Genomic DNA, 60,948 nt, shown 5'->3' with positions numbered 1-60,948 from the left:
TGTAGTGAACATGTGCGTGTGTATATGTACGTGTGTGAGTATATGTAATTTTGCTTTTACAATGTTGGCAGTAAGAAGAAGCCTACTAATTTCATTCAGCATGATGACAGGCCCTAGCATTTTAATTATTTTTCATGTTGTGAGTAATTTATTATTCATTGGGTATCTTCCCTGTAAATCTTGTCCGCACTCTGTAGGGTTTTTCTTTGGTGCCCAACAAAGGGTTTCATTGCAATAAGAATCAAGGTGTGTCTATGCTGTTACCCAGAACCCAGGCAATGCCCGTCCTTCAGGCCAGCCCAGGAGTTCGGGGTGGGGAAACAGAGTCATTATAGAACATCTTCATCCCTTGGCCCAGAGAGCAGCAGAGTCATCACCCAGGCCCTCCTCGAAGGGCATTTCAAAGCACATTTCCCAGAGCCAAATTCAGGACGAGGACCAGGCTCAAATCAAATCTCACTGCCCGTGCAAGAGAGACCCAGAGGAATGGACTGGCTCCTTTTCAGGAACATTTGCCTTCTGATCATTTTAACGGTAAGTAGAATCTAAAGGCCTGGGAAAGAAGTACAGACCCGAGGCCTTGCCTCCTGGGTCAGCCCTTGGACTTTCTACCTGGGATTTGCTCCATTTTTAAACCTTTTCCTGCCAAGGGAGTTCTATGAGTCTAGCCTCTGGGACTTCAAAGGACTCTCCATGCTGGATAAATGCCATAGAGAAGCAGGGTGAGAATCTGGTTGAATTAGACCTAAATGACATCAGAGACAGACTCTAATTCAGATAAACTTCTGGAATGTTTTTATAATTTATAATCAGAAATGCAATTATTTTTCTATTTTCTTTTACTTAGACTTAAATCAGACTGATTGCTGTCAAAATTCTCAATGCAAATGGGTTCTAGGGAAGTAAAGTCGATCAACCCCATTTCTTTTAAACAGTTATTTCCCTGGGAGTTTGTTTCAATGTGGAAGAATGTTAACTATGCCTGCAATTACTTATAAAATATTTAAGTCATAGGAATTTTTTCCTCAGAAATGACTAAAGAAAAATGAATGCCATGAAGAGAAACCCTTTCTGGAATTATTAAGGCATTCCTACAGTCCAAGAAGGGAACAATTACATGATCTATTTTTTCAGTGTAAACATGGCATTTTGGATATTATATTACTTTCCTCCAACCCTCATAATGCATAGTGAGTATTCCAGCCTTCAAAGAGATTGTTGCTGTTGTTGTGTAGTCGCTAAGTCGTGTCTGACTCTTCTGCAACCCTATGGATCGTAGCCCGCCAGGCTCCTCTGTCCATGGGATTTCCTAGGCAAGCATATTGGAGTGTGTTGCCATTTCCTTCTCCAGGGGATCTTCCCAACTCAGGGATGGAACCCGCATCTCCTGCATTGGCAGGTGTATTCCTTATCACTGAACCACTAAGGAGGCCCATTAGAAAGAGATTAGGCAGCTCCTAATACCAGATCCTTAGAGGAACAAAGATCAGGTTAGTTAATTCACCAAACAACTGTCAATTCAACTAGAAAAGTCTATTTGAGAATAAAATAAGTTAGATTAGACTAGACTTAAATCTATTATTGGTCAAGTGACAGAACAATTCGGTCAAAACAGTTAAAAAATAAGTGGAAAGATAGAAAAGAATTGTTGGAAATTGTAGGGGTTTTTTTTTCCCAAGCAAATAAAGCCAAATACCTATAGTTGGCTGCACCTCAGTCCCCCAGGAATGTCAGCAGTGGTGATGCAACGTAAGCTTGGTAAATGATTTCCACCCTATTCTCAGGCAGTGGTGTTATATGAGACTCATGTGAATGTCAGCTCAAAAGGGCAGAAAGCAGCCAAGCGGGGAAGATAAGGAATCACTGTACAGTTGGTCTGGCAGGCACTGTCCTTCCGCAGTTCACGTTTCTATGAACTTCAAAAGTGGTGCAGGAGCCCGACGCTGCCAAAGGGCACACAGTCCAAGCTTGGAAGGGAACACCGGTAGAACATTCCATTCTCTGAGCTTGGAAGACAGAGTACAAAATGACAATTTTTGAAAAATATGTGTAAACTGAAAAACTCCAAATAGAACTGCAATGCCCTGCTGTAATGATCACTGTTCATTTATTCCACTAAAGGAAGAGGGAACATTCTGACTTTATCTTTAACGGAAATCAAGAATCATCAGTATGACCTCTTGTTACACTTCTGTGGGTTATCTGCATATTTTGACTCAGAAAAACTTTTTGTTTCTGTAAGACAAACTGATTGCATGTATCAAGAGTTTAAAGGTGACTTTTGAGCACTAAATTTTGCCTCCTATTCCTCTATGCACAGCATGTTTTATGACAATATTGTTAACTGAAGAGTTCATCTTTCTTCTCTTGATCTTGAAAGAGTATTATATTCCAGATTCTCAGGATCTCTTTTTGGTAGTATTGATTTATTATCCTTAGTAATTTTGGAGTTTTTGATACTAAATTTCTCCCAGCATGCCTGCATGCTAAGTCACTTCACTTATGTCCGACTCTTTACGACCCTATGGACAGTAGCCCACCATGCTCCTCTGTCCATGGGATTCTGCAGGCAAGAATACTGAAGTGGGTTTCCATGCCCTCCTCCAGGGGATCTTTCTGACCCAGGGATCAAACTCGCATCTTCTGTGGCTCCTGCACTACAGGTGGATTCTTCACTGTTGAGCCACGAGGGACACCCAAATTTCTCCCTACTCCCCACTAAAGTATTGTGTTTTACATTTCTTAATAATGGTGATAGACTTAAAGACTTGCATTTCTAATAGATCCCTTAACGTATCAATTAATAACTTTTGGAACTGGGAAGTAGAAACTTCTAGCATGTTTCAACATTGGAATAAATTCAAAAAATGTTTAAGGACAATCAATACAATATTATAGATGCTGTGGAAAACAGGCATGCCTACTTGTCTTTCGGGCTTCCCAGTGGCCACTGAGCAAGCAAAATGAAAGTGTTAGTCACTCATTCATTTCCGACTCTTTGCAACCCCATGAAATGTATTCAGACTCTTTGCCATCTGAACCACCAGGGAAGCCCCAATGGTAAAGAATACACTTGCGATGCAAGAGACTTGGGTTTGATCGCTGGGTCAGGAAGATTCCTTGGAGGAGGAAATGGTACCTCATTCCAGTATTCTTGCCTGGGATATCCCATGGACAGAGGAGCCTGGAGGGTTACAGTCTATGGGGTCACAAAGAGTCGGACACGACTTAGTGACTAAACAACAAGTTATCTTTCATTTCCTGAACCTGAACTCTGACCTTTTTTCATGAACTAAATCAAAGGCTCTCTGGAGCATCACTGCAGCTTACACTAACGAGGGTGTGGCAGCCTCTCAGAGACGGTCCTCTGTGTCATCTACCACAAAAAGTACTTTAAGCAAGATTTTGACTGACTTAACCTATAAAAGGTACCCCCAAACTCTACAATACAAGAGGGTGTTTCATTATACCACAGGAGTCTTTGGCATCTTCTTTCTAAGGATGCTGCTCATCATGTACTTCTATAAAACAAACCAGGGTGGGAAGGTGCAGTCAATATTGAACTGAGACTCAGAAGCCCCAAGGTTGAGTCACAGCTTCCCCTCAAAGGGGCTGCGTGCCTTTGGCCAAGGCACCCAGCCTCACAAGGCCTCACTGTGCCCCACATCTGGACACACAGTTAGACATGATGTCACCAAGTTTCTTCCAGTGCAGAAACTCTGCAAATCATAACTGGCTCCTGAATATTATTTTCATAACTTCGGTTGTAGAATCTAAAGCTAAAAGTCATGCTATGAATTACATAAGTTTTTTTTTTTTTATTTTGAATTATATGTTTTATTGGACTTCTCTATAGCTCAGATGGTAAAGAATCTGCCTGCAATGCAGGAGGCCTGGGTTCAATCCCTGGATCAGGAAGATCCTCTGGAGAAGGAAATGGCAACCCACTCCAGTATTCTTGCCTGGAGAATCCCAAGGACAGAGGAGCCTGGTGAGTTACAGTCCCTGGGGTCACAGAGTCAGACACGACTGAGCAAGTAACACTGCTACTATAGGTTTTATTAGGAAGGAATCACCTTAAGGCAGGGCAGTTATTAGCTGTGAGAGGATATATTTTACCAAGTTGATAAAATCATTAAAAACAGCCACATAGCTTTTATCAGATAAGAATTTTCATACACCTATGGTGATCATTTGTGCTATATATAAACTGTAAACATTACAATAAAATATTCTGGTTCTTGGAGAGTACCAGAAGGGTTGGTGGCAAAGCATATAGATACTATCTCACTGTAAGCTGAAAACAAGCATCAAGATTTTGAAACATATTTAGAACTAACTTATCAATCTCTCACTTAAAACAATGCTATTCTGATATGTGGTACAGAATTCTGTTTTTATTTATATAATTGACAGGAAAATTTCTAGAAGTATAAGCTAGAAGGGAAGAAAAAAAACCCATTATCTGATTTGGTTTTTTTACTTGTATTAAACAGAATACCCTCAGTTCAGTTCAGTTCAGTCACTCAGTCGTGTCCAACTCTTTGCAACCCCATGAATCGCAGCACGCCAGGCCTCCCTGTCCATCACCAACTCCCAGAGTTCACTCAGACTCATGTCCATCGAGTCTGTGATGCCATCCAGCCATCTCATCCTCGGTCGTCCCCTTCTTCTCCTGCCCCCAATCCCTCCCAGCATCAGAGACTTTTCCCTAGACAGCCTTAAATGACTGGTATAAGTACTGCTTGTTATAGAGCATTAAAAAATGTCCTCATCACACCAAAGGTTACATAGAAGCAAACCTCATCTTTATTATTTTTTGTTAATATAAATGGCTAAGAAATTATACATTTTAACCCCCTCAGTGGGAAAAAATGTATTTTTGCCTTCAAATACCTGCAGACTTCATGATGAACTAAAAAAATAAATGTTCCATTCTATGATATATCAGAGCTTCCCTAGTGGTTCAGTGGTAAAGAATCCGCCTGCAAGGCAGGAGACATGGGTTCTACCCCTGGGTTGGGAAGATTCCCTATAGAAGGGAATGGTAACCCACTCCAGCATTCTTGCCTGAGAAATCCCACGAACAGAGGAGCCTAGCAGACTACAGTCCACAGGGTCGCAAAGAGTTGGACACGACTAACTGACTAAACAACAACAAGATATCTCTCTATTACCCTAGCATGACCTACAATTTTAATAGCCTTCTAAATAATATCTCCCTGTCCAGTTGTAGCATAAAAGTCCTGCTCTCAAAATATTTCATGGCTCTTGAGACTCTATGATGTTCTCCCTCTTTCAAAGACATTTCTCTTTTTTAGAGAACTTCTGGATGACTCTTGTCTATACTTAAGCATCCAGAGAAGAATCCTTGTAAAGGAATGAACCTGTTGTTTGAGCTGCAGTGATGTTTCCTTTTCTTTCCCACTTGGGATCGAGGTTGGAATTCTCCACTCACAGAGAGCAACTCTGATGACAAAGTTGTCAGAGGAGGGACTGGAGTGAAACCTTCAGATATTACCTGCCTGAGAAATGTTTGGCCTGCCTTTCTACACAGAAAATTATATGGCTTCCAAACGAAAATGCCACTACTTAATATACCTTCAATTACAAACAAAAGTGGTATAATTAGGCTTGAACTTGGCATCTCCCTCAGAACAGCAATTGCTTTCCTCAATTATTTTTACAAGTCTTATTCAGGGGAGAACTGCTTATTAATAAATTGGTCCTAGGTGTGCAAATGACTTCGAAAACTGACTTCAAAAAGATAAGTTATATAGGTGAAAAATAGCCTTATTCTGTGGCTACTGCTTGAAATACACTCAGTATGAAACAGTAATATGTATTTCAACACTGCAATCAGCACATGTAATGACTTAGATTCTCCATATCATATATAAAATCATCATTTTCCCTCTACTAGAAAGTATTTTAAAAGAAAACTAGACCCAGAAAAAACTCCAGCAATTTGCCAAAAATTAGTTGGCTAGAAAATATTACATATCCTATTATTCTCCCTGAAATATACACATCATAAAAGGTTGGAACTTGTACACAAAAGATAATGCATGTCACATAATATTTTGTCTATAAAACTTTGTGAATGAATGCATGGGTTTAGTTTCTAATTTGTCTTTCTTACCAAGTCACTTTACCGTATTTCCCACTTATATGCAACAGGCAACTTCAATGGGGCTGTGAGTTTCAAAGTGAGTTTGAGGGTTAAAAATTGAGACAACCAAGGGGTTGGTCTCTGGTATTTGCTCTGTCACTGCCATCCCATTTCACCACCTTCCACTAGCAAAACATCTTACAGGTAACAGAGTTAATTCACACACATAACAAAAACCCTGAAAGATAAATAGAGATATCCTCATTTTATAAATAAAACTGGGGGCATAAATGATTCATAAATGTACCATAAGGGGTACAGTGGAATTGAACCCAATATCACATGTCCCAAACTCAATCTACAGTTCCAAAACGGACCCCTTTCCCGAAATGAGCCAATGTTGTAACCTTCTTTTACAACGTGTATGATATTCCGGTATCTTTTCTCGTTTGTTTTCCTCCCTCTTTTAACCTGTGAGCTCTTTACCCCATCTGAGTCTTCATCATACTCTTGGAGATTAGCATAGGCACATACATTTTAATTTCCTTGGCACTTTTACATTGCTAGAAAAGGTCCTATTCAGGTTACTAAAGTTAACACCATTTATTGTAAGGACCTCCAGAGAAAAAAAAGGAAGACAGGAAACTCATCAACTAGGGCACAGAGACTGGGAGTGGCATTTCTGGGTCATATGATAGTTTTATTTTTGGTTTTCTGAAAAACTTCCACATTTTGTTCCACTGTGGCTGAACCAATTTACACTTCTATCAACAGTGTACTAAGGTCCCCTTTCCTCCATATCGTCGCCAACATTTGTTATTTGTGGTCTTTTTGATGATAGTCCTTCTGACAGGTGTTACTTGATATTTCATTACGGTTTTTAATTTGCATTTCTCATTTCATTGTGATTAATGATACTGCACATCTTTTCAAGTACCTGTTGGCCATATGAATGTCCTTTGGATAAGTGACTATTCAGGTCTTCTGCATTTTTCAATTGGGTTTTGGTTTTGATGTTGCCTTGTATGAGCTATTTACATATTTTGGATATTGACTCATTGGTCATATCATTTACAAATGTTTTCTCCCATTGAGTACTTGTCTTTTCATTTTGCTGATGGGTTCTTTGGCATCAAATGACTGCAACTTTTGGATTCTACTGGCTATATTTAAAAAGTAGTGTAACAGTTTTATTTCAAAATATCAACTTTTACAATATTCTTAAATTCCATCCTTTACAGCTATTTAAACTCATGATGAAATTTTTTAGATGTCTTAGGTTGTTTTCCACTGTATCCACCCTAGTTTCTGCCTACTTAAAAGTCTGCAAAGTTAATATTGGATGTGTGTGGTATGAAAATACCTGCTGGAGGATGGACCCAAAGCACTGATTCTTTTTGTTAAATTAATTAAGTTAATTAATTAATTGTCTAATTAAATTAAATTATTTATTTAATAAATTAAAACAAAAAATTAAGTTAAATTTTTTAGAAAATTTTGAAGAAGCACATGATTTTTAAAAAAACATTAGGGCCACATAAGAAAAAATTTCTGAAGATTTCTTTAAGACAGTATTAGGAATAGTTCAACACAAACATCAATATTCTCCCAGTCAGAAGAATAATTATGTGACAGTAAGGTTTAAGCAAAACCAGGGCAATTCGGCAAAATAATATCAGGTGATTCAAGAGAAGTTTTAGGCATTGAGTAAATGAATTGTTAAAAGATAAACTAAAACATATTAAAATTTTAGAATTTATTTGAACAAAAACTGATTCGAATCAGGTATCACCAAACTGTAAGCAGTTAGAAACACTCTGCCCACAGAGGCTGGGGGAAAGCATTTACAGAGAAAAAGCAAAAGCAAAGTTAGGAAATTATTGGTGCTGCCGTCTAAAGCCTGAGATTTCCCAGGTGGCTCAGTGAGTAAAGACCTGCACTGCAGGAGATGCAAGGGGCACAGGTTCGATCCCTGGGAAGATACCCTGGTGGAGGGCATGGCAACCCACTCCAGTAGTCTTGCCTGGAGAATCCCACGGACAAAGGAGCCTGGGGGGCTACACTCCATGGAGTTGCAAAGAGTTGGGCTCAACTAAAGCAACTGAGCACACACACAAGCACAGCCTAAAGCCTACTGGACTCTCTGTGCACAGCTATCCTTGAGGCATTAACAGGCTTAGATTTTAGTTTGCTTGCCTCAACACCAGAGCATCAGAGCCACCCGTTTAATAGCCTCCTGCTTAATTAATTAACAAAAAGAGTCAGTAATTTGGGTCCATCCTCCAGAGGGTGTTTTCATACCACACACATCCAATATTAACCTGGCAGACTTTTAAGTACGCAGAAACTAGGGTGGATACAGTGGAAAATTACTGCCACATCACTGACTGAGTTATGAGCAGAACCCCACTAGGACTCACTCTCACTATCTTCCAGTTAAAATTAGGTTACTGGGTTGATTATAGCTCAGAGAGGAAGCAGGATACTGAGGCTAGCCTGATTCTCAGTCAAACCTAAGACAACATCAGGTAGGATGAGAGGAATAGGTGGAAGAGAATATCAAAGGAGAGAGAAAAAAGGAGGAGAAGCAGAGGAGAGAGAGAAGAGAGACAAGGGGGAATCTAAATCACAGAACCTGTCAGTTCTCTGTTATCCTAGTATCCTGATGCCCTGAATGGAAGACATCTATTAAAGTGATACATAAGGCAACCTTCAAAATATACGATGTCTTTATGTATTCACTGACATGGAATTTTACCCCAATAATCAGTGCAAAAAACAAATTATCAAATGGCATGTTATAATATGATTTCTTTTTGGTTAAAAAAATTACAACTTGTATATGTGTTAAAAAAAAAAAAGTCCTGGAAGAATTTCTCCAAATATCAACCATGGTGATTTCCAAGTAGTAGTATACTGTGTGATTTTTTTACTTTCTTAGACCTTCCAGAATCATTTATCTTTCTAACAAAAAGAATACCTAACTCCCAAAAAGCAATATTTTAAAAAAAAACTATTTATTTATTTATTTGGCTATGTTGGGTCTGAGTTGTGATACTTTGGATCTTTGTTGTGGCTCAGTGGCTTAGTTGCCCCTCAGCATGTGGGATCTTAGTTCCCCGACCAGGGATCGAACCTGCATCCTTTGCAATGGAAGGTGGATTCTTAATCACTGGACCATCAGGGAAGTCCCCAAAAGGCAATATTAACTATGGAATAAGAGATCTTATGCAACCAATTAAAACCATCTTCTGTTCAATAATAAACTTTCTTCCCAGGTCTAGATATTTTACTATGTCTAATAAAAGTACACATGAGTGAGAAAGTAAGTTAAAAGGAAATACTGGGCCCTACTACCAAATTTCTCATCCGTGTTTTACCCTCTCTGGACTCAGCTGTCATTCCAAATCCCCACCCTACACTCCCTCTTACAGCCCCATTTCACACCTGCAAAATCTACTCTGCCCCCCTCCACCAGTCCCAGGCTCTCTGGTCTCAGTTCACTGACTCTCTGGAGTTCACAGTCGTGTCTGATCCCCTCCCTGCATCTCTGCTCTGTTCTTGACAACAATCCCCAAAGCCAGGACAGCCCTTGTATTCTTTGTCCACTCTCCCCCAGACTGTCAAGCACTGCTAGAAAAGGCACAGAACAAATGCACAATGAAGGAATGATCATTTCAAGAATGCTAGGTGGGCCTACCGCTCCTCTCTGACTTGGGCTGTTGGGCTGGCTTCCTGTCACCTCCCCTCTGGCAGATTCCAGAGGTCTTTGACAGTCTCATGTAGCCCTCCCCACGCCTGCTCACTCCAATTGTTCAGAACTATGGAGTAGGTATGTGTGTAATTTTCACCCAATTACACCTCCAAATGATTTTCTCTCTTCATTGTATCCTTTTGCTCTTCTGTTTCAAAAGGAGAAACAGTCTTCCTCGTATCTGGGTCTCTCTCACCCACAGTCCTCATTCAGCCATGCCCATTCTCTCAACCAGGGCTTCCCTGGTGGCTCAGTGGCAAACAGTCCAACTGCCAAAGCAGGAGACGTGATTTCTATCCCTGGGCTGGAAAGATCCCATGGAGAAGGGAATGGCAACTCACGCCAGTATTCTTGCCTCGGAAATCCCATGAACAGAGGAGCCTGGAGGGCTACAGTCTGTGGTGTCTCAAACAGCTGGACACAACTGAGTGAATAAGAACAGCACAATTTTCTCAGTCACAGTAGTAACTACTCTCTGATTTCTTCACCCTTCTCCCCCTCCATTTCCTTTCTCTTCCTATGACTCTTTTTCCACAATCCCATTTCCTCTCCCTGTAGACTGTGTCCCAGCATATGCCTGGATCTAGTTAAATCCTCACTGCACCTCACACTTTAAAAATCTCTGAACTTGAAAATGTAATCTATCATTGCTATTTCCATTTTTCTCAATAACTTATTTCTTGACTCCTGTAATTTGATTTATGCCCCTGGGAAAAGTTAGCAAAGACTGACTACTTTAGATCCCCTGACGTCCTCATCTCCATTCTCCTTGTCCTTGTTATGGCACGTAAACTACTGAAGAGCCCCTCTTTGTCTAGCTTGTCACTCCAGTCCACTCACTCCACTTTGGCTACTTCTCCTTAACCTACTTACCCAACTTCTTTTCCTTTCTGAATTACACATCCTCTCCAACCCTCCACCGCAAGGACCACAACCCCTATCCCTTCTTAGCATTCCCACACTAACAGAATCTGCTGTACACTCACAGCCCTGATCCCTTGACCTCTCTTTGCTGTTAGTCTCTGGGTGCCCTCTGTTTTCAGACTTCTTCCTCCTGACCTCTGCACAAGCAGTTCCCATTAGATTCCAATCCCTGCCTACTTCTTTTATCTTAAACTGTTTCAAGTCATAGCCTCATTTCCTTCAACTTTAAACAGCACTCCTGTTGGATAAATTCTACTTGTACAGGTGGCATACTTGGTAAAGAATCTGCCTGCCAATTCAGGAATTCAAGAGATGTGGGTTTGATCCCTGGGTTGGGAAGATTTCCTGGAGAAGAGAACAGCTACCCATTCCAGCACTCTTGCCTGGAGAATCCCATGGACAGAGGAATTTGGTGGGCTACAGTCCATGGGGTTGCAAAGAGTCAGACGCGACTGGGTACACACACACATATAGCTTTTATATCTACTCCAAATTTCAGAAACCCACTGCAAACAAATAAAACAAACTTAGGTAAGGTAAGTGAAGTTGCTCAGTCGTGTCCGACTCTTTGCGACCCCACGGACTGTAGCCTACCAAGCTCTTCCATCCATGGGGTTTTCCAGGCAAGAGTACTGGAGTGGGTTGCCATTTCCTTCTCCAGAGGATCTTCCCAACCCAGGGATCGAACCCAGGTCTCCCGCATTGTAGGCAGATGGTTTACCATCTGAGCCACCAGGGACCTAAAACAAACTTAGGTCACCATTTTCCTGCAATGATAATCTCCTGCTGAATTTTCTGTTTCTATAATAGAACCTCAATTCTCCAAGAAAGCCTCACTCACGTCACCAGAATCACGTGACTCTTCCTCTCTCTCTTGCCCCACAGCCCACAAGCATCCATCCTCTCTCCTTCCCAGTGCCACCTTAGCACTGATGTTCATGTTCTATGTCTTACCTAAGCAACTGCTATCTAAGGGTGTCAAGTTCAAGTGCTTTCTCCTTGTAATCTCCTCTTTGTATCAATGACATGTTTTAAAAATCATGTTCTCATCACTCCCGATCTCTTACCCAATAAAGTCTAGACTCTTTTTTTTTTTTTTACTTTATTTTACTTTATAATACTGTATTGTTTTTGCCATACACTGACATGAATCCACCATGGGTGTACATGCGATCCCAAACATGAACCCCTCTCCCATCTCCCTCCCCACAACATCCCTCTGGGTCATCCCCGTGCACCAGCCCCAAGCATGCTGTAGCCTGCATCGGACATAGACTGGTGATTCTTGAGTCTGGCATATAAAACTTCATGATCCAGCGCCAAGCTCACATCTAAGCCTTGTTGCCCATCCCTCCTCATCATTTCCTCTAATTCCTCGAGTCCCTTGGACTGCAAGGAGATCCAACCGGTCCATCCTAAGGGAGATCAGTCCTGGGTATTCACTGGAAGGACGGATGTTGAAGCTGAAACTCCAGTGCTTTGGCCACCTGATGCAAAGAGCTGACTCACTGGCAAAGACTCTGATGGTGGGAAAGATTGAGGGCAGGAGGAGAAGGGGATGATAGAGGATGAGATGGTTGGATGACATCACCAACTCAGTGGACATGCGTTTGGGTAGATTCCGGCAGTTGGTGATGGACAGGGAGGCCTGGCATGCTGCGCTTCATGGGGTCACAAAGAGTCGGACGTGACTGAGCTACTGAACTGAACTGACTGAAAATTATTTACCATTTCCAGAACATCCTCTAAAACAGTGCCTTTACAACTGTACTTGTGTTTTCCTCTTGCGAAAATTTTCTTCCCCATCAATTCCTCTAATCAAAGCAGGTTCATCCTACAGACCCTTTCAATGGCCTCCTCTCCTATGAGTCTTTCCCAGGATTCACCTTGATAACTTGAGTGGTCCACTCTGTCCTTTCACTGAGCCCATCAGTATCTATGTTGAAGCATGTATCCTAACCTGCCTTGCTTTAAGTTAAAATTATGTCTTCCCTAAAAGTTAAGCCTTTAGAGGGCAAAAAGCCTGTATTTTGCATCACCCATGTTTATTCCATATTATTAACAAAATAGTATTTAACAAATGAATTAATAAAAACACTGTCAATGCTTTTCTGGTACTGCTTCCTTTAAATTATGAAAATTCATGCTTATATTTTACCTTCCGTAACAGGTGGTGCTGGAAATAAACAGTGAATTTGTTGTTGAGGTAATGTATAAGAAAACTATTTTTCAATTTAAAAACAAAAGAAAACTGAATTTTCTAATGCATCATATATCAAAAATCAGAAACCATAATAGTTGAGATAAAAGATAAGAGAAAGAACTTCTTCCAAATTGAAATAGCAATGGTAAAACCTATATTCCTCAATAGCCATGCATTTAGCCATGGTTTGTGACAGCTTAGTGTAGTAACTCCTACTTATCAAACTATACCATCAGCTTATCTATACATTTTCCAACCTCAATCAAAGAAAAAGAAGCAAAACTACAAATTAGAGTGGGAAGAGGATTTTTTCGACAGTTACATCAGCAAGAAGACAACTGACAGTAAATCGATGAGTAAAAGATACAAAAGGAAAAAATACGTAATCGCAACTAAATAAAACAACAGAGAATCTGGTGCAGATTGTTAGAGCAGGACTCAGCATATAAAGCTACTGTCCTCTATCTCCAGCAGGACCTTATTTCAGTAGTTAAATTTCTATTATGATGATCTCAAACCTTTGAAAAAATAAAATTAGTTTCCAAATCTCTGTTGCAAACAGGGGAACACTTGTATCAAACGGAAGTTGCATCAAAATGGGGGAAAAATGAAAAATTCTTTGATTCTTGAAAGGATAAATTCCATTCACTGATTTCTTTCCCCAAAGTGGTAATTAGATAAAGTCTTGATTAAAGCAAACACACTTATCCACATCTTTATAAATATATTAGGCATTACTGTTAAAAATCTCTACACATAAGTACACATGTATACAAACATGCAGGTAGTAATATTTCTAAATTATTTTCTTCTTTATTTATTTTTAATTGAAGGATAATTGTTATGATATTGTGTTGGTTTCTGCCATACGTCACATGAATCAGCCACAGGTTCTATATATATGTCCCCTCCCTTTTGAGCCTGCCTCTCACCTCCCATATAAATTCTTTAACTATAAAATTCTTAAATATCCTCCAACAATAGCAACATAAGACTACAAAGAGAAAAACATATAGCAAGCAGAGATACAGACAGACAACTCTGAGAAGCCATCTAGACGTCAATGGGATTACTGCAGGTACCATCAACTCAGCTAAAATATCCCTTCTAATCCTGCGCTAATCTATTTGGATGCTTACTCAGGCCAGGGTCCTTATCAAGAGAGGAGAAAAAAATCCCTTCCCACTCTTAGCTGAGCACACTCACCAGCACAAAGCTCTTTTCACAGGGGATATACTCACATGGAACACTGCAGTTTTTACACTCTGGAGACCAGGAAACCTGGTCACAGCAGAGTGAAGGGCGAGGCGGGCAGGACTCCTCATGGCGAGGACAGATTGAGGAAAGAAAAGCCACACCTGTTACCCATTAGAACATACTATGAGCTCCATACACAGCTAAGAAAATTTGTTTTACTAGAATCCTATAGTTAGAAAGAGACAATTCCAAGGGAAGTTGCTAAGTCAAGGTGACCAGGCTATGCCCATCCAGAGTTGTGACACAGTAAACAGGTTCTTTGTTTCTCAAATTCGATACTGTTGCTTCCTCTGGGTGCTCCTTACAGTGTTGAATAAATGTCCTTACTGAGTAAAACTGCTCTAACACTGCAAAATGGGAACATTTTTTGCTTAAGGTGAAGGAATTGGATGCGGAAAATGGCACCGCAAAATGGCAAACAGTCAGAAGACAGAAGCGGGAGTGGGTCAAGTTTGCTGCGGCCTGTCGGGAAGGAGAGGATAACTCCAAGAGGAATCCGATTGCCAGAGTAAGTGATGAAACAAACAGGAGGCTGTGCTGATAACAAAGGCCTCTGCAGGGCAGGAAAGGCCCCTGCAGGGCAGGAAAGGCCCCAGACACGTTGAGGACTTGCAGCCTCCAGGACACCATAGTGACTTACGAAGATGGGTGATGTGGAGTAATTTGTTTGCATTGTTGAGATACTGTTTTGAATATCACATTCTGGGAGCTGATAATACAGAGCAGAGGGTCCTTGAGTGATCCAGGGAGATCTGGATCTCCTGCGCAACTGAGCTTTATCTGTTGGTTTGCATTCTGTGTACTCACATGTCTACACTATAGGAAGGGTATGCATGATGTATGCAATAGTCTTATATTACAAAATCAAAGGTTTACAGTATTGATTAATTCCCTCGAAGAGAGTCAGGATAGTGTCAAAAGTTTCCATTAGATTCCTGTGTGAAGTCACTTCCGTCGTGTCTGACTCTGCGACTCTATGTGCTGTAGCCTGCCAGGCTCCTCTGTCCATGGGATTTCCCAGGCAAGAATACTGGAGTGGGTTGCTATTTCCTTCTCCAGAGGATCTTCCTAACCCATGGACTGAGCCCACATCTCTTGAGTCTCCTGCACTGGCAGGCGGGTTCTTTACTGCTAGCACCACCTGGGAAGTTTACAGTTATTGACTAATCCCTTCCAAGAGAGTCAGGACAGGGTCAAACATTTCCACTAGATTCCTACATCCAGAATTTAGAAGAGTCTTAACAAGTACTCTAAATACTGGCAATTAGTAAGGGAGGAGAGTGAAGAAAAGAATACATAATAAATTGATTCATGAAGGAAGGGACCCACATTAACAGCCTCACTAGCTCTTTCTGGACATCTTGGCCCTTCCCTCATGATGAAATCAACATTACAGTGATCTACCAGAAATCTCTCCTTAAAGTACTACATATATGCATAGCTTAAATGTATATATAAAGCTGTACATATATAATAAGCATCCCACTGATATTAAAGCTGTAACCTCACCTCAAGAAAAGAGATTATTTTCTCTCAGAAGTTTTCAAACTCTTGGAAATTTTTGGAAAGCTTTAAATTGTTACCATTTCCATTCAACTCACAGTTATAGCTTTTTGTTATCCCATTGGTATGTGATCTTGTGTGCCAGTCGCTCAGTCATGTCCGACTCTTTGTAACCCCATGGACTGTAGTCACCCAGGCTCCTCTGTCCATGAGATTTCCCAGGCAAGAATACTGGAATGGGTTGCCATTTCCTTTTCTTCTCTTCTTATTCACATTTGGGGGATTTCCTGGATTTTCATTTATATAAATAAGATCTTTAGATTAAGGGGAACTAATCCAAGTTGTATTTCCAGCTGTCATTGTTTAAGTGTGGATATTTGGGCAACAAATCTTAGTATCTTACTGGGTGTTCTCATCTTCAGCATACAGGTGGGATTTCAAAATTGAAATAGCTTCGTTTAAATTTATGAACAGCATATACAAAACTACTCAAAACCTATATGGCAAAAATCTTTGTCACAAAATCTGTTTGGCAAATGAGTGATACAGTAGGTTTCAATTGATAAAATTATTGCCAATATCTCTAAACACTGTATTTCTCTTCTGGCTTTCCTAATTTATTGGTAATTTTGATTAAATCTCTAACTAAAGTCTAGACAGTGAAACACCTTTTGAAAAAAATAGTAAAGATGGTGTTTTCTTCTCAAATTCTTTCTCTAGGAACAAAGAAAACCAGAGAATTGAAGAATATTTTGATAATAACAAGTGTAGCATCAAGCATGTACGTGCCATATGCCAGGAATTGGGGTGAAGTGAGGTGGGGTGTATATGCCGCCTCATACAATCACCACAGCAAACCTAGGGTCTAGGTGGTATTAGAGAACCTAGGGTATAGGCGGTATTGTTAATATCTCATTATCGGCTGGTGCGTGGCAAAGCTAAGTGAATTTTCCAGAGTTACACAGCCATAAGTCATGGTTCCAGGTTTTGGTTCAAAGCCCACCTGACTACAAAGCCCATTCCCTTCTCAGTTCACTACACTCGGCAGATTATGACCTGCTCTAAATTAAACCACACTTCTGGCCATTTTCTTCATAGATTCGATCAGACTGTGAAGTGAATCAGAAGATTACATACCGCATCTCTGGGGCAGGAATCGATCGACCGCCCTATGGAGTGTTCACCATTAACCCTCGGACGGGGGAAATTAACATCACTTCAGTGGTGGACAGAGAGATAACACCACTTTTCTTGGTAAGTCACAGCAGTGTGCTCTGAGTTATGCATATTTTTTTTTTCTTTAAAAAATATCATCTCAGGACTAATGCTTACTTTTGATAAAACACAGTAGACCAAAATCAAATAAATGACTTGAATAGATGAAAAGAGTATGAAAATGGACTTCCCTGGTGGCTCAGAAGGTAAAGCGTCTGCCTACAATGCAAGAGACTGGGTTCGATCCCTGGGTTGGGAAGATTCCCTGAAGAAGGAAATGGCAACCCACTCCAGTACTCTTGCCTTGAAAATCCCGTGGACGGAGGAGCTTGGTGCAGGCTACTGTCCATGGGGTTTGCTTACTTTTGATAAAACACAGTAGACCAAAATCAAATAAAGGACTTAAATACATGAAAAGAGCATAAAAATATAAAGTTATAGTTCAGGATTCTCTCATGTGTTACATTATGTATGTAATCAACTATCTTGATAATATTTAAAGTACTAGATAGTAATACAGTCTGAATTTACTGGGAAAATTGTTGCTTTGCACACTACCTATTATATTTTCAGATTCTTGCTTAACTTCTTCTGATGAAAAAAGTGGTTTTTTCCCCCAACTTTCCACAGATTTATTGCCGGGCTCTGAATTCACGGGGTGAAGACTTAGAAAGTCCTCTTGAGCTTCGAGTCAAAGTTATGGACATAAATGATAACCCCCCCGTCTTTACACAAAATGTGTACACAGCCAGCATTGAAGAAAACAGCGATGCAAGTAAGTAGAGTGACACGCCTTCACTGCATTACATCATCTATTTGTCTTGGTCAAAAGCTTTAGTAGATTGAAATACAGGCAATTTCAATATCAGAAAAACCCAAATTTGTATTTGAAAATGGAAAGTAATTATTTTAATTGTATTAATTTTCTAAGATTTTTAAAAATACATTTGCAGAAACATGAGACAATGTCAACCATGTCACTAAATTCCATTGTGATATAGTTCATTTTTTATAAAAAAGATGTGACTTATGTAAACAGAATGAGTTTATTGTTGTCACTTTAAATAAATTAATAAGTACATTTAAAAACAAAGAGTATTGATTTTTTAAAAAGACTCCTATATTGTGCTAATTTGCTATCTAATCATTTAAAGAGTATAAGAACTTCATAAGCGGTAAAGGATTTTATAGACGCAAACCACCATTATTTTTGTAATCAGCAGTGAAGCGGAAAGTCATGGTACTATATTCTCATGGAAAATTAGAACAAGAGAATTCAGAAGGCAGACTACTCTTTCTTCCTATGCCTGATGATTTGCAGAGTTGATTCTAACAGACTCCCAAACCTTCTTCGCCCCCGTCTTCATTTCTAGACACCCTGGTGGTAAAGTTAAGTGCCACAGACGCAGATGAAGACAATCATCTGAATTCTAAAATCGCCTATAAGATCGTGTCTCAGGAGCCGGCGGGCTCACCGATGTTCATCATGAACAGGTACACTGGAGAAGTGCGCACGACGTCCAGTCTCCTCGACAGAGAGGTAAAGCCTGCTGTGAATGAATTTTTAAACACAAGGAGTTCAGTTTTGAAGAGACAAAGATGAAATGATTCATGTGTGCCCATGCCTTTTTCGTGTAAAGGAGAAGAGTAAAAGTAGTCCAGCCATTACTTTTCAATGAAAATGATGAAAAGAAAAAAATACTGTGTTAAAAAGATGACAGAAAATTATAAAAGAAAAATGGAATAATCAGAATGTGTTGGATTGTATTCCAAACAAGGTCAAAGTCTTAAAATTCTCTTTCATCTTAAGCAACACAGCATGTATAACCTCCTCGTGAGGGGCTCAGATCGGGATGGAGCTACGGATGGACTGTCTTCAGAGTGTGACTGCAGAATCAAGGTTTTAGACGTCAATGATAATTTCCCTACTTTGGAGAAAACTTCCGTAAGTTACTCTTCTACTCTTTTTTCCCCGTAAGTGTTGATAATAGATCTACTTTCCTGCTGGTTTGTTAACCTGGTTCTATGACATGTATGCTGCTGTGCTGTGCTAAGTCATGTCCAACTCTTGGCAACCCCATGAACTGCAGCCCAACAGGCTCCTCTGTCCATGGGGTTATGACATGTATAGATACTCAACTTTCTCGCTATATAAACTTTGGAACTTCTTACATATAATCATATACATAATCCGCTGGAGAAGGAATAGGCTACCCACTCCAGTGTTCTTGGGGGCTTCCCTGGTGACTCAGCTGGTAAAGAATCCACCTGCAATGCGACAGACCTGGGTTTGATCCTTGGGTTGGAAAGATCCCCTGGAGAAGGCAATGGCTACTCACTCCAGTATTCTGGCCTGGAGAATTCCATGGACTATATAGTCCATGGGATCGCAAAGAGTTAGACACAACTGAGCGACTTTCACTTTCACTGAATAGTATGTTTGCCTTTGTTTCACTATTCTGGGTAAATCTCTTCTTTGGCAGCAATGGACTATCTCCTCTATACTCTCTACTCTCAGAAATGTAGAAATTTATGAACATAACTCTGGGAATCATGTAACAACACTGATGTATTTTTCTCTGCCTGATGATTTGCTGAATCAATTCCAGAAAAGTCCCAAACATTCCAACTTCCATATTCATAAAGAGCCACACAATTGAAAACAGTAGGGAAAAACCTGGCTCACTGCCTGTTTTGGTTAAAATTTAAAAGTTTTATTGGGCCACCACTGTCCTGTGTTGTCTGTGGCTGCTTTGATCTTAACAACAGCAGAGATGAGTAACCGACACAAACTCTCTGGTCCACAAAGTCTAATATAATTACCATCCTGCCCTTTACGTAAAAGGAAGAACTAAGGAAAATTTAAAGTAAGCAAGAAAAATAAAACAAAGTGCCCATTTGACCTTGATTGCACCTGCAGCACAAGAAACCAGTTTTATTATCTTGTAATCATTTTATTCTTATATTTCTGATAGGACAGATGGCTGATGCAGAAATCATTGGCATAACCTGTTGTTAGTATTTCAAATAATAATTATGATGTCAATCTCTTTCCTTTTGAAAATTAATTGATTATAAAATTGATCTATGCCATTTCAGTACTCAGCGAGTATCGAAGAGAACTGTTTAAGTTCGGAACTGATCCGATTTCAAACAATTGATCTCGACGAAGAAGGCACTGACAACTGGTTGGCAAAATATTTAATTCTCTCTGGAAATGATGGGAATTGGTTTGATATTCAAACAGATCCACAAACCAACGAAGGCATTTTGAAAGTCGTCAAGGTACGGTATGGGATCTACAATATTCGCCTTCCAAGAAGGGTTAGAATACTCAGAGAGAGAATCTGTCTGCAACAAGTGCACCATAACCTTGCATACTACTTGTGTGGACAAGTGACCTGGGTTAGTGGTCTGTTCAGCAACGCAGTGTTTATTACCAAGAGAAATAAGAAGTCTGTTTTGTTCTCACAATGCCCAACACCTAGTTGAGAAAATAAGGCAGGTACTTCCAAACTAGGTAATAATATGAGTTAAAAACAAAACACATGGTAGATGTTATGGTATTAGGCGTAAACTGGAGTGGGCTGCCATGCCCTCCTCCAGAGGATCTTCCCAACCCAGGGATAGAACCCATGTCTCTTACATCTCCTCCATTGGCAGGCGGGTTCTTCACCATTAGCACCACCTGGGAAACCCCAATTAATAGCCAGATGGGTGAAATATGAAATAAGTTCTAACAGATAAGATCTTTCTGAGCAAGAGGTGGCTGAAAGGGTTTCAGTCATGGAATCAGGTTTAGGACTTTATAACCGAGATTGTTAATTGAGTAACAAAATCCACAGACACACAGGTGAGAAAGCATAAAGCATGTTCGGGCAGGATGAGCAGTTCTGTGGGGCGGTTGGAGAGTATTCATGGAGAAAAGTGATGAGATGCAAGAACACATGTTAAGAACCCTGAGTACTGGACTGCAGGGTTCGACTTTTTTCTTATAGATTAATTTTTCTTGAACTACTTTATGCTTTATAGACAACAATAAAATCTAAAAATACAAATAAAACTACAAACAATAAGATTCAAATTAGCATTAATGCAATAAGGAAAATTAATTTTTCACAAACAAAATTACTACTAACAACATAAACAGAACTTATAGCTATGAAAACATATGCTAGTAGACCTATGTACATATTTATTTGAGCACGCAGTGTGAACTGTGATTATTCAGTTGTTACTACTCTTCTCTATTCCAGTTACTGTGATACTTTTTTCCAGACAGTAAATTAGGAAGCCATTTAGCCCTCATCTGATGCAAACATATTGTTTATATATTGAATTTTTTCTGTCCTTTTTGCCACTGTTTGGAGAAATTAAAGTATTACTACTTTACCACAAAATACAACCACTAGCACAGAAGTCATGCAGTGTATTAATTTATAAGGCAGTCATCAAAAACATGGAAAACATCTGTATGTGCTTTTTAAATTGCCATTCAAATCAATATACAACATTTCAAAATTCCTTAAGAGAACACAAGGACTCCAAGAACATGTGATGAACTTCCTGTTTGAGAAACATGGCTTTGGGCCAAAGATCAGCAAACTATGACTCTCAGGCCAAATCTGACCTGCCACTTTTTTGCAAATAAAGTTTTACTGGAACACAGCCACACACATTCATTCATATATTTCCTATGGCTGTTTCCACACTCCATTTCCTGAACTGAATGCTCAAGATGGAAACTGTATCTGACCTTCAAAGCCTAAAATATTTACTATCTGCCCTTAACCAAAAAAATTCACCAGCTCTATTTATACACCAAGAAAAGCTTTGAGGTATGTTTTTAAATAGCTGTAACATTATGAGCTCAACTCCAGAAAGATGAAAGAAAATAACTATTATATTGAACAAGTCTCGAAGTTAGGAACCTGATCTAAAGCGAATGCGGTCAAAATACAAATTAAGGAACAAATAGGAGCAACTGCCAAATGTGACACGGATAGAAAGAGAGAGACAGGAGGTTGCCTGTCACCTCATCAAACTCTGAATATTTAGTCACATTTCTTTCCAGGGATCAGAATTTGTTCTACCTTGCATCTTAGTTAAAAATCAAGATCTAGACACGTCATGAAATTCTTATTACCTTTATCACTGTCTTCATATATTATCTTGCAATATATAACTTTTTTTTTGCTTTTAATCTGCCTCCTAAACTACTAAAATAAGAGCAAAACAAAAAATCTTTGAGCATAAACAACCTGACCTAAATATCTTTCCATCTCTTGCACCTGGTCCCATGTCCAGAAGATAGCAGCCACTCACCAAACTTTGAGAGTAATGATGATGCCACTTACTGAAACTGCTGCTCTCACCGAAACAGGAGTCACTGAGCTTGAATGCAGAATTCATCATTTCTACAAAATTAGAAAAATGAAAAAGAAAACACGTTCATCACTCAGGCAGTGCACTATCTATGACATACATAATGTCTTCTGTGAGAGCTACAACTTTTTCAAAGATCTACTTACATTATTGCAAAAAAGAAAAAAAAACTACTGGAAATTTCAATTTCATGAAAAATTGGTCAAGGTAGTATTAGACATGGTGTAAACAAAGTATGTATATTTTTTCAGAATGATAACTTCCCAAATTTCTTACAAAGAGCAGAAAACAATATGCTTTCAAACATAAAAATAATGTAGAAGGGCTAATGAAATTTAAAATCTTAATATGTGTGCCCTGATGCTGGGGAAAGATTGAAGACAGGAGGAGAAGGGGATGACAGAGGATGAGATGGTTGAATGGCATCACCAACTCAATAGGCATGAGTTTGAGTAAGCTCCAGGAGTTGGTGATGGACAGGGAAGCCTGGTGTGCTGCAGTCCATGGGGTCACAAAGAGTCGGACACAACTGAGCAACTGAACTGAACTGAATATGTATGCTAGCACACAACCAAAAGAGCTATGTATGTAGAGGATATATGTGTAATTTTCCAAGATCTGGCATTTGGAACAAGGTCACTAATGTCCTCTGGGACTCTCTCCATAGTCACTCAAGCTATCACTTAACCTCGTAGGAAGTGACCTCTAAGTCATAAGCTTTTGCCTAAGATTTCTAGAACCCTTTTCTTAGTCTGAGGACATTATAAATAATTCAGTTCAACCCAAATTTGAGAAATGAAGGGTACCAGGAATATAAATCAGACATAGTCCCAGTTCTCTAGGAACTATCCCACTTTATAGCCATCCCACTTATAAATCACTGGTAAGGATTTTCTGAGCAGAAAATCCTAACAGATTCATCCTCATGGTTTTCCCTTTGTTCTAGAAACCTTGCTCCTTTCAGGGCTGTGGTATCCTTAATTTAGCAAACCTTTTTCTCCTTTTCCCCATCAGCTCTCAATATTGCCCATAATTAATTAACCCCATTTCTTGGGTATGGAATCCTGGCAGGCCTACCCTCCTTAGGATTGGCCCCTGTGGTGTAGCTAAACAAGAGAAAGACCTCTAAGAAAGTGAAAAATCTTTTTGTCAAAAATAAATTTGTTTGGTATTTATGAATACATATGTATGGATAACAATATAAATAGATGGGGGAGTAAGCACACATTCTCTTCAACATCAAGAAGAAAAGCAAAATACTATCCAATTGGAATTCTAACAAAGAAATACTGGTTGTGTATTTTTATAAAAACTCTAATCAAGATTTATTACACACTTGCTGATCCTGTTCCTACATGGCACACTGGTAAAGAATCCACCTGCCAATATGAAAGAGGCAAGAGATGTGGGTTTGATCCCCGGGTCGGGAAGATTCCCTGGAAGAAGAAATGGCCACCTGCTTCAGTACTCTTGTCTGGAAAATTCCATGGACAGAGGAGCCTGCTGAGCTATAGCCCATGGGGTCCCAAAGAGTCAGACACGACTGAGCATGCACGCACACACTCTCTGGACACCAGTTATTGGGTTGTATTATGTGTATAAAGGCTCTATGCATATTATCTCAGTCATCACAACTAAGGGAAGAAAATATTATGATTCCTTTTTTTATAGAAAGTGAAACAAAACCAAAGAGGAAAACTAATTTGTCTAAGTGCACCTAGGCAGCATATGACAAAGACAAGTTCCAACCAGATGTCTCTGATTCCAGACTCATACTTAACTGCCACCTCTGTGCTCTACAGTGTAATCCGGGGCCAGTAAACCAAGTTATAGGAAAGAACTAGCATCTGAAGATTTTTCCCTCTGTTGATTTCTGTAAGATCTTTCCTGATTGTGTGTGCCCTGCTGGTCTCTTCCAGACACATCTGTACTAGAAAAATGTCAATTCTGGGAATTTCAGCAACTGAAATCCCAAATCTCAAGGGTTTTAGCTGAATTTTAAGTGAGGCATGTTGAACCAGCCCCAAACAAGAACCCCAGTAAATTCCTGTGAATATTTCTATCTTATTACCTCCTGTGAAGAATTTAACCAAAATCTAGAACATTCATGAGGTTATGGAATTTCCCTGAGAAGCACAGATTTGTCTAAGATTCTTGCTGATGTTACTCATGTCTTAACTCCTGTTATTGGTAAATGTGTTGCAATTGATGTTTATCTTAGCTCCCAGGGCACTACTAACAGCACCCAGTACTCCCTTTTCTACAACTGTTTCTTTACAAATGGAGAAAATGGATCTCTTCCAATTGAAAATTCATTTTTGAGCCCACAATTCATTTCAGCTTTGTGCTGAATCATTGTTGGTGACTTTTCATGTCACCACATCAGTCATTCTGGATCAAAAGATTCTATTCATCTTTTATCCAAAGAACCCATCTCAAAGGTGACTTTTCTCATTTGAATGTGCTCTATGAAGGAGTCTTCTTGTTCACCAGACTCAGCACAATTAAATTATAGTTGAGGGCTCTAATAGTCTATAATAGCTATAGACTATAACAGTCACAAATTCTCCTTTAGAAGTTGTTTGCATCATTTTTCAAAATTACAGGTTCAATTACATCATATATATTGGCTTCGAGGTTCTCTGATTATACTTCCAAAATATTCTCAGAAAGGCATTCTACAAAAGAGACCTGGCTACTATTTATTCATTTAATAACTGTGGATTTTTTAATCTCATTCTAGTAAGTTTTACTTTGATTTTTCATAAGCACCGCATTTGGAAAGAAGGGTCATCTTTCATTTTAGGGTTTTATGTAGGAAGTTCAAAACTCTGAAACTAGAGTCCAACTTAAAGTCACAGGCCTGAATGGTCCATGTACCATGTACCTGATTATGCCAAAAGATAAAGGATATAACATGTCTGATATATGTAAGTGAAAGTGAAAGTGTTAGTCAATCAATCTTTGTGACCCCATGAACTGCAGCCCACCAGGTCCTCTGTCCATGGAATTCTCCAGGCAAGAATACTGGAATGGGTTGCCATTTCCTTCTCCAGGGGATCTTCCCCACCCAGGGATCAAACCAGGGTCTCCTGCCCTGCAGGCACATTCTTTACCATCTGAGACACCAGGGAAGCCCATGATATACTTAATGCGGGAACAAACAAAGTTCGATCGGTTCAGGAGCAGAATTGCATAGCTCCTGGCCTTTATTTTAGTGTACTGCTTTTTAAATTTTGACTTCTAATTCTACCAAGAAAGTCTTTTTTCTGTTTCAGAGTTTTGTTGTTATTTTTTTTTAACTTTCTATCATTTCAGATGCTGGATTATGAACAAGTGCCTAATTTTCATCTTAGCATTGGAGTTAAAAACCAAGCTGAGTTTCACCACTCGGTTGCCTCTCAATTCCGAATGCACTCAACCCCTGTGAGAATTCAGGTTGTTAATGTGAGAGAAGGACCCGCTTTTCATCCAAATTCTATGACATTCAGTGTGCGAGAAGGACTAAAAGGAAATTCCTTATTGAATGTTGTGCTTGGCACATACACAGCTATAGATTTGGATACAGGAAATCCTGCAACAAACGTCAGGTACTGCAGATATTTTGCTTGTGTTAAAAAGATAAAGCTCAGCTCTTCCTATATTAATTCACTAGAAGGTGCTATATTTGAAGTTTTGCTTCGCTTTTTGTCTTCGTTTTAGAAGATGATTGCGGTACTAACTACATTTCAGAATTTTAATAGTGCTTTAGAGGCAGTAAGGGCTCCAACAAGTTAAAGGAGTAGTTGCGTCCAGCGAGCAATTGTAAGATCAAAGAGCCACCTACAGATACTCTATGAGTCTCTCTGACCTTTTGTGCCTGGCTGTACTACTGGCCCCAGGATGATTAAGCTATATTATAAACAATCAGACATCATAAAAGATGAGTCACTTTTTTTTCCTTAAAATCTGTGTTATCTAATGACTTTGGGGCTAATTTCAATCTCCTACTTGACCTAAAATGAAAAAGTAAATAAAAAAAGAAGAGGCTGAAAAATAGATGTTTCAGAAATTTGATGAATCTTGAGAGAATCAGAGCTGAAAAAAATAGAAAGGTAGGTATTAGGGTCATTAGATACATAGATTATATATGAGTTAGATTATGTAAGATATCCTGGAAAATAACTATAGCAAAATATACACATATTCTCTTTATCTTTTCCTTCCAATATTTTTGGAATGAACAAAGTCTACTGACCTATAAATTACTTTTGACATAAAAATTTTTGATTACTTAATCAGCTAATAAATAGGTAGACAACAAAAATTGTGAAGTCTATCAGAGGAAACAGTGTGCCAGATAAGTGTCTTGGACATTTGAATTTATGCCTGGTACAGAGAACAGATGTTCTACCAACAAGGTCAAAAGCTTTGAATTCATTATACGTTAAAAAAAAAAAATCCACATACACAAGCAGATGATACCACAACCCCTAACAGGCCAACAATGAGGGGCTCTGAAACCAATATGTACTAAAATCTAAGAAAAAAATATATCACATGTGAAAATGAATAAAGCACATTCTCACATTCTTTCAATAAACACTATTATGATTTTATAAACAGCCCTGAAATAATTTCATACATTCTATTAACAATTATATTAAGAGCTAGAAGAGTAAGAATTATGAGATTATAAAATTCTGTTGTAAATCTGTACATAAATATGTTCAATACTGGAATATTATTCTCTATACATTTTATAAACTGACTCAATTGTCACTATAAAGCATGTAAATACCATATATAAGATTAACACATTGTGCGGCTTAAAATGATTATCTTTTATATAAGCAAATGATGAATGTATTTATCTAAAAACAGGTATATCATAGGACATGACGCAGGCAACTGGTTAAAAATAGATTCAAGGACTGGCGAGATACAATTTTCTAGGGAATTTGATAAGAAGTCAAAATATATTACCAATGGGATATACACAGCAGAGATCCTGGCTATAGATGGTAAGAAAATTTGTTGTCAATTCTTAATAAAATTATTACTATTACATTCAATACAACTAACATTCTAATGTTAATACTAGATTGACTCAAATCCAACATACAGTTTATTGGTGTCTGTAAGACTTATAGAGAGTTCTAAATACCTTAGATCAAGGACTGAGTTCAGTATCCTTATAATCATAATTTACATTTAAGTCATAATTTATTTCACCTATTTACAAAACAGAATTGTAGGTGATTTACAGTGTGAAGCATAAAAGTTAAAATATATAAATAAAATTCAGTTTCTGCTTTCGACCTCATCTCTTGAGAGAATTGATCAGCTTGTAGAGTATGTTAGAAATGTTTACTTAAGTAAGTGCTACAAAGTGTGCTCAAAATTCACCCACAGGTAAGGCAGCATCCCGAGTGTATAGTTATTTCAGAACCACTGAAACTGAGCTACAATAAGAGGCCTGTGTGAGTATTGTTGTCCAAAGAAAAATGTTGGAAGACCAAGAAAGCACAAGGTTATTACAAATATAAGATTCAAATTACATTCGTAAGTGCAGATGTACTGAAGTAACTTGTAATTGAGCAGTGTGGGAAAATCTATTAAGTGTTCCTCTTGGTGAGTAGCAACAGGAATTTGTTTAGCAACAGTTAATGATTCTCTAGAGCAAAGGCAACTACTGCTATTTCCTAGCAGTAACTAGGAAACCAGCCACTATGAAACGCAACAGCAGAAAAAGGTCAGTAACCAGGAAAGAAGGGAGAAGATAGATGTCTCAAGTACATACCTAATAGAAGATAGATATTGCACCACTGCATTAAGTTTATTCCTGAGATTTACAGTAGCCAAACAAAGAGAAAGATAAACAGTCAGTATAGGATTAAAAGAGAAACCATGGTAATACCCAAACAATTACAGTCCATACATTCTAGTCTTCATCCTATGAGCGTCACTTTCAGCATCTACGTAAGTTATATAAATATTTATTATCAGTCTTATTTAGCATCAGTATTCTGAAAATGAATTCTAGCCAGGTTGATCACAGCCAATGGGTCATACGAGAAAATCCAATTCTAGTTCAAAAACTAGAATAAAAAATTAGTCAAGTAAATGAAAAGAAAACTATATGAAAACGTACCCACAGAAACCTAAAAACGAGGGCCACTGTTTATTCCCCTAAGCCGAGTATCTGCACTGGCACAAGCCTTCCAGAGAGTTGGAATAAGTTTGCTCAAGGATGCGCGGCCACTAGGTAAAGAAGCGGAGCTCTGCCTATAGCAGACACAACAAGCAGCAGATGCTGTCGACAGTGGCTTTAGCTGTGGTTTGCCACAGAAAGTGAAAGTCGCTCAGCCGTGTCTGCCTCTTTACGACCCCATGGACTATACAGTCCATGGACTTCTCCTGCTCAGAATACTGGAGTGGGTAGACCTTCCCTTCTCCCAGGGATCTTCCTAACCCAGGGATCGAACCCAGATATCCAGCATTGCAGGCGGAGTCTTTACCAGCTGAGCCACCAGGGAAGCCCACAGCCCAAGGCCATAAGGAAGTTCAAGAGGATGAGAGAACAACACAGCACATAATCTAATCTGCAGGACAATCTAGTGTCTCTAGAATAGAAAGTCAACTCCCAAATCGAGTATAAGAACACCCTGTACAAAACCATATACAGTATGAATAGGCTCCTGGTTTGTTATCATTCGAGTAACTAAATGACTCTACTATTTAGGCATACAGAAGACATCTTTAAAAGACATTTATTAACTTCACAAAGAGTGACCTAGCAAAATATCTAGAGATGATAATGTTCTGATTTACAAATGAAAATAGTAAGATTCTCTGCAAGTAAAAAACAAAACAATTCTTTATTCAATATAAAGTATAAAAGTAGACTAAAAGCCCAGACTCCTATTTCTTGATCCTCTGTACCTTCTAATAATATACTAACCCAAAATTTGTTTCAAATGAGTTAGGAAAAAAGCAAATATATTTATATTTGTTTTCAGAAGTACCATTTCAGAGAGAAATAGTGTCTATCTAATGGATGGATTTAAACAATGAAACAGAAAAAAAAAAAATACTCAAACAATTATTTAACTTCAATTGCAGTTATTTCCACAAACACCGGACTCAAAAAGTACCCAGAATGAAAGGCTCTAAACTGGACTACAGGGGTCTCATTTGGGGAGATATGGTGGACTAGAAAGCAGTAAACCTCTGAGAAAGGACACTGAATTTTGCATTCTGAGATATGTAGCTGAATGAAACAGCGATGAAAAACATTTTAGGAAGAGTGGTTAGAAGGCTCAAGTGTTTGGTTTAGGAAACAAGGAGTTCAAAGAACTAAAAAGAAGCCACTGTGCCAGGAAGGTGCTGAGCAAAGGCAAGAGTGGCTTCAGGAGATTTAAGCAGGCAGGGTCCTATCACGCACCAGCTCAGGGACCACGTGGACTGTAACCTACTAGGCTTCTCCGTCCACGGGATTCTCCAAGCAAGAATACTGGACTGGATTGCCATTTCCTTCTCCAGGGGATCTTCCCGACCCAGGAATCGAACCCGGGTCTCCTGCATTGGAGGCAGACGCTTTAACCTCTGAGCCACCAGGGAAGCCCAGCTCAGGAGTCAAGTCATGCTATTCCTCCATGCTGTGGCATCATCATGGGAGATGAGAAAGAATTTTCTCCCCAACACCATTTACCCCAACACCCTATATGTCTTGCTGTTTCAGATGGTTCTGTAAAAACGGCCACGGGAACCATATGTATCGAAGTTCCTGACGTCAATGATTACTGCCCAGTCATTGTTGCTGAGAGAGAAACCATCTGCATTGCCTCTCCCTCCATCCTGATCTCTGCTGCAGGCGTTAACAGTCACTCTTATGGGTTTCCCTTTACATTCTGTGTTGTTAATGAACCCCCAGGGACAGCGGACATTTGGGATATCAGATCAGTAAATGGTAAGTAGAATGCAAATTTGCTTACACTCTAAGGACAAAAGCAAAAACAATTACTAAATAATTTGTCAAGTCACATAATAATACTTTCAAACTCTATGTCCACCGAAAGTGTAAAGAGTCCATAATAGTATGCATGTTTATGGTAACTCTTGCTACTTTAAAATAAAGGCCTCACATTGATAAAAGTTGAGATATCATTTCAGGCATCTTAACAATTTATGTACCTTGGGTTCTTTTTCCTGAGATGTTAGATGTATAATAGAAAATGAAATGTTTTGAGAGAATTTCACTCTGGACATGTGCCTACTAAGTCTCTTCAGTCGTGTCCAACTCTTTGCGACCCTATGGACTATACTTTCCATGGGATTCTCCAGGCAAGAATACTAGAGAGGGTTGCCATTTCCTCCTCCAGGGGATCTTCCCAACCCAGGGATCAAACCTGCATCTTTTAAATCTCCTGCATTGGCCAGGGGGTTCTTTACCACCTGGTAAATTGCCACTTGGGAAGCCCCCATTCTGGCCACAATAGCTCCCTCATCAGACATTCATTTGGAGAAACAGGAGAGACGTTGTGGGTAGGGTGGTAAGATGGCAATCAGAGTTCAAGGTAAGAGGAAAAATCCACCTTTCTGAGGCCACCAAACTTTTCCATTCATCCTAAAATGATGCCAGAAAAAAAAAAAATGCCACCATTAAGGACTTGGAGGAAATTAGGTAACCTGTTTTCACCATAAAACCTTTTAGCCCTTTCACACAAAACCACCTTAATATTTTTAAAAGCTAAGCAATTGCATTAAAATCAAGATAACTCTGAGTTCATTCTTCCCTACAAAATTCAATGTTATTCTTAAATAATTGCTAACTACTTTTTCCTCATTCATATCCTAGATTTTATGAGGAAAAACAAGAAAAAATATTCAACGTGAGATATTTCTATCACAGATTTGCCAGTAAAAAATATAGTCTTATTGGAAAGAATAGTCTTAGGGTCCTATTTACATGCTGGTCTTGAAGAAAAGAAAAAATCCCACTTAACAGGTTGGGGCCGTGCCTTATTTGACTCTTATTTTGAGCTCACGTTACATTTTGGTAGACATAGCCAAGTTATTACATAGCTAACTGAAAGCAATAACCCATAATAATAATAATTAACAATAATAATAATTGTTAAGGATTCATCAATTACTATTCATGATTTAGGAGTAAATCATTCCTAAGGCCTCCTCAGGTTGATAAATTTCAACCTACGTTTTAAGCAATGGTTTCTATAAAAATCAATAGATAATCACAGCACAAAGAATTAGTAAAATAATAGTTTTTAGAATAATTTTAAATGTTAAGACAGTGATTTTGAATAAGAGATGAACAACAGTCTTCATGAGGGTATTTGGAAGCTGTCATCCCAAATAGAAAACTTCTAATATTTCCTTTCAGCTCAATATTCTTCATTCACTGGACAAATATCCACTGAGTGCATATTATATGCCAAGTATTGTTTCTGGAAATAAGCATCATAAGTGTTCATTTTTAAAAACTGACAATGAATTCTGTGACTAAAGGAGCATGAAAAAAAGTCAGATCCTAAGTTAATCATGGGTATTAGGAAGAGTTACTCCCCAAAAATTTTTTTAATTTTTCCTGTATATTCAAGTATAGTCACTTGACAATTTCTGTGTTGCTTTCAGGTATACAACAAAGTGATTCAGTTATACATACAAATAGACCCATTCTTTTCCAAATTCTTTTTCCATATGGATTTTTACAGAGTATTGAGTAGAGTTCCCTCTACTATACAGTAGAACCTTATTTTTTATCTATTTTATATATTGTGGTATCTATCTGTTAATCCCCAATTCCTAATTTATCCCTCCCCCATTTCCCCTTTGGTAATCAAAAGTTTGTTTTCTATGTTTGTGAGTCTATTTCTGTTTTGTGAATAAATTCATCTGTGTCATCTTTTTAGATTTCACATATAAGCTATATCATATGATATTTTTCTTTCTCTGTCTGACTTCACTTAGTATTATAATCTCTAGGTCTGTTCATGTTGTTGCAATGTGACTTCATTCTTTTTATGACTGTGTAATATTCCATTGTATATATGTACCCCATCTTTAATTTAGTTTCTCTCTTGCTTTTCAGCTACCTCTGCAATCCTGAAAGCTGAGCAGACTTTATATTCTGGATACTACGAAATCCCAGTCCTAGTAAAGGACAGTTTTAACAGAGCATGCGAATTGCCGCAGATCATAGAGTTAAGGGCCTGTGACTGTGACATCAACCACATGTGCTTGTCCTCGAGCACCACAGACGTCAGCACCAGGGATGGTAGCTCTGTTACCAGTGTGTCTGTCACTGACGACCAAACTGAGGCTTCAAATGTTGGTATGGGATCAACAGGGATTGGCATGATCACTATGGGCGTCTTACTGCTGCTTCGTAAGTACTGGATTAAATCCCTCTTTTCAGCAGTTCATCAAAATAAGAATGTAATCAGGTTCACTGGAATGGCCATTTCTTTTTGATACCTATGGCAATGTTTGTGGAAATCTGGAAGTAAGCAATGGGACTGATATGGGCATGTTACTTGTTCAATAATGGTAAAGTAAGAATATTCACTGGAAGGACAAATGCTGAAGCTGAAACTCCAATACTCTGGCCACTTGACGTGAAGAGCCAACTCTTTGGAAAAGACCCTGATACTGGGAAAGACTGAGGGTAGGAGGAGAAGGGGATGACAGAGGATTAGATGGTTGGATGACATCACCAACTCCATGGACATGAGTTTGAGCAAACTCTGGGAATTAGTGAAGGACAGGGAAGCCTCGTGTGCTGCAGTCCATGGGGTCCCAAAGAGTCGGACATGACTGAGCGACTGAACAACAACAACAACAACAACAAAATAAAGACCAGGGTTAGTGAGGGTCAAAAAGATGGGAAACATGCAAGTCCCTAAGTATAGGATTTTTGCTGTTGTTCAGTCGCTCAGTCATGTCCGGTAACACAGCAGAGCATAAAGTAATCCCGTCATGACAATTTCAGCAGAGTCCTTTAAGGGCAGAAAGGCAGAAGTAATTAAGTCTAAACAGGAAAGCTGGGGAAGTCCTGATGGAGAAAATGACTTTAAGCTGAAGATCTTCTTAGAAGGAACATGGTGTGTGGGGAAATCCAGAAAAGCAGTCTAGGACATAGGAAAAGCACAGACATAAACACACATGTATAAATGTGCACACATGTACATAGGGGACTAGGAAATATAAAACTGGATTTGAACCCTGGATCTGCCAACAACCAGTCTGGAGTCTTAGATTAGCAGGAAGAAAGAACCTTATTTGCCTAATCTGTCATTAAAGTTTACCTGATCTTAAGTGATTAGTGGATTTGTATTGATAAACACGGATACGTATCCTCAATCCTTAATGTTACTCAATCAGTCATGTCCGACTCTTTGCAACCCCATGGACTGTAGCCTACCAGGCTCCTCTGTCCATGGGATTCCCCAGGCAAGAATACTGGCGTGAGTTGCCATTTCCTTCTCCCGGGGATCTTCCCGACCCAGGGATCAAGCTTGGGTCTCCTATACTGCAGGCATATTCTTTACCATCTGAGCCACCAGGGAAGCCCCACTCAGTCCTTCAGGGGAAATAAATGCATTACATTTGTATTTTTCCCTCTAGTTCTGAATATCATGCCACATTTTCCCAAAAGCGATGCATTTGGTGACTTCCTAAATTGAGCAATATGTGTTGACTCTTGCTTTCCACTTTCTTGGGCAGTGGCACCGCTCTTGCTGCTCCTCTGCTGCTGCTGCAAACGAAAACAGCCAGAAGGGCTGGGGACGAGTTTTGCTCCTGTGCCTGAGGGGGGAGAAGGAGTGGTGCAGTCCTGGAGAATAGAAGGGGCCCATCCTGAGGACAGGGTGAGTGGATTCGTCAGGTTCCACAGAAGCTCGGTGTTTCAGTGGGATTCAGCATGTCCTGATAATTATAAACTGCACAGAGTTGAACATACATCACTTTTGAAATGTTTAACACAGGCACTTCCCTGGTCCAGTGGCTAAAACCCCGTGCTCCCAATGCAGGGGGTCCACGTTCGATCCCTGGCCAGAGATCTAGATCCCGCATGCCACAACTAAAGGTCTCATGTGCTACAACTAAGACCAGTGCAGACAAAATAAGTGATTAAATATATATTTCAAAATGTTTAACATAAAACAATTATTTAAAATTTTTTTCTTTTCAGGATGTGTCCAACATATGTGTACCAATGACAGCCTCTAATACCCAGGACCGTATGGATTCCTCTGGTCAGTGGATGTCAAAATCTGTTTTCCTTTTTAAAATCTGCAAATTGTTCAGCCAGACAAATCTCATGTGTAGTACCTTACCAAAAATCAGCACATCTGTCATTTTTCTTGGAGGACAGTGTGAGTGGAGAGAAAGTTACATATTTGAAGTGGTGACTTTATTTTTCTGTCTTAAACTACTGTCAGTGAAGAACGATGTAGCAATTCAAAGGGCAAAGTCTGGAACCAGAATGCTTAAGTTTGATTCCCAGCTCAGCCTCTTACTAGTAATTAAGTCCTTGAGTAAGACACCTCACCTCTCTGGGCCTCAATTTCCTTCTTTGAAACTGAATTTATGATAGTACCTACTTCAAAGTGTTGCTATGAAGAGTAAATGATCATACATATATATACATATTATATGTTATATGTATAGTCTACATATTATCTATTATAGGTATAGTATGCATATTATATATGTATAGTATGTATATTACATATTATATGTATGTGATATATAATATGGATCATATATGTTACATATATTGTATACGAATGTGTGGATGATATATGTGCTGTATGTATATATGTATATCACAAAATATACATTAGAATAGTACCTTGCACAGTAAGTGCTACCATTATTTATAAAACAAGCAGTTCAAAAAAAAGAAAGAAAGAAAAAACGAAGCAGCAAATACGTTCTCCTAAGAATACACTGATGGAGAAGGAAATGGCAACCCACTCCAGTGTTCTTGCCTGGAGAATCCCAGGGACGGGGGAGCCTCACGGGCTGCTGTCTATGGGGTCGCACAGAGTCGGACACGACTGAAGCGACTTAGCAGTAGCAGCAGCAAGAATACACTGAAGGGGACAACAGAGGATGAGTGGTTGGATGGCATCATGGACTCGATGGACATGAGTTTGCACAAGCTCTGGGCGTTGGTGATGGACAGGGAAGCCTGGCATGCTGCAGTCCATGGGGTCGCAAAGAGTTGGACACGACTGAGTGACTGAGCTGAAATAAGGAACTTTTCTTAAATTCATACATGCATTTGCCTCACCACTCTTATCCTCTCCTAATTTACCAAGTCCCAGAAACACCCTAAAATACTGGAAAAATACCCAGTATTGGGCAATAACTGAACAAAGTCGAGAGGCTGCCCAGTTCTAGAGCAGGCTTGTGATTTCTCAGCGATGGTTTCTGAGTGTCCCAAGCCAGACTCTGACTGCAAAGAGCCTTAAGGTGACTGAACACTCCTATGGAAGCCCATTCCCCATCCAGCACCTGGGTGAATGAGGACTGTGAGTTTCAGTTTCTGCAAATGTGTGGCTGGCCTTGCTCTGGAGGGCTCATGAGTGAGTGCAAGTTTTCTCAGCCAGGCCTGAGGAGCTTGCCAGAGGCAGCCAGAGAAGGAACTGGTACGGGCAAAACGGAGGCTCTGGTCCTTTTGGCCTCTTCTGCACCTTCAAGTCTTTGGGATGGAGGTTCCCAAAAGGTGACAAAGCCACACCTGATACCCAGCTCCCTTTGAACTGTTTATTTAGTTTTATTTTTATCAGCAAGCCTGAAGATTATAGATATAGTTGGAATTGCTCCTATATATACTAGTGTTCCAGAGCCTTCCCTTTGCTGGGGGGAAGGGGTGGTGGTGTTGCTGACAGTGTCTACGCGGGTAAACAATGCAGATGACTCCAGCACCGTTGAACCCCGTCTCCTTTCAGAAATCTACACTAACACCTATGCAGGAGGAGGAACAGTTGAAGGGGGTGTCTCGGGAGTGGAACTCAATACCGGTCTGGGGGCGGCCGCTGGCCTGGCAGCAGGAGGAGCAGCGGGCACTGCGGGGAGGAGGAGCTCGGCGGTGGGCATCCAGCGGGACTATGGGGACACCGGCCTGAACCTGGCTTTCCTGGACAGCTATTTCTCTGAGGTAACTTCCCTGCACACAGCTCCACAAAATAGTCTTGGGACTGAATAATAATAATAACGATGGTGGTAGAGTCTTCTGAAATCTATTCGGGGACTCTTAACTCTACCCCAATCCTGAATAAAACAATATTTCTCTGAGGTAATTCCCCTGCACACAGTTCAACAATATTATCATTCACTCTTGAGACTGCATAATAATAACAATGGCAGAAGATTCTTTTCTGAGATATATTCAGTTACTTTTAACTTTATCCCAATCTTGAATTGAAAATATTTCATTTTTCCTTAAAATACAAAAAGCCAACTTACTGAAACATGTCATATCCAACCTCTGACGACTGTGAAAAAGGCTAGTATCTCATCAGTTTCTGTTTCCCTTCTGCTATTTTCCTGTATTCTGTTTCTTTCTGGTGTTCCCAGTGTTTCCCACAGTAAAGAGCAAAGCAAGAGAATCCCGATCAAGAAAAACTGTGTGTTCATGTCTGTTCTTCACGGTGTCCTTTCAGGCCTGCAGATACCTCCAACAGAAAGGAGAAAAAATAAATCAAAAGCCAGAATTAGGGAAGAAAGAGAGCAGAAACTGAGGAATAGGGCATCACCAAGATTTGATGACAAATTAGGGCCTGGAACCCAGGTCTCCCCATCTCTACTCAGGGCCCCAGGCACTGTGTCCCTCACTAGGGGAGAGGATCGTGGGTCTATGAGCATGCCAGGAGGAAAGACACAAGGCACTGGGATGGCCTAACAAGGTAGCACAAAGGATAAACACAGGATTTATTTAAATTATCTTGTGAATTCCTATTTAGTACCTTTATTTCTCTTATTTAGCAGTCCATTTTATCTCATATTCTAATTAGCCCATTTTACTCCTTATGGTGGCAACACACGAGTTTCACCACTGCTCTTAACAAAAGATGCTAAAGATGTTGTTGTAAGTTGTATCTTAAAATTGGTGGTTACCAATACCACTATAGACAGAGCATGAATAGTATCAGTAATTTAAATGAGTCATCCACACCACTCAAGTACATTTGGCAAATGGGCACAAATTATATACATGTTGTAGAAGTGTCCTAGAAATTATATTCAAAGAATCATTCATAAAAGTCACACTAATATTTAAGGAACTTTGCCATTCCTGTCAAAATTGCACTGGGCTTTTTTTTTTCTTTTTTCCATTTGGTTTCAACTGGTGTTTTATGGGACCAAAAAAATCAAAGTGCATTCTTCTTTCTCTATGGGCAGTGAGGTCATGCCAAACATTTTAGCATTTTTCTTACATTAAAACATGGCACTGAATTTCAAGTGGTGAGAACCGGCCTTGCCCTCTGCAAGGTAAAGCCTCTGCAGAGTGGTATCCATTCTTCTTTCCAGTCACTTTTTTTGCACTACCACCACCCAGCCCAGCAGCTAACTTGTGCTGCAGGCAAGAGAGGGCTATCCTCTTCCTAGCCCATTTTACTAGTCATGTAAAATGTTCAACAGCAAAGTTTTAAGGTGATACCAAACTCATGAGTAATTGATTTCAAGACCTACAATCATTTACTTCTAAAGGTAGGATTTAGGGCCTTCCCTGGTGGTCCAGATGGACTTCCCTGGTGGCTCAGATGGTAAAGCGTCTGCCTGCAATGCAGGAGACCCAGGTTCAATCCCTGGGTCAGGAAGATCTCCTGGGGAAGGGAATGGCACCCCACTCCAGTATTCTTGCCTGGAAAATCCCATGGATGAAGGAGCCTGGTAGGCTACAGTCCAGGGGTTGAGACTTCACTTTCACTTTCTGATGGTCCACTGGCTGACTCCACACTCCCAATGTGGGAGGCCCTGGGTTTGCTCCCTGGTCAGGGAACTGAGAAGGAAATGGCAACCCACTCCAGTTTTCTTGCCTGGAGAATCCCAAGGATTGGGGAGCCACCAGGCTGCTGGTGGGCTGCTGTCTTTGGGGTCGCCCAGAGTCGGACACGACTGAAGCGACTTAGCAGCAGCAGAAGCAGGGAACTATATCCAACATACCACAACTAAAGATCCTGTGTGCCGCAACTAAGAACTGGCACAGCCAAATAAATAAATAGAAATTTTTTTTTAAGAAAAAGTAGGGATGCAGACGCTGGTACAGACCATAGGGAAAGCAGCATGATGCAGTGGAGAAAAGATAGGTGGATTTGACGTTGTATTGGACAACTATTTAAGTCTTGGGCGTGGCATTCACCTTCTCTGGGCCTGTGGTTACCTTATTTATAAAAGAAAAAAAGGGTCAGATTGTATCAAGGGATTTTGGATGGTGTTGGGCAGGCCCTGTGGGATTTCATGGAAACCACCAAGGGCTATAGCAGTTGAGGCAAATAGGGAAGGGAAACACCAGGTCTCTGCTCCCTCCACACACCTTCAAACAAAGAAGTTCTCATTTCATTACTTCTACATGTTGAGGTTACGCCTAGGATTTCATTTCAAGGGTCTGTCATTTTAAAAAATTTTAAAAATCACAGTAGATAAGTCCCTCCTGATAACATAACTCCAGAAACACCCCAGCTCTCTTCACCTAGGCCACATAAAATAAACCTCTGAAACACAGAGCTGTGTACACCTCTATAGATGTTTTTATTCCAAGTTGATCAAATATCTCTCCTTAAATAAATGTTTTGCACATAACTAAATATGTTATTATTTTAGACCACCCAGAAACAAAAGACTATGCACACTGATCTCCTTTCAGAGTTCCAATTATTTAGAAATACGGCAATCAATCAGGGTATCTCTCAGTTCATTCCATTAAATCATCTTAGATCAGATGTCTCTAAGGCATTGTTGTTGTTCTTCTTTAATTATTTTATAGAGAAAAGAAACTTCTAACTGTCTGTTTTTCTTCCAACTTTAGAAAGCATATGCTTATGCAGGCGAAGATGAAGGCCGCCCTGCAAACGATTGTTTGCTCATTTATGACCACGAAGGAGTAGGGTCTCCTGTGGGCTCCATTGGCTGTTGCAGTTGGATTGTGGATGATTTAGATGAAAGCTACATGGAAACTTTAGATCCAAAATTTAAGACTCTTGCTGAAATCTGCTTAGACACAGAAATTGACCCATTTCCTTCACAGCAGTCCTGTATCCCCATCAGCACTGACCTCCCTTTACTTGGACCGAACTACTTTGTTAATGAATCTTCAGGAATGACTCTCTCAGAGGCTGAGTTCAAAGAAGAAATGGCAATACCTGAACCCGTGATGCACGGGGATATTGTAGTGACCGAGACTTACACTACTGCTGATCCGTGCGTGCAACCCACTACGATTGTCTTTGATCCTCCGCTTGCACCCAATGTTGTAGTAACGGAAACAGTAATGGCACCTGTCTATGAGGTTCAGGGGAACATCTGTGTCCCTGCTGAGTTAGCCAACACACACAATGTAATCTATGCTGAGAGAGTGGTGTCTAGTCCTGGTAGGCCTGACGTGAGCAGTAGTAGCGTGAGTGATGGTTGTAGGGGACCTGTGATGAGCGGTGGTATTTTGGTAGGACCAGAAATTCAAGTGACACAAATGGTGAGTCCAGACATTCGCATAAGCCAAACTATTGGTTCCACATCCCCAGTGACCTCTCGACACAGAGTAACACGGTACAGTAACATACATTACTCCCAACAGTAAGTGTTATATGGTCAATACTCTCTATGGAGACCATGCACCTTGTAATCACCAACATATCCATCAAAAATGCACAGTGCACCATATTTAACATTTTAAGTCAACAAATGTTCAGAAATTCTAAATTCAGTGAGATTCTTTGATTATATCTTTTGGGGAGTAAATATGGCTAAGCACTTTAGATAAGCCTTAAAAAAAATTTTTTTTCTGATTTATTATGTGCCAAAAAAACTTCAAGAAAATGTGTTACATCCTTTGATACTGTCTAATAAATAGAACATAATTCATACAGTGAATATTAAGGACTTCAGGCCTGTAAAACTGGTCACATAAACCAAGATGCTCTTGTTCTTAAAGGTTGCATAGACAAGCCTTGTCTGCATTCAATAGCCATGAATACATATGTTATGAATACATACATAAATACATATTTCTATTTAAAACTTTTAAGTGGAAAAAATGAATTAAATGTACACTTTTGAAGTGAAATTGAAAAAGAACATGGAGAATCTGTTAATAGAGATCTAAAGTCACTTGTCTCATCAAATGGTTTCTCAAGATATGCAATGATTAGGGCATGCTTAATATAATACAGGGAAAGAGTTCTTAGCTGAATGTGTCACTGAAAATGGTCCATCAAAAGGAATTATATACATATATAGATATGCATATATTCATATCAATATGGATGAATTCTTATTGCACTTTATTGATTTATATCATCAACTGTAAATTAATTTAGACTAGCAGAAATATAATTATAACAACATGACAACAGAAACAGTTTCCAGGAGAAGTATTGGAGATTTTACTCCTTAGAGAACGTTTTCTTCCCTGCTTTTGTTAATTATGTCAGAAAACCATATGAAATGTGGTTTAATCAGTTTAACTGACCTAAGTCATAGACTATTCCTCTGGCAACCAGATAGCCTCTGAAAGCACCTCTCTAATTTTGCATACATTCAACAATATTTACTTGGAAGCTTCTCTGTGTTGAGTGCTGGTCTTGTCTGAATGTTAGTTGAAGACAACTGGCAAGATTCCTGTCTTCAAAAAGCTTCTAATTCATTTCTAGACTTAAAACTCTGAGGATATGGCTTTGAGTTCCTACCAAAAATAATTAACAAAATATTTAATTCCATTACCAAGTTGTGTTTCTCTTTTTAATGCTACTAGTAATGTTGAATAAATAAAATGGAAACCCATGCACAGATTGCTTATTTTTACTAGGCATCAAGCTGTCCTGAGAAAAAGAAACTCTAGAGAGATAGTTTTATTTAATTCTGTAGAATATGTAAACTATATAGTAGTAAGTATAATGATGTGACTAGCAAAATAATATAAATGGAATAAATTTATTTTCAGGGCTTATTTTCTTCTGGAAGGAAAAAACTGTAGTGCTTCTTGCTTAATATTTTTGTAAGTAAAAGTGCTGAAGAATTTGGGGCCTTTCACAATCTCTTGTCCAGTTCTTTCATTTTATAGAAAAATTTTCTGTGATCTGTCCCACTATCAATATGCAAAGATTTAATGGTGCTTCAAAAAGAGAAATCCTACTTCTGGTGGATGCATTCCTCCATACTATCCATGGAAATGAGATCAGAACCATTTCATTTTTTCTCTCAACATTATCAGTGGAGAGGAAATTCTCCATCATTCTAGGAATCAAGCCTCTGAAATTGGCATATGTTAAAAACATCATCTCAAACAAAATAAAAGGCAAAAAGCAAGATTTCTCCTGCTTAAGAGGGTACTGATAAAGATGACATAGCATTTGTATTAACATTTGAAAATGAACCCAGGAGTCCAGGAAATGAGATTTAATAAACAAATACAATAGAAGTAGTTTGAATTATATCTACTGCCCCATAGAGTGAATAAATGGGTTCTTTTAGAAAAGTCTTATCAGGTGAAGGGAAAAGAAGACATTGACAAGACAGAATTTATAAACTTCTTTCAGAAAAGCATTCTTTTAAAATGTTCCCTCTTTTGGATTAGATGCTTCTGATTGCAATATATTACTGAATATAATAATGTTTTATAAATGTCTTCAATAAAAAATATGTGATAAGAAAATATATCTTTTATTTTCTCTTTGGTGCATGCAGTATTCCATACACAAATACACATTTGGAAAACTGTTTCCCATTTTATTACTAGGTGATTATCATCTTTATCATTATGTGCACAATATAGGAACATGAATCCACTTATAAACCGAAATTCAGAATAATGTATTTATCAGTGGTAGAATTTCTCAATAGCATCATTATTTTACAAGTAAATGGCTCATTATAAACTAACAAATCAATTGAATAAGCTCCAGAATTGTTCTAGACATTGTATAAATTATAAAACACCATCTCTTTCCCACTGTATTTAAATTTAGCAAAATAGGGCTGGCTTCCCTGGTGGTACAGTAGCCAGTGCTGGGTACATGGGTTCCACCTCTGGTCCAGGAAGATTCCCAAGCTGCGGAGCAACTAAAGCCCATGGGCCACAACTAGACCCGTGTGCTGCAATTACTGAAGCTTGCACCTAGAGTGTGTGCTCTGCAACAAGAGAAGCCACCACAATGCGAAGCCCTCTCACTGCCATAAGGAGTAACCCCGCTCACCACAACTAGAGAAAGCCCATGCACACCAACAAAGACTCAGCACAACAAATAAATAAGTAAAGATTCAACCTCTAAAATTATTTTTAAAGTTATTAGTATTATTTCTGTACCAGAGGTATCAATTTCTGTTGAAATAAGAAGAGGATAATTAATTTCAATTATTTTTTAAAGGCTCCTTGAAGATGGTGACACCTGAGGTAGGCCAAGTAGAATTCTATCTGACAGTGGTTCCGAAAGTATCAACATCAGAAATACAGGATATATTCAGAAGCACTAACAGTTAAACATAATTTAAAATGTCTGAAGCAAAATATGAATTATCACACAGTCAGCCATTTTATATAATGCTTGCCATATGAATTACTCGAAATTATATTTTATTGAATTCTCTTTTTATCTTTTTTAAATTTATTTATTTATTTTAATTGGAGGCTAATTACTTTACAATATTGTGGTGGTTTTTGCCATACATTTACATGAATCAGCCACGGGTAAACGTGTTATGTGAGCTTAAGTAAATAGCAGAGTTAAAATTCAACCGCAGAACAGCCTAACCTCAAAGACATTATTATTACTCATCAAATTCTTCCAACTTAATTCTAGAAGGACATATGGGAGACAGATGGCAGAGGATCTTGAATCCCATTAGGGTTTTGGATTTAACTTTGCAGAAAGTGGCTCAGATAATTAAGAATCTGTCTGCAATGCAAAAGACCTGGGTTCAATACCTGGCTCAGGAAGAGCCCCTGGAGAAGGAAATGGCAACCCACTTCAGTATTCCTGCCTGGAGAATTCCATGGACCAAGGAATCTGGCAGGCTACAGTACATGGGCCACAAAGAGTTGGACACGACTGAGCAACTAACATTTTCACTTTTCATAGAAAATGAGGGTTCCAGTGAAAATTTTTGTGTTAATGAGTGACTAGGTCCTATTTCATGAGATGACACTGGGACAGGCCTCAGAAATCTCATGATACGTGCTGTGCTGTTGATTATATGATACAGAGATATCCCCGTGGCCAGATCACTAAGGCAGAGAGCCCAGTATGGTGTCAGGATCTTCCGAAAAGCCAGCATTCCAAGCTGAGCTTGCTGGCCCCAAAGCCTGGACATGGCCTGTACACTGCTGAGGTGGGCAAGCCCATGGTGCACTGTGTAAAACAACTCCAGTCGATCATTCTCTATGTTAATTGAAGGCTGTATACATTGCATGGCCCTGACCTATTTCATTACTTCAGGTGAGGCAGATGGACAATTTCAGTTTCTGCAGTAGAGCATGCTTTCTCATAGCTATCACTCTGCCCCACCCTGGCTCCTTAACCTGAAACCCTCTTCCCTTCCTTCATCTGCTCAGCTTCTTCATTCTTGTCTCTCAACACCCACTTCGAGCATTGTCACTTTCTAGGAGAATTTCTTGATACCTATTCCTATTGACCCAACTTACTTGCTCAGCTACTTCTCTACTCCCTTCAGCAACAAAGATACTATATTTTTCCTATGCCTGCCAGTCTGTGAGCCCCTGAAAATAAGGGCAATTTTATCATTTCTGTTGGAGAAGGAACTGGCAACCCACTGCAGTATTCTTGCCTGGAGAATCCCATGGACAGAAGAGCCTGGAGGGTTAGGGTCCATGGGATCACAAAGAGTTGGACACAACTGAGTGACTAGCACACACATCATTTCTGTATCTCCAGCATCAGCAGAATGTCTAGTCTAGCACATGCACACATTACTTTTGGAAGCAAAGAATACAGTCAAGTTCTCTCAAGCACCTAAAAGGAAGTGCCTGTATTTAACCATAATATATTTCTCAAAAGTGAAAGTTGCTCAGTCGGGTCCGACTCTGTTACTCTGTGGACTATACAGTCCGTGGAATTCTCCAGGCCAGAATACTGGAGTGGGCAGCATTTCCCTTCTCCAGGGGATCTTCCCAATCCAGAGATCGAACCCAGGTCTCCTGCATTGAGGGCAGATTCTTTACCAGCTGAGCCACAAGGGAAGTCCAAGAATACTGGACTGGGTAGCCTATCCCTTCTCCAGTGGATCTTTCCAACCCAGGAATCAAACCTTGGTCTTCTGCATTGCAGATGGATTCTTTACCAACTGAGCTATCAGGGAAGCCCATATTTCTCAAAACAACCATGAAAACCAAATCAATGAACCCTAAACATTATACTGACTAAACAGGTTACATGAAAAAATCCCATTCCCAGAAAGCCAATACTTCTTGTTTAGCAGTGTTACCTCTAGACAACAGCCCTTTGAATGACCTTTGAAAGATTTGTGTAAATGCCATCCTTAGCAGGAAGGCACAAATATAAACTCATGAAGATAATTACAGTTTGGGAGAAATTCACCATTTTACAGGAAGAGTAATAAAGTCATTGAAAGCAATCTTGTGTGCTTTTTGAAAGAAGTTATGAGAGAGATGAATAACATATTAATAAATTCTAAAACATTACAGAGAAGATGTATCTGGGGAATGTAGTTCCTTGAAGACCTTAAAAGTGAGTGATGGTGAAGCAAACCTGAAAGCTGGCCATCAAGTATCCAAAGCAACTGGTTTTAAAGCAATGACGACAGATTTGTTTTTCTAGAGTATAAAGGTATTCTAGTTTAGCATCATGATTCTGTGATTGGATTCTGAATTTTTCTATTATAGTACTCTTCTATAATTTGATTTTCCCACATTATCATGAACATCATTCTTTCAAAATTCTGCAAAATATTCATAAATTTGCACACACACTTCGAACCATTCCCTTAATCCCAAAGAACTAGACTGATTCCAATTTTTGCTGTTAACAAAGCTTCAGTGGACATTCATATATACACATACATACACATGTACATAATCACAGGAGCACATACATATGTTGATATATTTTTATAGGATAGACTCTTAAAAAGGAGGTTGCCATATCAAAGATACATGCAAATAATTTTTTAGTTTTCCTAAATTTCCCTCTCAACAAAATGTATCAATTTACATTCCCACCAACAGTTCTTAATAGGACTTCTTAACCACAAACTTAATAATCGTTAATCAGCTGATTTAATCAGTTTTTAAATTTTTAATAATCTGCCAACAAAGGTCCGCCTAGTCAAGGCTATGGTTTTTCCAGTGGTCATGTATGGATGGATTGTGAAGAAGGCTGAGCACCGAAGAATTGATGCTTTAGAACTGTGGTGTTGGAGAAGATTCTTTAGAGTCCCTTGGACTGCAGGGAGATCCAACCAGTCCATTCTGAAGGAGATCAGCCCTAGGTGTTCTTTGGAATAAATGATGCTAAAGCTGAAACTCCAGTACTTTGGCCACCTCATGCAAAGAATTGACTCATTGGAAAAGACTCTGATGCTGGGAGGGATTGGGGGCAGGAGGAAAAGGGGACAACAGAGGATGAGATGGCTGGATGGCATCACTGACTCAATGAACGTGAGTTTGAGTGAACTCCGGGAGATGGTGATGGACAGGGAGGCCTGGCATGCTACAATTCATGGGGTCGCAAAGAGTTGGACACGACTGAGCGACTGAACTGAACTGAACTGAACTGAAGAATTATGATTACCTGATGTATACCCATTATCTGCATACATGCTAACAATCAATAAATATGAGTTGATTGAATCATAGAATGAGCCATTAAATTATTATAAATTACCATATATGCTTAGATATATTTCTAGTCTCTCCTTTATTACACTGATGTATTAGTCAATTATGCTGATAATCCTGACTATTGTTACAGGTGTATGACATTGTTTTTAGTGTGCTTATAATATTTGGCTTCCCTGCTGGCTCAGAGATAAAAGCGTCTGCCTGGAATTCAGGAGACCTGGGTTCGATCCCTGGGTTGGGAAGATCCCCTGGAGAAGGAAATGGCAACCCACTCCAGTACTCTTGCCTGGAGAATCCCATGGAGGGAGGAGCCTGGTAGGCTACAATCTATGGGGTCACAAAGAGTTGGACACGACTGAGCGACTTCACTTTCACTTTATAATATCTGGTAGGTGTAGTCTGCATCCATTACTTAATTTTTTTAAATTATCTTGACACTTCTGATGCACTCAGTTTTGAAAAACAACAATAAACAATGGAATTTTGATTGAAAATAAAATTAAATTAAATTTATAGATGAATAACTTTGAGGCTTTCAAAATTAGCATTAATCTAATGCTTTGCCTTTTCTGGTGTGATATTTTACATAGGATGAATATTTCAGAAAAAATGTAAAACTTCCAGAAATTTGAGACTGTTAATAATAAGATTACTTTTCATTATAGCCATTGATTGATTGATAGTTTTATTTTCTTCCAAAATCATTTCTTCTACTTCTTATGTGTAAGTTCAGTAACCAAAAAAAGAAAAGAAAAGAAAATCATACAGTGCAGGGTAAAATAAAGTTCCCAATAGTAAGATAAAAGTTCTTGTCATGATAATATATTTCACGAAACAACTATGAAAACCAAACAAACAGACCCTAAACAATGTACTACTAAACATATTACATGGAAATTCCCAGATGTTACCATGTGTCCATGTATAAATGATTGTTGCAATATTTTAAACATGGACTAAATATTAAATACAGATAATGAAAATTAATTTGCTATTTAAATTCTATTTCAGCTTATTTGAAATAAAATTAAGAGCAAAAAAACAGAATTTATATGAAGAAAGAATTATTGGTGGAGATCTGCCAGTACTTTTATGGATTGTTGAGAAAGTGAATAGGCAAGAGATTTCATCTTAGCATTTTCAAAAAAATAATAAAATCAAGTGCAGAAAAAATGAAGGAAAAGGCAATAAAAACCAGTCCAATAATGATGCAAATAAATTCTTCTTTCCAGATAAAGGTGGTGATTGGTACTGAACTGTTGGCATAGGGATACCAGGTGCTGCTAACACAGGGTGCTTGTCCATTAGCTCACGGGCAGGCTGAATTGCGCACAAGGACGGTAACGCAAAGATACCAGTACACAATGTAGAAAAAGTGAGTTGAATTGGGTGGGAAAAAATGAAAGCCAAGGACTACCTGTATTTACTGTTGTTGATATAAAGAATCAACCTTAAGTATTGAAAATGTTTTTCTTAAAAAGAAGACCACACTCTGGTTAGAAATCCTAGAGCTGAGTTTCCCTGTGATTAGTAAGATGACTGAGTTAAAGGTAAGAGAGATGCTGAATGTGTTTAATAGAGGCAGTGAGTGTGTGCGGTGAGTGATGATGAGGTGTTAGTACAAAAGTCACAGTGTTTACATGTGATCAGCATAAATATTGGTTGACTGGGAAGTCTTCCTTATGTATTTAACAAGGAGGTACTGATAGGGTGGAACCAGTACTCTGGTACCAGTGAGGCATAACCACCAGGTGTGGGAAATCTGAAACCTTTACAACTCAAAGAAAGAAGAATGAAAGAACAAGTGTTTATTATTATTATGCACCAAGCATCATGGTAATTACTTTTCAAAAATTTTCTCATTTAATCTACTCTATGATCTTCCTTTCCAAGATGAGGAAAAGTGAGAAAAAGAAAAATGATATGGGAGTCACTGTGATCTATTTCCAATGCTCATTCATTCTTTAATTAAAAATGTCCTTTTGTTAGTTGCTCAGTCCTGTTCAACTCTTTGTGACCCCATGGACTGAAGTCCACCAGGCTCCTCTATCCATGGGATTTCCCAGGCAAGAATTCTGAAGTGGATTGCCATTTCTTTCTCCAAGGGATCTTCCTGATCCAGGGACTGAACCCAGGTCTCCTGCATTGCAGGCAGATTCTTTACCATCTGAGCCACCAGGGAAGCCCTCCTCAGTCCTTTAGAGGAAATTAGTGCTGTGTTACATTTGTATTTATCCCTTTACTTCTAACTATAACCCAGGTCTTCTACACTGCAGGCAGATTCTTTACCAGCTGAGCCACCAGGCCTATGGGCTGAGTGCTAGGAATAAAGAGGCTGAATTAGGCTCTTTGCCATTAAGGCCCTCACAGTCAGATGCAGGAAGTAGTAAGAGTTACAATACAGTATGACATGGGACTTCCTTGGCCATCCAGTGATTAAGACTTAGACTTCCAATGAAGGGGGTGCAGTTTCAATTCTTTATTGAGGAACTAAAGATCCCACATGCCTCACGGGAGGCAACCACAACATAAAACAGAAGCCATATAGTAAAAAATTCAATAAAGACTTTAAAAATGGTCCACATCCCCAAAAAAAAATTTAAAGAAAAAAAAAAAACAGTATGACAAGTGTTTCATAAGCGGTATGAATGTGAGGATTAAGAGGAAAGAGAAGGGTCACCCAGCTGAATAGAGTTGAGAATGGCTTCTCCTAAGAAATGACCTTTGAGCTGAGTCTGGCAGGACTACAGGAAATAGCCAAGTAAAGAAATAGGAATGGCATTCCAGGTTAATAGAACAGACTGGGGGAGAGACACAGGGTGGGGTAGGGGTAGGGAACATGAAGAAAGAGATGTGCTCTTTCTGAGAAATGAAAGTAGCTTATTAAGGCTGGGAATGAAGGAAGATGCTTGTATAAATGAGAAGTCAGAGGCCTAAATATGCATGACAGCCTAAGGTATTTTAATTTTAATCCAAAAGTCAGAGTGAAGTGAAAGACCCTCAGTTGAGTCTGACTCTTTGCGACGCATGGACTGTAGCCCGCCAGGCTCCTCTCTCCATGGGAGTCTTCAGGCAAGAAGACTGGAGTGGGTTGCCATTTCCTTCTCCAGGGAATCTTCCCCTCCCAGAGATCGAACCCATGTCTCCTGCATTGCAGGCAGACTGTAACCTCTGAGCCACCCAGGGCTTTTTCAAGTTAAAGAAAACCATTCTCTATAGAGAGTTAAAGAGAAACTTTCTCTAAAGAAAGTTTAAAAGAACCACTAAAATATTTAAAGAACAGTGACTGTGGAATCATTTGGGAAGTCTGCACTGGTGTAGGAGGAGGAGGAGGCAGTTGGTGAGAGGATAGAGGAAGTTCTTTCAACAAAACAAGGCAGTGAGGGCCTGCCTTGAGCTTCCTCTACACATCCTGATCCTGGGGCTAACTGAGTAATTCAAAATCCTATTTGAATTTGTGCATTTCACATCATCAGCCAGTGGTGGCAAGCAGTTATGCCAGCTCTCTCCCAAAGATGGCACCATAAGCTAAAGACATCAAGCCTGTCAAGGCCCTGGGAAAGAGGCAGCTCTCCCTGGAGGACCATCGGCAGAAGGAGCAGAACATGGACACAAGACTAAGCCTTTCACCTTGAGAATAACATGTTTTCTACATTTACAAGGAATAGAAATGAAATCAAAGCAAAGTCAGTGTTAGGAGTTTAAGCCTTTTTTTTTTTTTTTGCTATTAGTGCACCATTGATTATTTTCCTTACTCTTGTTATTGTTGTTCAGTAAGTCGTGTCCATCTCTTTGCAATCCCATGGACTGCAGCACCTCAGGCTTCCCTGTCCTTCACTGTTTCCTGGAGTTTGCTCAAACTCACGTGCATTGAGTCGTTAATACCATCCAACCATCTCATCCTCTGTTGCCCCCTTCTCCTGCTGTCTATAAATAATATGTTAGCCCTGATCTATGTACCATCACTCCATGGGAAATAGATGGAGAAACAGTGGAAACAGTGTCAGACTTTATTTTTTCGGGCTCCAAAATCACTGCAGATGGTGACTGCAGCCATGAAATTAAAAGACACTTACTCCTTGGAAGAAAAGTTATGACCAACCTAGATAGCATATTCAAAAGCAGAGACATTACTTTGCCGACTAAGGTCCATCTAGTCAAGGCTATGGTTTTTCCTGTGTTCGTGTATGGATGTGAGAGTTGGACTGTGAAGAAGGCTGAGCACCGAAGAATTGATGCTTTTGAACTGTGGTGTTGGAGAAGACTCTTGAGAGTCCCTTGGACTGCAAGGAGATCCAACCAGTCCATTCTGAAGGAGATCAACCCTGGGATTTCTTTGGAAGGAATGATGCTAAGGCTGAAACTCCAGTACTTTGGCCACCTCATGCGAAGAGTTGACTCATTGGAAAAGACTTTGATGCTGGGAGAGATTGGGGGCAGGAGAAGAAGGGGGCGACCGAGGATGAGATGGCTGGATGGCATCACTGACTCGATGAACGCGAGTCTGAGTGAACTCCGGGAGTTGGTGATGGACAGGGAGGCTTGGCGTGCTGAGTGCAATTCATGGGGTCACAAAGAGTCAGACACGACTGAGCGACTGAACTGAACTGAACTGATGTACATATAACCCTACAACCAAAATAATGGGTTACAATTTTCTAAGAAAGTACCAAATTATCATTTAAGAATTTAAACCCGGAAAAACGTCTCTTCCCCCAAAAAAGTCATAAGAAAGTCTGAACCACAATGCACACCGGCACGCCCAGGTACCACCTGTGGGCGGACTGACAGAACTAGGTTAACCATCCATCAGAAAGGATCCTCAGATTTAAGTATGTGCTTTACAGAGAAAAAAATATTCCCAATAAAAACAGGACAGACATGACCTGACATGATGATAGTAAATCCCATCCCAGGATGGCACTTATTACTTAGCTTTGTTCTTAATTTCAAGAAATTTGAGATTTTTTACACCACCCAAAATGCATTAAACCCTGACTAATCTTTCACAATTGGTAGATTTCAATCAAGTTCTAGCCTATTCCCTGTTACTTTTCATTTCCACTGTTTCAAACCAATGTTCTCCCTTCTCACCCTGCCTCCCTCAACTTGGAGCATTTACATCTTCTGCTTCACCTGCACTGGGATACTGAGAGAAGATACTGTGATAAGTAACACTGAAAAATGAAGACAAAAGGTTCAACTCTTGAAGAGAGAGAATGGAAGACCTGGACCCATGAGAAAACCTGGCCTCTACAGTCATTGCTTTCCCAACAGTTACAGGCTGAAGTGCAAACCCCAGACAAGTGTCACAAGCTAATAAGATTCATTAGCTGTTTCTGATGGCTGTTATCTATTCACACAGAGCATAATCTTCATATTCATACAGAGCAGAATCAAGATGCTTCCAATCGACTACTAAAATCCAGCAGTACTTTTGGACCAAACCACACAGAAGCACTAAAACAGTTAACTAGAAGCTTAACACTTTCCCACCCCTAGCAGTTTCATAAAATTTATCAGTGAAAAACAACTGACTATCTATAGAAATGAAAAAAAAAAAAAGAAAGTTAAATCCTTTACCATATTCTGGTAATCAGCTAGTTTAGGGCGTTAATGCCTTCCTCGCTGTCTTCAGATTTTCTGACGGGAGGCTCTGAGGAGTCATGTTTACTGCTAAGAGGAAGCAAGCATGAGAATCAGAGAGAGACAGCAAGAACTAGAGGGAACAGGACACATACCCTCCACTGACTCCGGCCTCTCCCAGTCTCTCTCTCCAAGTCAACAGTTCCTTTCTGCCTGCACCACAGGCTTCCTCAGACAGGAGGATCCAGGTCAGGAGGGCATCAGACTTCTCCCGAATTCCTCCCTCCATGCTTCTACCTCCTCTAGAGAGAGAAGAAGGGAGGCAAGCAAAGACCACAGAAAATCCCACTGGCTTAGCAATTGTGGTTTCTCGGGAATTGAAAGGGATGTCCTTTCTCTGAAGATAAGGGTGTGTTCAGCTCACTGCATGTTTTGGCAAAGTACTTGACAAGACAGAAAAGTATGTAGCTTAACAGGAAAAGAAGGGCTGAGAAATGGTACCTGAAATTGAGGCCACTAAGCTCCATGACAGACTGATTAGCAGGGATAACTTAGAAAACATCCATCACGTTGTCAGCTGGAAAATCTGGGCAAAATGAACATTGCTTTATATTGAGTTTTGATATCTGGAATAACTGGTGATTCTTAGGGTTGAGTACAATAATAACAGTAACCATGCCTTCTGGATTTCTAAGATGGATTCATATTTATCACCAGTTCTTTTAGTCTTAACTTAAAATCATATATCTGTTGCCCCCTTATGTACTCATTCTTGTTAGACTAAACTGAGTTTTAGAAAATAGTCACTCTTGTAGGCATTCATTAAATATCTGTCAATTTCACATGACCAATTAGTCATGTAAAAACTTTCACAGCATGGACTGAATTAGCTCAATGCTTTCCATGCCTATGGATACACTTTGATCCAAGACTCCACCATTATCTCATTAATCTTTGTATCTCAAGGCTTAGTTAAAATTGTGCCTGGTACATTAGACTGTTAATAAATATAAATAAATATATTCCATATATGCGGAATGTATACTCATTGACTGAATTATCCTTATTCAGTCAATTCTTAACATTGTTATCAAAATTGTCTCTTCTAGTAGCTGTAGGTTATGGGAGGATCTATGTTTCTACAAAAAAAATCATGAAGAAATATTATTAAACTTGTACATTCCAAGATTTGCAGCTCTCACAACAGGTCTCAGAATTCTATTCATATTTGGATTCAGTTCTTGGACAAGTCATTTAAATTTTTCAACATACTTTGCTTATTTGTAAAATTAGAGAATTGGATTAAACCCGTGTTTTTTTAATCGGGCTTCCCAGGTGGCACTAATGGTAAAGGATCCGCCTGCCAGTGCAGGAGACACAAGAGACTCAAGTTCAGTCCCTGGATTGAGAAGATCCCTGGGAGGATGAAATGGCACCCACTCCAGTATTCCTGCCTGGAAAATTCCATGCACAAAAGAGCCTGGTGGGCTACGGTCCATGGGTTCGCAAAGAGTCAGACACGACTGAGCACTGACACACACAGTGTTTTTAATACTGTGGGTCACACTCCCCCAGTAAGGAGTCACAATGTCAATTCAGCATGCCTATCTAGACAAATATTTTTACGGAATTAGATAGAACATAAGAGAAAAGGAAATAGGAGAGTATATCACACAGAGGCAGAGTACACACTTATTGGTTGTTGACATAACTCTATTTTTGACCATGGTTAAAAGAAGTTTGAATACCACTAGACTAGATCATCTTAAGCTTCTTTAGTCTCAAATGTTTGAATTTTAGGAATAGATTTAAGGAGAAACAGGAAGGGCTTTAGAGGTAGGAATGGGGGAGTAAGAGTGACGGATAGAGGACAGTTCCTCTTGGAGCAGAGCAAAAGTTGTGCCAGTGAGAGATGCTTCAGTCCCTTTAATATTATTCACATCATCTGAAGATAAGCAGTAGGTAAATCTTTTTACAGAATACCTGTTCCTGGAGAGTACTGGGAAAGTCAAGTCATCAAATCCCTGGAGGACTAGAGTTTGTAAAATGAGGACTCAGCGATCCTCAGTGACCAAAAGCCTATTATAGTGGTTACTAAGCAAAGGGGTGTGCATGCTGTCACTTGGTCATCTCTGACTCTGTGACCCCGTGGACTGTAGCCCGTGAGCCTCCTGCATCTCCTGCATTGGCAGGCGGATTCTTTACCATTGAGCCACCTGGGAAGCCGGAGGAAAGATCATGTATATTCAAAGCTATTATTTTTCCAGTAGTCAGGTACGAATGTAAGAGTTGGTCCATAAAGAAGGTTGAGCACAAAAGAATTGATGCTTTTGAAATATGGCGCTGGAGAAGGCTCTTGAGAGTTCCTTGAACTGCAAGGAGCTCAAACCAGTAAATCCTAAAGAAAATCAGTCCTGAATATTCACTGGAAGGACTGTTGATGAAGCTGAAGTTCCAATATTTTGGCCACCTGATGTGAAGAGCTGACTCACTGGAAAAGACCCTGATGCTGGGAAAGATTGAAGGCAAGAGAAGGGGGTAATAGACAATGAGATGGTTAGATAGCATCACCAACTCAATGGAAATGAGTTTAAGCAAACTCCAGGAGAGAGTAGAGGACAGAGGAACTGGTGTGTTGCAGTCCATGGGGTCACAAGAATCAGACACAACTTACTGAATTAGCAACAAGGGAAAGACAGTTCATCTACATGGAAGAAAGAAAGGCTCCATGTAGGTTTTAGGTATATCCTATCTTCATTCATTTACATTGAACCTAGCAAACCCTACTCTGACTATCTTCCGCTTTTGGAGCATGATATAGCTTGCCATTTGTAGATGATGAAACAGGTACCTATAATTCCTGCCCAGTGGGATCCTGTCAACCTAACCTGGATATGGGATTGCTGCTCGGTCTTCACCACTGAGGAACCATGCAGTGAAAGGCGAGTCCCTTACCTCTTTGGGCTTCACAGGCTTCACCTTCAAAATGTGAGTTTCCTGGACAACACATATTTCTGGGTATGAAATTGCCCAGATAGCATCTGCTCTCACTTAACAAGATAATCCCTATAGATACTAAGTCCTTCCCTAAAAGGAGAGTGACCTGAGGCACTCCAGGCACTTGTTTAAGAAGAAACCAATTACAGAGAATCCCCTTTGTGAGTAAAGCCCCAGGTACGCAATTTCCAGGGTGTTTTATGGTCAGCTGAGAAAATTAGGAATGAAGGCTCTTGGAGAGCAATGAACTGTTGTTCCCCGAGGGATAAATTTTCTGAAAAAACTTCAGAATTCCTTGAGATTTTGTGTTACCCCTCCCCTTTCTGCGTACTCCCCTTCTTAGTGGACTGAAGTGGGGTGGTCAGACTCAGTGCGTCCACTCCCACATGCTCACTCCCCCCTCCACACACACAGAAGCTTGCTTTTCCTCAAGTTCTAGCAGAATGGGTTTTAATTAAGTCCCAATAAATACTGAGCAATTTTATTAGTTGGATCTTCTTTTTTTAAGAGTGGGAAAAAAATTGGAAGAGAGGGCATTTACCTTTTAGAACGAAAATACAGAACATAAAATTTCCTCTGATAAACAGAGGAACACAAATTTCAGATCTACACTTTGCCCAGAGATAGTATGGAAAGGGAAAATTAATAAAACGAAAAGAAAGAATGGGTTGGGGGTGGGGCACTGCTGAAGGAGCAGGAAGTAAAAGGATGAGAGACAGGGAAAGGGAATAATAATTAGGAATGGAAAGAGCAAGCTACATCCAGACAGGCAAACTGGAAAGGGGATGTGCCTTGAAAGGCAGTCAGGAGCGGATGCTGGGTTCCCTAGCCCCAAGGAGCCTGTCACACTGTGGAAGCTCTCACACACACACACACACACACACACACACACACATCTCCCACTCCTCCACCCCGACTCCTCCACCCTGACTTCTCCACCCCTTCACCCTTGGTCTAGCCACAGTGAGATCTATGACCTCCTCGCCAGGAAGCCAACACAAGACAGAGAAGAGATAATCCTTGTTCTAGGATAGACAGTCATTTCCTGGTTTGGAGCTTGTTAAACTGACTAGTTGCCTGCTCTTGTTCCTAATTTGTACTCCATTTCCATTTTTGTTGTTTTTCTCATATTAGTCAAAAATGCCAACCCCTTTGAATTTTTATTATGACTTCATCTCCCTTAGACCTGACTGTGAGCATAACAAGAACTTTTTCAGACACTGAAAGGTGCCCACAGTCTGACCTGGACTCTCCGACCCTGATCTCAGACTTTCTCCCAGGATTCCCATATCTGTTCTTTCAGTGTAACACTCAGAGGCAGGATTCCTAATGCACGTTTTGCTCACACTTTCAATTCAACAAGCACTTAATATCTGGCATGGACAGGTGAGGCATGGGGGCTACAAAGAGGTACCAGACACAGCTCCAATCCTTGGGAGTGCTACAGACTAGTAAGAGGGATCAACATGTAAGCAAACATTCCAGGATAACCTTTAAGAAATTCCTACCCATGTGCTTTCCCATTGGCTCAGGGGTAAAGAACTCACTCACCAATGCAGGAGACATGGGCTTGATTCCTAGGTCAGGGAGAGAGGAGAGATCCCCTGGAGAAGGAAATGGCAACCCAATCCAGTATTCCTGCCTGGAGAATCCCATGAAGAGAAGAGCCTGTCAGGCTATAGTCCATGAGGGCCCAAAAGAGTCAGATACAACTGAGCAACTAAACAACAACAACCCATGTGTGGGAATGCAGACCCAGAGCACAGGCTAGTTTGGGAGATAGGAGATGGTGTCTGGAGAATATGAATCCTCAACTATTAATATATTATATATTGCATGTATATATATATATATATACATACATACACATACTACTCTTCTTTGTCCATTTACCTTTTTTTAATATTTATTTTAATTTATTCATTTGGCCATGCCTGGTCTTCATTGCAGCATGTGGGGTCTAGTTCCCTGACCGCAGATGGAGCCTAGGCCCCTGGACTGAGCAGAGTCTCAGCCACTGGACCACCAGGCAGGTCCTGAGTCATTCATCTTTAATGGACACTTAGTTTGCTTCCATATGTTGGCAACTGTAAATAACGCTGCCATGTAGCTTTTTGAGTCAGTGTTTTTGTTTTCAGCTAAATACCCAGCAGTGGAATTGCTGGGTCATATGGTAGCTCTATTTTTAGTTGAGAAACTCCCATACTGGTTTTCACAGTGACTGTACCAAATTATGTTCCCATAAACAGTATATGAGGGTTCCCTTTCCTCCACATCCTTTCCAACATTTGTTGTGTTCTTTATGAACGCAGCCATTCTGACAGGTGTGAGGTGACAGTTCATTGTAGTTTTGATTAGCATTTCCCTGATGACTAGTGAAATTGAATATCTTTTCACATACCTGTTGACCACCCATATGTCCTCTTTGGAAAAATGTCTATTTACGTCTTCTGTCCATTTTTTAATCGAGTTGTTTCCTGTGATGTTCAGTTGTATGAACTGTTATATATTTTGGATATTAACCTCTTAGCAAGTATTTTCTCCCATTCAGTGGGTTGTCTTTTTGTTTTGTTGAGGGTTTCCTTGGCTATGCAAAACTTTTTAAGTCTAGTGAGGTCTCATTTGTTTATTTTTATTTCATTTCCTTTGCATTAGGAGATAGACCCCCAAAAATATGGCTATGATTTGTGTCCCAGGGTGTTCTGTCCATGTTTTCTTCCAGGATATTTAGAGTTTCTGGTCTTTCACTTAGGTCTTTAATCCATTTTGAATTTAGTTTTATATATGGGGTGAGAAAATGTTCTAATTTCATTCTTTTACATTATCGCTGTCCAGTTTTCCCACAATATTCTTGTTAACCATGCTTAATTGGCTGGTGGGGATATATATTTTTCTTCCATGCAGACTTTACATTTTTTTTCATCTTTCTCCACCTCCATCTTTCACACAGACTATGGGATCAAGTCTGAGAACTGCATTGAGAATTTATCTCTAAAGAATTGACACAGTAATTAATTTCATCCTGGAACACATTAATATCTTTCTATTTACTTAGGTCTTATTTTATACCCTTCACTAACAGTCTTCTAATCATTCTTAAGAAAGTTACTTGCAAATATTTTACAGTTTCTCAGAGTCTGAATGGATTCTTATTTCACTTTCTAGGTCCTTTTTTACTACTAGGGTAAAAAAAAAGTTACTAACTTATTATATATAAATCCATATTAAAATTTCTAAGATAAGCACTACATGCAAATGTGTGATAATAAATTTGAAGATGCTAGAAGATATGGATAAAAGATATGGATGAAATGCTAGAAGATATGGATAATTTCCTTGAAAAATATAAATCATTGAAAGGTGGCCCCCAAAACAGAAAACTTCTACAGACCAACTGACCATAGTGAAACCTGGAGTAACTGGAGATAAAATTTCTTAAGCTCAAAATTCTTCCTTAAGATGCAGGCTGACCAATCCAAATTAGTACACACTACATCACTTCAAAGTATAAAGGAATAAAAAGGTGTTCCAAAAATTTGTCAAACATGACTTCATGCAGAGAACTAAAGATTAATATTGTCACCATGTTGCACAAGTTAATCAACGTGTACAAACATCCATAAAATTGGCCGTGTGTCTAAGGCTTCAAAAATGAAGCCCAAACTGACTCATGAGCGTGCTGTAAGAACAAGGGAGACTAGAGGTGGAGTTTTCTCGACTTTAATCTCTCTTGAGGTGTAGCCTTCCAGAAAACCAAATAGGCTCCACCTGTGCCAATACTGGGTCAAAAACCATAAAACTATACTATAAAGATTGTGCTTTGAGAAATGCTCAGCTAAAGTGAATCCACAGGAATCTTCAGAAGTTTCAATAAAGGAAAGTAAACTGAAATGATGTTCAAAAAAGTTAACATGAAATAATAGAGAACAAAATTCCATAGGCTAAGCAACATTTTCCTACAAGACATAGATTTATTACCTATTCAGGTACATAATGGATTCTGATCCTCTTCTTAATGTCAGCGAATAGCATAATGGTGTTTATTCAAAAGAAGGCCAATTAGACATGTCCCAAACTGCAGAAGAAACATGCTCATGTGTTTGAACAGGAAGTTCAGTGCCTTCCTAAGTCTTATGTGACTGTAAAACTGATCTGCACAATACGAGAATTATCGGGCCCCTGAAAAACACAAGCAACAAAATACACTTGCAATTTTTTTCCTCTCATTTCCTCTCATTTCCTCTCTTTTCAGGAGGTTTTGTCGCTCCTACTCAGGCCCCCAATGCTTAAAATGCACGGGATGATCCGTTGTGCAAGTTTTACAGGTTTGCCAAACTTCCTTGCAACTTACTAATCATAAAAGTATCAGTGGATGATGCCTCACTAGGTAAAATGTCAGCAACCAATGAGTCTTTGTAGAGATTAAACACATCTGTCTTTGACCCAGAAGAATGAAGTGTGATGGACTGCTCATTTTTCGGAAATATCCTTCCTTCATTAGAGCTAGTAGTTCTTAATTACAGTCGTTGCTAAAATCCTTGGAGATCATTTTCTCAAATGTTCCATGCTGTTTTCAGAGCCCATCTGAGGCACAGCAGGGAGCAGGGAGCTGCTGCAGCAAACGATGCAGTGTCCATTCCACCAGCAGCCACGCCTTGTGACGTGTGGTTTGAGAAGCTGGTGGAACATTCACATGATATTGCTTCCCACGGGTGGAGTGGTGGGTTGAGCTTTATTTATTTATTTATTCGACTGTGCCAGGTCTTAGTTGCAGCATGCGGGATCTAGTTCCCTGACCAGGGATCGAACCCCAGGCCCCCTGCATTGGGAGCATGGAGCCTTAGCCACTGGACCACCAGGGAAGTCCCTGGGTTGAGCTTTAAATTCTAACAATTATTTTTCCTTCCTTAGAAATTACCAGTAATGATACTGGTACAATTTGACTCCTAGAAATACATAAGTCATGGCCCTCACAATACTTAAAAATATTTGAGAACTTCTGTGAAATGTGCTCTTTATCAAAAGGAATATTAAAAATATACAAATACAGGGATCTAACAATAACTAGGGAATATAGGAAATTAATACTTGACTTTGCATATTTCATTGTCCTACCTCTTCAAATTGTATCATTTTATTACCTGAGATGGTGAAAAATCATATCATTTTGTCACCTCCCCTGAAAAGGTCAGATGAGGTTAGATTGAGGAGGGGTGTCAGGTTCTTTGGATCAAACCAAGATCCAGAACTTACTTAGTTTTGGCTCCAGTTTCTTAGATTGCTATACTCAGAATCTTAACTTCATTTAATTTATTATAATCCAATAAATTATTATTTGCATTTATAAGAACCACATTTAAATCTCTTGAAAGTAGAAGTGAGAGTATAGCCACTCAGTTGTGTCCGACTCGTTGTGACCCTATGGAGACCCTTTAGTCTCCTCTGTCCATGGAATTCTCCAGACGAGAATACTGGAGTGGGTAGCCATTCCCTTCTCCAGAGGACCTTCCCCACCCAGGGATACAACTGGGGTCTTCTGTACAGCAGGCAGATTCTTTACCACTGAGTCATCAGGGAAGCCCCCTTTAAATCTCTTACTATAGGTAATTCTTTTCTACTTCTTTTATGAGAAAATAGTACTCTAAAAATATATATTTTAGCTCTACTAAGAGAGAGTTTCACTCTACTAGGAGATTTAAAGCTAAAATCTCTTAGTAGAACTAAAATATATATTTTATATGAGTACTATTTTCTCATAAAAGAAGTAGAAAAGGATTACCTATAATAAATGTTATGCCTCAGGGGGAGAGGGAAAAGGAGAGATAATTTCTTACACTATCAGTAGAAACATAAATTGATAGAGCCTTCTGGGATGATGAGCTATTAAAAATCTGGAGTATACATGCCTTTTGATCCAGCAGACATACTTGCACAAAATTTTTAAAGATATGTTCATTTATTCACCCTGC

At 39.5% G+C, this 60,948-nt stretch overlaps 1 protein-coding gene and 2 non-coding genes across 3 annotated transcripts; 2 read left to right on the top strand and 1 right to left on the bottom strand.

The window, feature by feature from the left end:
* The first annotated feature begins 1,727 nt into the window (after nt 1–1,727).
* Nucleotides 1,728–40,162, top strand: DSG4 (desmoglein 4). Its single transcript, XM_052660372.1, has 17 exons — nt 1,728–1,749; nt 9,162–9,184; nt 12,961–12,996; nt 14,627–14,758; nt 16,852–17,007; nt 17,599–17,743; nt 18,342–18,508; nt 18,779–18,913; nt 20,068–20,253; nt 25,672–25,943; nt 27,217–27,356; nt 30,077–30,304; nt 32,447–32,743; nt 34,081–34,223; nt 34,547–34,610; nt 36,315–36,523; nt 39,395–40,162. The coding sequence occupies exons 1-17, from the start codon at nt 1,728–1,730 to the stop codon at nt 40,160–40,162; spliced, it is 3,123 nt and encodes a 1,040-aa protein (XP_052516332.1).
* TRNAW-CCA (transfer RNA tryptophan (anticodon CCA)) lies at nt 29,884–29,955 on the bottom strand. The gene has a single exon. It is a non-coding gene; the product is annotated as a tRNA-Trp (tRNA).
* Nucleotides 38,115–38,187, top strand: TRNAC-GCA (transfer RNA cysteine (anticodon GCA)). The gene has a single exon. It is a non-coding gene; the product is annotated as a tRNA-Cys (tRNA).
* Nucleotides 40,163–60,948: the final 20,786 nt, after the last annotated feature.

Source organism: Budorcas taxicolor, chromosome 22 (assembly GCF_023091745.1).
Source record: "Budorcas taxicolor isolate Tak-1 chromosome 22, Takin1.1, whole genome shotgun sequence".
In the NCBI taxonomy this organism is placed as follows: domain Eukaryota; kingdom Metazoa; phylum Chordata; class Mammalia; order Artiodactyla; family Bovidae; genus Budorcas; species Budorcas taxicolor.
The sequence above is the reverse complement of the archived record's forward strand: the minus strand, read 5'-3'. Positions and strand labels throughout refer to the sequence as shown.

Bases quoted from the DNA above. Each gene is read 5' to 3' on its own strand.
- DSG4 (XM_052660372.1), top strand. From the start codon at position 1,728: ATGTCAGCAGTGGTGATGCAAC. The intron at 18,509-18,778 runs GTAAAGCCTGCT...TTTCATCTTAAG, and splicing joins CCAGTCTCCTCGACAGAGAG to CAACACAGCATGTATAACCT. The intron at 30,305-32,446 runs GTAAGTAGAATG...CTTGCTTTTCAG, and splicing joins GGATATCAGATCAGTAAATG to CTACCTCTGCAATCCTGAAA.